Source organism: Cupressus sempervirens, chromosome 8 (assembly GCF_028749045.1).
Source record: "Cupressus sempervirens isolate cs-2001-9-10 chromosome 8, ASM2874904v1, whole genome shotgun sequence".
Lineage (NCBI taxonomy): Eukaryota > Viridiplantae > Streptophyta > Pinopsida > Cupressales > Cupressaceae > Cupressus > Cupressus sempervirens.
Window position 1 is genome coordinate 33,695,890 of NC_143125.1, and position 72,089 is coordinate 33,767,978.

The 72,089-nt window shown below is 37.1% G+C and overlaps 1 protein-coding gene and 2 long non-coding RNA genes across 3 annotated transcripts; 2 read left to right on the forward strand and 1 right to left on the reverse strand.

Annotated features, from left to right (window-relative positions):
* The first annotated feature begins 11,237 nt into the window (after nt 1-11,237).
* Nucleotides 11,238-16,352, forward strand: LOC149541449 (uncharacterized). Its single transcript, XR_016355333.1, has 2 exons — nt 11,238-11,422; nt 15,930-16,352. It is a non-coding gene; the product is annotated as an uncharacterized LOC149541449 (long non-coding RNA).
* Nucleotides 12,298-55,137, reverse strand: LOC149541450 (protein NRT1/ PTR FAMILY 8.3-like). Its single transcript, XM_089796706.1, has 5 exons — nt 54,813-55,137; nt 16,483-16,579; nt 15,059-15,276; nt 14,275-14,831; nt 12,298-13,303 (listed from the first exon to the last, which is right to left on the reverse strand). The coding sequence occupies exons 1-5, from the start codon at nt 54,891-54,893 to the stop codon at nt 12,478-12,480; spliced, it is 1,779 nt and encodes a 592-aa protein (XP_089652832.1). The 5' UTR covers nt 54,894-55,137; the 3' UTR covers nt 12,298-12,477.
* LOC149541451 (uncharacterized) lies at nt 16,518-19,732 on the forward strand. The gene is made up of 2 exons (XR_016355334.1): nt 16,518-16,658; nt 16,779-19,732. It is a non-coding gene; the product is annotated as an uncharacterized LOC149541451 (long non-coding RNA).
* Nucleotides 55,138-72,089: the final 16,952 nt, after the last annotated feature.

Genomic DNA, 72,089 nt, shown 5'->3' on the forward strand with positions numbered 1-72,089 from the left:
CTAACCTATCAAAGACTTTCTCCAGGTCAGCAAGATGATCCATGAAGGTATGAGACTTGACCAAGATATCATCCACATAATCCTCCAAAATGCTATGGATGAGATCATGAAAAATGGTTGTCATAGCTCTTTGATAGGTAGCCCCAGCATTCTTTAGGCCAAAAGGCATCATGTTGTAGCAAAAGGTTCCCCAAGGCGTAGTGAATGATGTCTTATGTTGATCCTCTTCTGCAATCTTGATTTGATTATACCCAAAAAATCCATCCACGAGGGACAAAATTTCATGTCCAGCTATAAGATCTACAATCATATCTATGTTGGGCAAGGGAAAATCATCTTTTGGACAAGCTTTGTTAAGATCTCTAAAATCAGTGTAGATTCTGATGTCATCGGAAGGTTTAGTGACGGGGACCATGTTGGAGATCCACTCTGAGTAGTCGATAGGTCGGATAACCTTAGCAGCTAACATTCTTTCTAATTTAGCTTTGACCAATAATGCCACCTTGGGGTGCATTTTTCTAAGCTTTTGTCCAACGGGCTTGATCTTTGGATCGACTACAAGATGATGAACTACAAGCTTTGGATCAAGTCCTGGCATATCCTGATATGACCATGCAAATCGGCCAATGTTCTCTCTTAAGACCTCAAAGAGGAGGTCAACTCGGTCTTGTGATAGGGATGCAGCAATGTGAACAAGTCTGGGGATCTCTGAAGAACTAATGTTGACTTCTCTAGTATCCTCAATTAGAATAGAAGATATCTCTGGTCGATTATCTTGAGGAGGTAATGCTAAATCCTCATGTTTTGCTTGTGGCTCTAGATGTTCTTGCTAAGGGGTTCTCTTCACTGCCTTAGCTAGTCTCAGATTCACCTTTGTTCTAGTTTTGGGTGTATCGGAACTAGGTTGGGGATTTTCTCCAAAATACCCCTTGGGATCTAGCTTGTAGATATAGGTAGAATCTGGCTTTTTTTTCTTGTGAGGTGTTTCAGCTCCCATGAATCTCAGAAGTGCTTCCTTTGATGTGAACTCATCAATGTGTATGACGCTTGGTTGGTCCCAATCTATGAGTTGTGGATGGACGAGTGGTAGGTCAATGAGGTGGATGGATAGTTCTTGGAGAACAGAGTCTCCGAGGGAGATTTGGTCTAGGATATCGTCGTAGGCTCTCTTTTCAACTTCCTCAGGAATGTCTTCGATTTTGACAAGGTCGCGGTGAATGTTCGAAAAAGCGTGACCGTTCTCATTGGTGCCCCCAGTTGTGGGTATGCCAAAGCCAAGACCTGACTTCGATTCCCACTTGTGTGCATCGATGGGGCATTGTATGCCTCTTTCTTCTGGTCCTAGACCACCACCTTGATAGTTCCATTTGTCAGTGATGAGCTTATGTTCTTAGGGATACTTCTGGCTAAAGTGATCAAGGCCTGCTTGATTTCTTTGAGGTGCATCCTTATGTAACCATTTGTTGATATTTGGAGTGAGCTCCTCATGAAGAGGGATTTTCGAGGATACAAAGGTTGTTGGGCCAAACTATTTGTATCGAGGAGGTGGAATCTCCTTAGCTTTGTGATATGTCGGTCGTCCATGGGCATGTGGATCAAGTGGAGTGCCCCGATAGCAAATGCATCTGATAGACTATACTCTCCACAACCTTTGTTATTGATCTTCACAGTAGATAAGGTGGAGGCGAGGATGGTTTCTGGGTCATTACAAGTGTGGGATGAGCTAGCGATGGCTATGCCAATATCAATTCCAGGGCAATGGTTTGTATATGAAGCTTCAACCGCATTGCAATAAGCAAAGGGTTCTGGATCGGCATGGATGGTTACCTCAGTGCCTTGATGCAAAAATTTGACGCACTGATGGTAAGTGGATGGAACGGCTTTCATGGCATGAATCCATGGGTGACTGAGGAGGATGTTAAATGGTAGGTTTAGATCAATAACATGGCAGAGTGTTTCTTGGATGACTGGCCCAACCTTGATTGGCAGTAAAATAGTTCCTTCTGTGGTTCTTTCCAAGTTGTCATAAGCTTTGATGGTGATAACCTCACTGATGATATCTGCCTCAGTATACCCAGCTTGTTTTATAAATTTTAGGGTGCAAATATTCAAGGCTGATCCATTATCTATCATTACTCTTTTCACGGAAAAGTTCAATACCATGATGGCTATGCGAAGCGGAAGGGTGTGATCTAGCTCGACCATGGGTATGTCGGTGGGTTTGAATGATAGGGTGCATGAGCAGGATAGGTGTCCAACAAGATTACGAAAATCAGTAGCGTTGATATCTGAAGGGACACAGGATTCTATGAGAGCACTATCAAGGATGTTTTTGTACACAGGACTAGTACGGAGAAGGTCTAAAATGGAGATTTGGGCTGGCATGTTCCCAAGGTGTTCCAAGATATTGTACTGGCTTTTTGATGGAGCTGATGGTGCTGGTGAAACTGTTGGGCCTGCGATATTAAATTGAGCTCTTCGAGTGGTGACTGCACACTCATTGTTTGGTCCTTGGATATTGATAACATTGACAGAAGGCTCTTTCTCAGATATACAACCTATAAGGCTACCATAGTCTATATAGGATGAAGTGTGGTCATTGTTCTTCCCATGCTGTTGGTTTGGCTAACGGTTGTTGGTGTTGTTTTTGTTGGTTTGGATAGGTGCTTTTCCAGGATTTTGATTGTTGTGGGGAGGAAAAGCATTTTAATAGATCTGTAAGCCTGCATTGGGAGAAGTTTGGGCACCAACAGTGATTTCCTTCCGATCAATGAGGTCCTGCACATAGTCTTTTAGTTTCATGCATCTGAGGGTAGTGTGACCTTTTACCCTATGAAATCTGCAACACTCATTGTCTTTGTCCCATGCAGCTTTGGATTGGCTTGGGTCAATTTGCTAGGTAGGAGGAAATTTGATGAGGTTTTCCTCGACTAATTTTTCAAAAATGACATCCAATGGCTCACCAAGGGGTGTATAGTTTCTAGGGGTAGGTTGGAATCTGGGCTTTTGTCCTGCAGCTACATTGATGGCATTAGCTTGATTGTTAGACCCTTGAAAGTTGGGTCTTGGATTGTGGTTTTGATAGCTGTGGTTATTCTGTTGTTGGTAGTTGATAGCTTGCTAATTGTTTGGTTGATATGGTGGGTTGGACTGGTTGTGAGAAGGACCAACAATATTCACATGTCTGGTGTCAGTGACGCCATCTATTGCAACATGCTTGCTTTTGTTCCAATACCTAGACTTGTCATTGGAATGTGATTGATTTTGGTTGGCTTCCTTGTAAATATTGACCACACCATCTTTAATGAGTCCTTGCTCAAGGATCATTCCTTTCTCTTTGATATCTTTGTAGGTCTGCAAACAATTCATGGTCATGTGGTGAGCCAAGCTAGGATGGGCATTATCAATAAACATTTTCACCACATGGCGCTCTGGCAAGGTGCAGGATATGCGGGTGGTAAGGGTTTTCCATCTTTGCAAGTATTCAGCAAGGCTTTCTCCACCTTTTTGCTTAGTGTGGACAAGGTCAACTATTGATAGCTCTGTTTCAACAAGATGGGCATATTGGGCTACGAATGCCTTAGATAATTTAGCAAAGCTTTTAATTGTGCCATAGGGGATTCTGTAAAACCATTCAAGAGCTGGTCCAGCCAAGCTTTTGGGAAAAAGGCGCAAGAGGAAGACATCATTGTATGCCACGTCCTGGCAGTGCATGTAAAATTCTTTGATATATGTGACAGGGTCTCCTTTTCCTCTAAATTTGTCAAATTTGGGTACCTCAAAGTGTTTGGGAAATGGTGTCATGGTAATGGCTCTGTCAAATGGGTAAGGACACACATTCTCAAACTTGAATGTCTTCAGATCATTCCCTTCTTGGATGGCTTTCAGAGCTATCTTCATTTGCTCCCATTCTGAATTGATAGGTGATGGCTGGGGTTCCCCCAATGTAGGAGTGCCTTGAGGTAGGTATGCGCTAGAGGGGGCCACTGAATATGGATGGTTGTGAGGGATTTACTGATAGGGATTGTACATTGTTTTGGCAGCTACATGGTGGATGACGGGTTGTTGAGGGGGAGGTGGCGCATATTGTTGCATGTGCTGCGAGGCTTGCTGTTGATATGGGATTTGAGGTTGGGATTGAGGAACATAAGCTGGCTGTGAAATAAATGAATGACTTTGTAGAGGTAAGGTGTAAGATGGTTGTGAAGCTTTGGGAAAGGATCGGGGGGCTTGTGGGATTTGACCAAGGTATGTGGGTTGTGCCGCCATTTGGGATGGTACTTGCAAATAATTGGTGGTTGGCTGGATTGGTGGATTACCTCCTAGAAGTGGCATTGAAAAGTAGTTGGTAATAGGAGGTAATGGATTAGTTGGTGGTGGAGGTGGTGGGAATTGAAAGCTTGGGAATGGAACTGATGGGGTTTGATAGCTTGGTGGTTGGATTTGAAAGCTTGGTAGAGTGGTGGCGGGAGCTGGGGTTACTTGGGAGCTTGGTAGAAAATTGGTAGTAGCTTGTGGGGTTTGATAGCTTTGTGGAGTGAGGGTAGTAGCTTGTGGATTTGTGGCTGATGGCACTGAGCTCCCAAGACCTAATGGAAATGATGGGATTGTGCTTTGGGATGTAGTGAACAAGCTAGGGGTGATGAAAGGTTGATTACTTGGCCCCATGGGTGGCATCCCTGTTTTATATTGCTGAGGTTGGCCAAAGATGCTAGCACTGATTTGGGAGATGGGTGGATTTGGAAGGCTGGGTTGGGGAGCAGTAGCAGCAATAGTGAAGGGGGTGAACAGTGAGGTGTTTTGGGTAAAGGGGTTTTGGAGCAGAGAGGTATGAACCAAGGATGGAGTGGTGGTGGCTGGGTTGGCTTGCGGCATGGAAATTTCAACTTGGGTGGATGATGGTATGTTTGGGTCTGTTGGATCATATGGATTGGCTGGAGGCTCTTCTTTTGGCATATATTGAGGATAATTTGGATCATAAGAGCCTATGGGTGGTGGCAGCTGCCCAAACAACGGGTGAGATGGATCTGATAATGGAGGGGGTCTTCCAAAGTCAAAGGTTCCTACATTGTCCCTTCGAAAATTAGCCATGATTGTCTCTTTGTTCTTGTCTATAATGGCATTTACCAATACTGCATTTCCTGGTTGGTTCATGAAAGCTTCAATGTCAGTAGGTGATGGCATAGCTTTCTCTGGGCTAAAGGATGGCTGAGTGTTCAAGGGGGGTGAGGCTGTTCGATCCAAATGATAGGGCTCCATTGTTTCTTTCTTCTTGGCTAAGCGAGTGACAGGTGGCATGAAAAATGCTCCTAGGGATGGGATGCAACAAATGCTGGTGGATGCAAAGAGGGGGGAAGGCTTTTCTATGCAAATGATTTCCTAGGTTGAGGCAAAGCTATATGACAAAACCTAAGGAGAATTGGGTTTGGGATTCTAACTTCAAAGATATGTTGCCAAAGCACAAAAGGTTTGCTTTCCTGTGTGCAAGCTTGGTGGTGATTGTGTCAACTTAAGGATAGACTGATGATCCTTTAGGAAGAACACGAGATTGACCACTTGTGGATCCCAACCTTTAGCTCAAGGTGATGAGGGATAACAAGTGACAAAGCTGGATTACCCTAGACAAAGCTCTGTCAAAGGGATAACCTTGGTGAGATTGATGGATTTGGAAGATTTTAGGAATGGCAAACTTTTGGCAAGGTGACAACAATTTTGAAAGCTTAGATGTGAAGATTTTGGATTGCTGGCTAAATGGTTTGGTCCTAAATGAGATGAATGAGCTAATAATGCTTAAGGGGATAACCTAAAATGGTTGGCTTTTCTACAAAGATGACTCTAAAGTGAAGCTTATCCAAGAAGATGTGGAGAAACAAGAGGGTCTAATCATAGAAATCATGCCTAGTTGGTAAGGCATAAGCAGGATTAACTCTTGGATTTTGGCTAAATTTGATAGTGCGCTCTAACGAGGCCTCTTGAAGGGCTTCGTCAGCAATTTTGTCCTCTGTTTTGTGGAGTTTGGCAATTCAAGGACTTGGTGTTAGTTCTTTTCTCTTGGCTGAAAGTTCTTGGTATGCCTAAGATGGCTTGAGTTTAACTTTGTGAAACTTCTGTTTGGGTTTAGGTTGCTCTGACATGAATTCTTGAATCTGCTTGGCTTTGAGAGACCTCGGTTACTTTGCTTCAACTTGTTCAACTTCTGGAATAGGCAGTGACTACGCTAAGTGTGCCCTAAGCTAGGATTAACCAAGTTTGGCAAATATGCATTCAATAAGTAAAAGACCAAGCAATAGATAGAAACAACCAGATAGAAGTTTTGATTCCCAGAATGTGATACTTGCGCCAAGGAGTGTGTGTGTTCTACAAATGTTTCGATCAGTAACTTCAAACACATTAACATCCTAGATGGTTGTCTACAAGGCTGATAGTTGGTTTAGCTAGGGAGTCCTCGATATACCCAAAGGTACGTGAGGCCCAAATCCGTAGATGAAACCAAAAATATGTCACACAGCCGAGAGGAGCGGTAACCCACTTCTCCTCTTTCACTTCTCAAGGGTATAAAGTTCCTTGAGGCTTAGCCCGAGTGACAAAAATCTTGATTCCAAGAGAGGTGTCTTTGGATTCACCTCCCGATCTTTATACTCTGCCAGATTGCTGGAGTTGAGGTCGTCCCAAGGGGTGATGAAATCTCCAAGCAGGCCTCCTAAAAAGAAACAAGGTTTTGGATCCTAATCTTATGCACCCAAGATGGCCTCGAAAGACGACAAGGGGAGAGAAGACTTGGATGACCTTGGGCTAAAAAACATGCTTGTTCTTTTACCAACTGACTCTTATGTGTGCTGATCTAGACTTTGCAAGCACTCATGTTTAAGAGACAATGTTCAATTCCAATTTGAAGCGCCAACAAAACAAAATCGAGCGAAGAATGAATACAAGAAGAAGAGTTAGGGTCAACAAAAAAGTAAACTCGCGCGCCCGGAGGCCCTCCATGTCAAGTATCGATTAATTTCCTTTTAAAGCATTCAAGAGTTGGTGTGATTTTGTTTTAAAGCCCAAAGCAAATATGTGTGAGACTCGATTTGTCAAGCGCGCGCCCGGAGGCCCTCCACGTCAATAGTTGTTCAATTTTAGTGCCCAAACTTGAAGTGTGATCGATTTAATCTAGAGTTTTGATCATTTAAGAATTTTGATAAAGTTAAAGCAAACGTTCAAAGACCAAGTGAGTGAGTTAGATTGTGGAACAATTAACACCTTTTTCAAGTAGACCCATCCCCATAAATGACGCTGAGATTGCAACCAATGGTTGAATTGATGGGTGATTAGAAAAGAGGTGAGTCCAAGGAACTACTCAAATTGATTTTTGCAAATTTGTATTTAACTTAACAAAGTTTCTTAAATGTCCAAAAAATCAAACTTTACCTAAATTGCATGTGGAAAAGAGATTTGTTTTGTTCAATTTTAGAAGCTCCAAATGAAGTGTTTGATATTGCAATAGTTAATTGATCCTTGGCATTCAAGATTGGATTGTTTGTTTTAAACATGCATTCCAAGAGAAATGTGTTTAACCATTCAAGTTCATTCCATGAAAAAGCTAAAAAACATGATTAAATCCTGTTGCTCCAACCTGCAATAAGACAAAAAAAAAGAAAATCGATTAGTCACCCAAAATCTTAAAAAACGAAAGCCTAACTATGGAAAAAAAATTTTTAACTTTTTTTGTTGTTTTTCCTATGCGTAAAAATGCTTAAAATGGTCTAAATCCTACGGAACCACTAAAAGTCAAATTTTGATTTATACCTTTTTTTTAAAAAAACTACAAAGTGCAGAAATAAAGATTTTAAAGCAAAAGTGCAACAGTGACAGGCGAAGACAACAGTTCATCAGGCGCACACGCTAGACTGCGGAGACATTGATCTGCGAAGACGATAGAGGAAGAGGCGGAGACGACAGATTAAGTTGGCGACGACGGAGATGACAGTTTGTTTACTGGCGGCAGCGGAGACGACAGTTTGACTGATGGTGGCAGCTGAGATGACAGAGTGGATTTTGAATAAGAAAATGGCCAGGTGGAAATGATGGTTAGAGGCGGAGACGACGATAAAAGCCAGGCGAAGACGCTGATCTGCACAGACGACAGAATTCACTTCGGAGACGACAGTTTCAGATTCAGAGATGACAGTCAACCAGTCGGAGACGCTGATCTACGGAGACGACACTGCGCAGAATTTGGTTTAAAACACGCGGATTTTCTTCAGAAAAATTTTGGAATTTGATTTTTGAAGCTTCATTTTTTCTCCCTAATGCTTCCTTTAACCTGCAAGAACAAGATCCTACAACTCACTCAAATGACAAGAAACATTAGATTATTAGCAAAAAACAATATATAGATAGAAATAGAGGATTAAATGACCCATAGTGGGGTCCCACCGGGCATGCCAAAATGTATATGAGAAATATGTTAGCAAGTAATACAAATCTATTCAAAAACAAAAGCATTAACTAGCATATAAACCATAACATAAATGAGAGACTAAAGAGGAAACCCCAATTGGAAATGTGAGCCAAATGAATGGACTCTCCCAATAGGATTTAACTCCTTGCTTGGTAGATGGGTCTAAGGATTGGGATGTATGCTCAAGGTTCCCAAAAACTAGCTTCAATGGAGATGGAAAATGGCAAATTGGTAGCTTTGTGAGCTCTCAATTTGGCATCATAAGGGTATGGTTGATAGCTTTTGGCTCTCAAAAGGTCATTATAACTTTAGCTCCAAGATTTGTGATGAAATGGCTTGGGAGGGGATTCAATTTATAGGCTAAGGGCTTGAGGGATGGAGGGCTAAGATGGAAGGAAAGATGAAAGCTTAAAGAGGGCTAGGATGCACTCAAAAGGGAGCACATGGATTGTGCTAGTTTAGCACCAATTAGGGAGTGACACATGTCACAAAGTGAGTGGATGGAGGAAAGGGGAAGGATGAGTCAACAAAGGAGGCTCAAGGGATAATATCTTCATAAAGACCCTTCATTATGGCTTGTAAGAGCTTGTAAGAGTCTTTATGGCTTTTGTAAGAGCATTCAAAGCTTAATGGTTGGGATATTTTGAGGGGAGTTGAGATTGTTGACTTTCCTTGGCTTAGGAAAGTCTTAAGCTTGCTTAGGGAATGTGACAACATTAGGGGGTGGATTAGGCTTGGGTTTAGGATTAGATTAGGGATGTTAGAGATTTGCAAGTGGATGGCATTCATGAGAGTGGGTGAGTTAGTGGCTAAGCTTGGTTAGTATGGGTGGATGGGGTGGATTAGGCTAAAAAGAGGGTTTAGGGATAAGTTAGGGGCTTATTAGATTTGGGGGCTTTATTTATCAAATAGATTTATTTAATAAATGGGGATTTTGGAATTAGATAGAGGAATAGGATTTAATTGATAAATGATAGGTTATTTGATTTATCAATTAGGACTATAGATGATTAATTAAATTAATCAGCTAGGGGATGGCAAAGGATTAATTAAATAGAAATTTAATTAATGATGCCTTTAGAGATAACTAAATAGGATTACCAAAGCGATGTAATCAAATTTAGGTGTCTACAGCATGTTCGGAAGAGAGCCCTGCATGTGCAAAAAAGAGCCATGCATGTTCGATAAAGAACCATCTGTTACCACCAACGCAAAAGAAATTCCAGACCCAAGATTTTGATTAGATTGCTTATCCATGTTGTTTGGCAGAGTCGCAATCACCGCGGTAGCATTGGTACCATCAAATTCCATAGTTTTCCCAAATGCTTGTAGTTGATCCATCAACACTCCCTACTTGGCTAAATCTGGCTCAGAACTACCTCGTTCTCTAGCTTGTTTCTTCAAGTTATTCGAACCTGCAACCATGTTTTCATTCTTCGTTCTTCCAGCTATTCTCCTCTTCTTTTCCAAGAGTCGTTTAAAAAAAAAGAGGTCATATTTGAAATGTTTTAAAGAAATTATTTCAGTCCTTTTCTTTAGCTCCTATTATTTTGACCCTATTTTTCTCTAGGTTCGGCATATTATTTTTGGTTTTCCATTTGGTTTTCTATTATTTCAACCAGGCTTGAAATTTGATGGTCATAATGATCATTTTTGGACTTTTGAACCGTGTATGACAGTCTAAAATTTCTTTAGACTGTATATATTGACTTGTAATATTTATCTAAAACTGTAAAATTATTAATAAACCGTTAAAAAAAATCATAGACAATATAGTATTTTACATCATAATATAAATATATGCTATCATTTTATTTATGTATTTTAAAGTGATAGATATGAAAGTCTTTAAATTTTAAAATATTTTAATATGAATTTAGAAACTTGCTATGATTAATAAATTTTATATACAAGCTTAAAATTTGTCTACTTAAGTTGAGATTTTTGCATGTATTATTAATATAAATTTTTTTTTTCTTAAAAAATAAAGTTTCTATTTAATTTATTATATATTATTATTAATTTATAATTTGTTGAACTTTAAAATTTTGGTATTGGTTATTTAAAGATTGAAGAATGACAATTAATTTTTTTTCATAGAATGTAAAATGAAAGACATTAAAATGAGTATAGCGTAAAAAATCATATGACAAGTAGGGATGATCGTCAAATTCCCTAATTTCCACCCGCTACCTATTATTGTATTTGTCGTAGATTGCAATCGCTCATATTTATCTGATTAATTCTTTTTATTTCAACCAGTTAAATTTGAGTATTTTTATTTTAAATTTTGATGTTATGTTTTTCTAATGTATATATGAAAAAAAAAAAAAAATTAAAGGCAATAAAATCATTTTACTTCAAGGTGTTATAGGAGCAAATTTAGGCAATGTATTCGAATTTTGAATTTAAGATTGAAGTAACTTTTAATCTTATAATTTTTTAATCTTGGAAAATATCAAAATATTGATTAAATTATGTTAAATACTATCACCAAATTATAATTATAAGAATTACTTTATAAATTTATATTGAACTAAATTGTTTGTAACTTATATATTCTGATATATTCTGAGATGAATTTGCTATAAATGAAATACATTAAAGAAGAAAAATTACTATTGTAAAAATTGGCTATAAATTTTGTTTTGGAAAATTTCACCATTTGATCTTCATGAACTACATATTTTTGATAAAAAAATTTGAAAAAAAACAAAAATCACAACATTTGACTTTTTTTGTTTATTTGTTTTTGGTACATTTTGTCAAAGATTAGCCAGCACCAAATTGAATAGATAAGATCTAATAAAACATTACTTCATCCTGAGTAATAAATATGAAGCAGTTTAGAGGTTCTTGGCAGGACTGGTTGTAAAAACTCTGTTGAAATGATAACCTGCTGAAAAGCATTGTTGACACATTGCGCGAAGGAGTTTTTAGGTTATCAGCAGGCCTGAATGTACAAATTAATCGGTAAGATTATTAGCGTGACTTATCCTAGAAGATCTGGTAGAGATGATCACGTGCTGGATGATAAATTTCTTTTAACTTATGCTATGACATCAAACCTGCTTTTCAACATTTCGTATTTTGTATGACCTTAAATATCAGTTTAGTTACATTTACACTCGGATAATACAGTCAATTGAACAGGAAGGGGAGAATACATTCTTTTTAAAATTATATATTCTAATATGCATATAGAATAAACTTTTTCCTAATAGTATTTTTCATTCAACGCTTTAAGCTGAAGAGGAAATTCTCTGAAATTAATATCCGAACACTGAGCGGTTTATTATTATTAATTTATTTTGCCCTGAATGATATGAGTTTGAAAATGGTAAAAATTTGTGTACATGAATATCTTGTTCATTAATATTTTTCAATCATAGAAACATTTCAAGACAGTTTTTTAATAGCAATGTCTTAGAAGTTTTTGTGCACATAAGTCCAAGGGCACGCAGAGGAAGATAGTGAAATTGTCTAATTCACTCCATTCTCCAAAGCCGTTCCCAATTCTATTCTATTCAATGCTTCCAGCGCATAAAAAATTGACTTATAGCTCTTTGTTGGGAAGATATATAGAGAATGTCATTCAAGAGACGAGGAAATTGCAGAAACCGACGCATTACAATCTAGTTCTTTAATTATTCGTCTTTGTTGAAAAATCTCATGATCAGAAATGTAGAACTAAAATTTTGAAATTTCATTATTTTACAGGTTTTTACCAGGGTTCCTCAATAACAACAATTATGGAATTATAAATAGCAAAATTGGGAAAACGAAAAATGTGTAGATCATCGAAGGAACCAGGATCTGAACATTAGAAATGATCTAACATTTTGGGAAACTTGGAATCATACGAGAGCAAATATTTACTATTGAAGAAAATCTCATTGTCCAATAAAAAATTTAGAAGAAACCTTTCCTTCACTATTTTTACAAACTTCTGCATGTAAAATAGGAAAATATTTTTCCATAGCTTGGGATTACAGCAATGGATCCCCAATTGATTCCAGATTTGAATTTCAGTTAGCTTTCTTGTAACTAAACCTATGTACACAAGCAATATACACCAACATATTCAAGAAGCTGAGACAAGCTAAAACCCAAAAGAAGTAATCCAAGTGACCTTCGTTTAGATTGTCTGGTATCCATCCCAGCTTTCCCCCTTTTGTAGTGACCGAAGTCACAATGGTAAGAATTAGAGTACTCAAGTAATTTCCTAACGATGTTGTAAGAAGAGAAAGTGCACTGCACAAACTACGCATGGCATCAGGTGACTGCTCATAGAAAAACTCCAGCTGTCCTATAAAGTAAAAGACTTCTGCAGCACCTATCAAGAAGTATTGGGGAATCTGCCACAAGATGCTCATTGGAACCGGTGTGTCTGTGTCATGTTCCAAGTGATGAGTTCTTACTATATCCAGACGCTTGATTTCAACCAAAGCAGCTGCCACCATGGACAATATTGATACAACCAATCCAATGCCCATGCGCTGCAGCTGAGTAAACCCCCTTTCATTACCACTGTACTTACGAACAATGGGCACAATTAGGCGATCATAAATGGGAACCCATATAATGACACTCAGTATATCAAATACAGACAATGATGCTGGAGGAATTTTGAAAGAACCAATTTTGGTGTCCATTGTCATGCCCTGTTCCACAAACATTGTGGACATTTGAGCATAAACAGCCGAAAACACAATACCAGTAACCCAGACAGGAAACATTCGGACCAAAATCTTCAGCTCCTCCACTTGGGTCACAGTGCATAGTTTCCAAGGGTTTGAAAAACCACCCCTCTGAACATCTTCATCTGTAATGGTAGCCGCTTTGTCCAGAAAACTGCAAATATTTTATGCCAACTATCAATCAAGGTATACTTTTCAATTTCTGCCAACATTTTAACACTTAAGTTCATGCTCTGTAAATAACCAACATATCCAGCTAACCTCTTTGTTCTGAGCAAAAGAAAATATAAATTATTGGATGGCCAGTACCAAAAAGTTATACGGAGATATACAGATGTACCATTTGTGGATATATCAGAGGGTTTATCTGAGGATGCATGATGAAAAGAATCAGAGGGTTTATCTGAGGATGCATGATGAAAAGACTTATCTGGTGACTGAAATTAAGGGAAAGGCTAAAATCTTAATAGCACATTAAAGGACTGGGCTCCATCATCTTAGATGTGAAACAGGTTCTATGAATAACTTAAAAGGAAGAGTGGGAAGAAAGAAGTTGCATCTTTTGTAGTAAAGGAGCATTGAAATGGAATGACACTTCATCATGGAGTGCAGGCTTATAAGGATATTCAAAAACAATTTGAAGGTATTCAATCGTAGCGAGTTGTGTCAGGAAGCAAGACTTCACAAAACTCCAAATTTCATAGTCAACATTCATAACAAACGAGCTGACATAGAGAAAATCCAAAATACTGTTGAATTTTGGATCTCTTGGTCCCTTAGATTGATTGGTCTTGTAGACATTATTAAAATCCCTTCGTTAACCTTGAAAGCAATGTAGGAAGAAAACTAACTGAATTTAAAATAAGAAACAACTTTTGTATATAGCAAATCATAAACCTTACTATTTGTTGTAGAAAATGTGATTTTAACCAAGAGGACAGGTTCGACGAGTTGAGCCCCATAAACAACATATACAGAAAATCCAGAAAACTCTTGACAATTTGTTTTGCTTAAATTCGTAATACAGTGTTAACTGAGAAAATAATGAAGTAGAAAGATATATTAATTAGCTCTTCCAATTTCACAAACACAAAACAACTGTGGTAACATGGATGAGAAACGTACTGGAATTCGTTTGTGTGTTCCAGCTTTCGACTTCCTTGAATTGCAGAATACCTGTCTTTTACCTCGTAAAGAAGTGTGCTTTCTTGAGGAACTTTTGTTTGCAATTTGTGAAAAGATGCCACCAGAACTTGGCATACACGTGTCAAGGGACTGCCTCCAGGTTTTTGGAATCGATACAATGGTGTCCCAGAAAAGAAACTCCCTATCGCTAATGCCATAAATGCTGTAGGAATCCCAAATCCCCATCCCCATCCAACATTGTCTTGGACCCATACAAGAATGCTGCTTGAAGCGAGTGCACCAACATTGATCGAGAAATAGAACCAATTGAAGAAAGACCCCTTTTTCTTCCTCTCTGTTGGATTTGTGTCATCAAATTGGTCTGCCCCAAAAGAAGAAACGCAGGGCTTAATGCCTCCTGTTCCTAGTGCAATCAGATAAAGCCCAAGAAAAAACACAGCATATTGAAGTGTAGTCGCTGTTGGGCATACATCGCCTGTACATGAGGAAGGTTGTAAGGCAGAAATGGATGCTGAAACAGTTAAAGTAGCCATTCCCTGCAAAAAATATCTTATAGTTGTAAGTGGCTTATTCTGAATGATAGTTTGAGCAGTAAGAAATGGCCAAGTAGATGAAAATAGCCATTTAAAGTTTTGAAAATGCTGAATTAATAGAGTCAGACTTCTTAAAAAATTAAAATTTGCCTTTGGTTCAGTTGTAACTTGTGGACAACTGTGTTTGATGTTATCCACCAATGAGCCTATTCTATACATAGTTTGCATACCACAAGATAAATTGATGAGAAAACAGCAATAGTCCAATATCGTCCCCAGTATGCATCAGCTAAAACTGCTCCCAAAAGTGGTGTCAGATAGCATGTGCCTGCCCAGGTAGTGACATTTTTTGCTGCCGTTGCATTCCCCTGATGCAAAATTGTTGTCAAATAAGTCACCAAATTTGTATTGATTCCATAGTATGCCAGTCGCTCACAACACTCATTTCCTGTAAATTATTCAAATTAAATCTTAGTGTTAAAAATAGGCAGCCCAAAACACTGGCACCCAAAAACCAAATTTAAATACAATCTAAAGTTGATAGCAGCATGCTTAAGATTCAGAGGTTGGTGCTCATTGGCAATCAGCCATTTGGTTCCCTCCTCCATCTTCTGTCCTAAATAGGTCTGCATTTTTCATTTCCTTTAATGCATTTCTTGATCTTTTACATGTGAGAAGTTTAGGCCAGAAAGATCTGTTTGTATTCCTCTAAGTTCCTCGCCATGTTCTGAGTTAGGTCCTTGCAGGCCAGAGTTATTTGATTCAATTAGGCTATTTGTGGATTCTCTTGTTCAATTATGTTCATTTAAATACATTTGAATTAATTATCTTGCAAAGGGACAATGCAGCCATTGGGTATTCATATAACCAATCAACTTACTCTTGCTTTGATATTACTATGTGACGAACTGTTCTCTTATTTTCCAGATGTCCTGAATACAAATAGATGCTTCATTCATCAGTGCTCTGCTATTGTGTGTGATCCTATTCATATTATCTAAATGCATTTCTAATTAACAGGGAACTAGGGAAACAACTCTGAATGTATTTCCTTAACAATGATGGTGGTGCTGATTTTCTGAATTAATAAATTGTTGGCAGCTTCATTACTGATAAGCCTCATGGAGGATGGTATCGCTAAACCTTGGCTAAGCAGGTTCAATGCAGTTGGGTTAGGCCACTGTTGCTTTCTGCTCTCTTTCTATCCATCATTTGACCAAAGGGACATTTATGATCGGTCAAGCTCTCCGCTCACAAACTTGCAAAATGAATATGGGTGTACATTCTATATCAAGTGATGGATAGCTTTTGGGCATTATTTCTTATAATAGTCTCTTTTTGGGTAATTTCAATTGTTTCACACCATACAATTCTATATTATAAGTCCATCTGTACTAGGAAAGTAGGTACCTTGCTGAAGACTTCAATTTATTCTATTTGTAAAGGGGCTATATTCACAAGTACATTGTTATATTTTCTATATGTAACAGATATACTACCATCTACCATGTTTTAAATAGGGAACTGCAGTCTTCGAGAGTAAAAGAGAAAAGATCAACTGATGCCATGATTCCAAAGATTCAGGCCACAAGCATTCTATTATTATCAAAAACCAGATACGCATTTAAATTTTCACATGGGCACGAAAACAAACCTAAAATAAAGGGACAAGCTCTCCATCCCCCTGTATTTTGCCTTACAGAAGGATTTCCATGACTATCTGTAGATCCATCTCCAGTGTTCAGACTCTCCTGAAAAACACCATAAATATCATAGTCCCCTTAAATGAAAAGCTCCACGAGATCAAGAAGGTTCCTAACTAGTTAGAAGGTATATAGAATCCCCTCATATCATTTCAAAAATTAAAATACTCTGCAATGCAATATACATTTATTCTTTAACATTGTAACATGAAACCTACTTATATAAAGATCTGATCTTGCTTAGCAGATATTGATGCAGGAGCATCTTGCCTGCCTGTGCCAGAATGGGAGCATGAAAACAGGGTATGCACGTCCATCAAAGCATAACAGAGGGGATTTTTGTCAGATATTCAAAATGAGGAATTAAAGCCAGCTCTTCATAATTGTTTGCCACAATGCCTCAGTGAAATGTGATTTATGTACAAAATGGATTTGTAGAAGAGGTTTGGACACCTGGTAGTTGTAACAACAGATTCCACAACTGTCACTAGCATCCTATGCATGAGCTTTGTAACAGCAGGGATACTAAAATAGGGTGGCGGCCATGTGTAGACAAGGTGATCAACCCAAGTCAAGGTGTTGTAGGGGGGCCGTGAAAATGTGTCGGACATTTTGAATCAATGGTGAAAAAAATGCCATAGGGAGGCGATGAGAAGTCGTAGTGGAGGATAGAAAATTAGTGGTGGGATCAACCAAAAAAGAGAAGAAGTGGCACATTAAATAAGAAAGGGCAGTTTGAGGCAGCTTGGGGAGAATGAAAGTTGTGTGTGTTGGGAAAGAGAAAAGTGGGATGATTAGATTAATGATTGAATAAAAACCAAAAAAAAAGGGAAGCACAGTCAATGAAGTATGGAAGGCATAGATTGTGCAGCAGCGAAGGCTGGCAGAATTAGGAGACAGAGTGTAGACAACTCATGTTAATATGTTAATTTGAAATTTGTTACGCAATCAGTGTTTTAGAGATATAGATTTGAATCTACTAACAGTTATTTGTGATAATTCCCAATAATGGGAGAAACCTATGTATTTGAATTTATCTGATTTATCAAATCAATTGCCTTTCATTGTTACCTTATGTGCTTGTGAGCGTGTGAAGTATCAAATAAGTGCTTTTGTCTTTACATCAGAGGTATCAAAGCTAGTTTGTAGGCAGAGCACCAAAAGTGAGGTAATTTGCACCAGGACTTGAGGGTGGAATATAGGTGAGTTTGTTGCATATGGATGTACAATTTGCAAGAGGAGCTTCTTAGAGGATTGTGTGAGCAGAGTTTCCAAGTTCGTAAACAAATCGCTGAATGTGAGGCAACCTAAAGTGTTGATTAGAGGATATGTGTTGAGGCTTTTGTGAGGTTTTCAATGGAAAAGAGAAAGAGGGAAAGAATTTTTGTAATTGATGGATTTTTAGGATTCTTGGACTCGAGAAAATCAAAGAGAAACTTTGGAAATTTACTGAGAGTTAAGGAGAGGGAGAGAGAGAGAGAGAGAGAGAGAGAGAGAGAGATGAGTTGGAATGATAGAATTGAGGAAACAAGTGAAATAAATAGATGCAGAGTTGGAAAGGAGGAGAGTCATTCATCAAAAAAGAGGCAATGGTAATTCTATTTATCTTTCTTCAATGCAAGAAAGTAAAAAGTTACAATGGAGTGTCATACATGTGGCATAGAAGAAGAGGAAGAGGATGGATATGAAGAATTTGATAAACCACAGTTGAGGAATGTCTGTTAGAAGACATGGAGGATGACAATATTGAGGTTGCAGCAGCAAAAAAAGAGTTGGGTGAAATGGAAGACATTAAAGGTCAAAACAACCAAGTTGCAGCTGTAAAAGAAAAGGTGAAACTTACAAATGTGAGTTTATCGTTGATTTAGATTTGCATGCAGATGGTGTGAATAGGATAGAATATGACGAGGCTGAAAATTAGGTTTCAGCAGTAAGGAAAGGAGTGATATCAAATTTTGATGGGGTTAGTATTAGACTTATTGATTTGTTGCTAGCATTGATCGTCATTAATGTCAAAACCTTCATACAAACACTCTGGCAGTATCAGTTTATGGTTGGCGATTTTGGTTATGTACTTGTTGGCTGGCAGTTATAGGTGTTTTGGTTATGCACAAGATAGGTGTTATATGTGCAATTTTGGTATTTACTATTTAGTGACATTCCATAGCAGGTGTGCATCACTCTACTCATGGCTTAGTGGTTTTCACACACTTTTATGCTTTCAATGTTCAGTATTACATGGAATGTTTTATCAATTAAGATGATTGCTATGGCTACAATGTTCCTCCGGTATTCTTGATATTTGGACAGTGGTGTAGCTCATTAGATGGTTTTGGTTTATCAGCTACATTGTATTCTGGACAAGTTCTATCAAGTTTCATCCATCAAAAGTTTTGGTTATTTCACAGTTCATCTTTTGGACTTGGTTGTGGTATTCTGATATTCTCAGCAATTGTAATATGCATTGTAATATCTTACGAGTGACCTATCTATGGGTCATGATGTAACATGTTGATAAGTGTTCTTATGTGTATCCTAGATTTAGGATCAGTGTTATGCATTAAACGTAATCGTAATATCTTTTGCTTTGGGGCCATTACACACATTTGGTGTGAGCCAACACATGCATGCTTGGATAGCCATATAAATAAAAGAACCCTTTTGTATTGGAGCAGAGGTATTGATGTATGGATTTTGGATGCGAAAGTTAGATTTACGAAAGCTACAATTGCATATTGTGTGTAAACTTGTGGCAGTGATGTATGTGAGAAGAGTTTTGTGCTCAGTATAATTGAAGATTAAGAAGAGACTTACATGTCAGTAACAGTGGATCAGACAGATGCATACAAAGAAGAGTATATCATTCAGATGTACTGGTGGTTGTGGTAGCAGAGTTTGATTGTTGAACATGCCAATAACAGTGGATCAGACAGATGCATACAAAGAAGAGTATATCATTCAGATGTACTGGTGGTTGTGGTAGCAGAGTTTGATTGTTGAACTGCTCATGCATTTTCAGATGCAATTCTATCAGTTCATGTTTCTGTTGTATCTATTTTGATATCTCTATTGTATAAGGGCAGCTAGCCTGACAAGCAGTGATGCAAATCGCAGTGAGCAAAACCAACAGTGTATCACTTCTAAAAATCACCTTAACAGGTGTTCCTTTAATGAGAATCAGTTTCTCCTTGGCTTTTCCCAGTTTGGGTTTCCAGATAAACCCTAGTGTTATCTATGTTGGTGTGTTTGCATTTTCATGTTTATATCTACCATGAAATTTTCTCGTGTTTATTGTTAGATCAGAAGTTGCTGTTGATTAACTGACAAAGAAAAAGTTTTGAGTGTGTGGGAATAACTAATTCATCCCCCTGTCAATAATTCGGCTTGTTCAACAATTGGTATCAGAGCTTGGTTCCTTGCAGATAAAGTTTTATGGGTTGAGGAAGAGCTTGGATTTTTGAATAGATGGAAGAAAAGTACTACTTTGATGAAGATTGGCAAGTCATGATGACATTGAGAATACCGAGACAGAAAAAGAGGAATTGAGGAACCTGAAGGAAGCAAATGCTTGTATCACAAAGATGAGAGATCAGCTTTGAAAGTTCAAGGCAAGACACAAGGAAGTCGGTCAGGAATTGAAAGAATCAAAGGACAAAATTGCAGATCTAGAACAGGAACTAAAAGATTTGAAGGAATCAAAAGGCAATGATGCAGACTTTGTAGAGGAAGTAAAGGATTCAAAGGAAATGGTAGAAGATCTCGAGAAACAGCTGAATGTTGAGATACAAAGAGAAGATTTTATCAAAAATGGTTTGAGGTATAAGAAGAGAAGTGCTAAGATATAGCCAAAGAGAGCTCGAATTGGCTATAGGAAAATGGAAAGTGGCTGAAGAAAATTTCAAGGAGATAATTAGGAAGAGTTCATAACAAAATGAGAAGCTAGAATTTGAATTAAAGAAGCTAAGGTTAGAAGCCAAGGCATGTGAAAGTGGCACTATCTTGGATCAATTATTAACCATGCAGCAAGGTCACAAAAAGAAAGAAGGGTTAGGTTTTACCAGTGAATGTTCAAAACAAAAGGACAAAGGCAAGGAGAAGATGGTCGAAGTGACAATTGAGGTCAAGAACTAGAAAACACTTATAAGGATTTCAATAAGATGACCAAATGCTCAAAGGTCTTTATCTTTCAATGATTGTTCTTATATTTGCAAGAATTTTGGTCATAAGGCAGTAGATTGCAAGATGAGAAAGAAACTAAAGATTATGTGCTTTAATTGTCACAAGTTTTCTTTAAAGCAAGTCAGTGCAAAAGTCAAGTTTTAAATCAGGAAAGGAAGAATTTGTGAATAATATTTTTCACAGGAATTCCTATGTATGTCATGACTCACAACTATGTTCACAAGGCTAGTCAATGTAGATCTAATGTTCAATCAGTGAGATCTAGTAAGAAGAATGTAATGTCCCTTTTTTAGCATTCATAGCATGATGTTGTCGTTAGCCTATTTTTCCCACGGTCCCATAGGCTAACCAGGACATTAAAGGGACTTAGAGGCCATTTGGCCTAGATAGTTTCAGTTGCAGATCTTTCTGAGGGGTTTTGAGGCAACTTTGGGCATATTTACTATTTATAGTAAGTCATCTTGGATATGGTCGGACATCCAGTGGCAGCGGTATGTCGATGGTAATTGTTTAAAATCGACAAGAAGACTTGTTTATCATTGATAAGATTTGTTATGCATTGATAAAGCTATTTTATAAAGTTAAATTTAAATATTTAACTTTATTAATGCACAGACTATAGTTTGTGGGAAATATTTAAATTAAAAGAGTCCCCTTTATTTTATAACACATTGGAGACATAAGTTACATAAAGGGAGTTATCTTTTATCCCACATTGAGAAAACGAAAGATGGAGCTCTTGTGAGAACACTATAAAAGAAATGGAAGAGCTTCTTTTTAGGAGGCTTGGAAATACCAAAAAAAAAAAATTGGGAAATTTTCTGGAGATTGTCTCAATAGTTTGAAAGACGAAATTCCTTCAAGCTAGAAATCTTGACGCCATTGAAAGATATGGTCTTGAGATTCAATAGGGTAGCAGCCTGAAAAAGCAGATACGAAAAAGCAGTCCAAAAAAAGCAGAACCGAAAAAGCAAGCCGAAAAAGCGGAACCGAAAAAGCAGGCCAAAAAGGCAAATCGGAAAAGCAAAGCAGAAGGGGCAGCATAGAAAAAAATTATTACAGCCATCTACAACCAGGTTCTTTGTTAGTATTGTTTTTTAGGATGTTATAAGCTTTCAGCTGTAAGTGTGCATTATACCAGCATTATCATTTTGTAATCCATGTAAATGCCAGAGTCTTGGCCATATCTCATGAGCATTGTAATTTTCATTGCAATTAAGAATATAATAGTTGTTAGTGCCATTTAAGCAATTTAATATCATTATTTATCAGCTAGTTAGTTTGCATACCAACTGTTTGTAAAAATGTCAGTTAGCTGTAGGTGTTCATTTCTCATGCTTAGATCATATATATGCACTGAATATTGTCAAAATTAGTAGCACACTCATGTTAGGTCATTGTGTAGTCCATTGTAGTCTTCTAGCACAAGATTTTCATTGATGCAAATTGAAGAAAAAGTCATTTAAAGCTAGTTGAAATACTATATCAGTCATACGTCCCTTGCATGTGAATTGTTTGATGAAATTCCTTGAGCTTTCATCAGCATTTTTTTAGGGCAGATTTGAGGTGGGTTATTACAGTGGTATCAGAGCTATAAGTCCTGCCATCCTGTGGAGGTCTTATACGGAACTTGGAATAGCCAGATAGAGAGAAAAATGTTTGACAAAATGAATGCCTGTCCAGATCAGGGGAAGGAAAGATTCTTACAATTATTAAACACCTTAGCACAGGGACAGCGATCAGCAGAGCAAAGAGCACAAGAACAGAGTCAGAGATTTGAGCTTATGATGCAGATGATGGCTTGTCAAATGGGGTTGAATGCTAATGTGGGTGGAGGAAATAATCAGAATGGTAATAATCAGGATGGGGCACATAATGGAGGCGAACAAGTTGGGAACAATTTCGGTCATGCACCCTAGCAAACTAGGACAGTGAGTTCGCGGCCCATGATTCCCATATTTCCTCCTAGAGCTCCAGAGCAGCCCATACTAGAGCCCTAGATCACTGATATACAGAACCAGCTGATTAGAGATTGGGAAGCCGGAGGTCCAGATTTTATTGCTGCAATCACCTTTAGGGAGTATATAGATGTGCGGATGAAGCATATGCCACGTGGACATTATAGGAACCAGAGCTATGAGCTACAAAAGAAAGTAGGGAAACTTCAGTTACCATATTATGATGGCTCAGGGAAGTCTACAGCAAGAGCTTGGATTCAAAAGCTTGACACATACTTTCAAATGAACCCTATGCCTGAGGAAGAAGCTATTAAGTATGCAGCAATTCACCTGGATGGGTTAGCACACAAGTGGTGGCATCATGGTATGGTCACTATGGGTCATGCACACATTACCTCATATGTGGAGTTTACGGAGAGACTGATTGAACGCTTTGATAGGCCTAAGGATCGTACCTTCCCTATGACAGGCAGAAACTTGTATGAGGAGTTTAACAGACATGCTGATTCGATACAGGGAGACATTAGCACATCTTTAGGTAATGATTTATTTGCATCATCTTCACAGGCAGAAGGGGTTACAGATGTTGTGCAAGTTGAGCCAGTAGCATCAGAAGGTGATATCACAGGCACACTAGATTGTGTGATTGACACAGATAGTGATTCCAATACAGTTGGGCTGGATGAAGTTATAGTAGTTGAGGATACTGTCATGTTTGAGGATAGTACAGTTGATCAGAAAGTGAGCATTCAGGACTTTGCAGAAAATGAGTATCAAGCACAGTTGGATGCTTCTTCACATGAGATAGAAGCTAGTAGCTCTTCACTTGGTTTGGCAAGCCAGCTGAAGACAGGGGACAAGGATATTGTCGCAGCTTTACCTCATCATGACAGGATACATGGATTGATTGAGAATCACATTTGGATGATTCAACTGCAGGAGAGACAGAAAGGAGTCACAACAGGTTCTTCTTGTGACAACTTACAACAGATCAAGGAAGGCATGGAGGCAATGAAGATAAGTTACATACACCTACTTTCAGATCGCGATCATCTCCTTAATCTTGCAGGGATCTATTTAGATGCATTGAAGAAGGAGGAGGAGGAGGTTGACCAGCTTTCTCATGAGCTGGAGGATACTCGGAATTCCTTGGTGTGTATTCAGTTGGCTCTCTAGGATTCTGAGATACATGTGGACGAGCTTTGTCTTGAGGTGAGCTCAGTTCGGGAGTTAGCGCATATAGCAATGACTCAATTTTCTTTTACAGTCAAGTCACATGTTGATGATTTCTCAGAGATGACAGAGTTTACAGGAGAGTCCCAGGATCTAAGTATTACAGATGATAGCTATTCTGAGGTTACTCCTTTGGACAGTGTACCAGGGATAGAGTATAGGAGTTCGACCAATCGGCACAATCATGTGTCTAGTCAGCTGAGAGTTGGCAAGCGAGACATTGCTATTGCGTGCGAACATTTTGATGCTGCTCGCCAGTTGTTAGCAGTTTATGGATGGGGTTCTCCTACTAGTGATGAGCAGGGAGGCAATTATCTTTCCTTGACAGAGATCCACTCTTTATGGGAGGCTATTCGGATTCTGAGACAGAATTATATGTAGTTGGTAGCCGACAGAGATTATCTTATGGAGTGGGGGAGTATAGCATACGAAGCATTATTGGCCAAGGAAGATGAGGTGAGTGAGCTTACTCAGCAGCTCGAGGTGACTTCTGAGATTCTTGAGAGTACACAGTTGGCTTTCGAGGAGTCACAATTTCATTTGGCTAAGGTGACCGTGGAGTTAGAGCAACTACAGTCTTTACCAGATTCTGTACAGTCACAAGCTGTGGTGTCTGGTGATCCGAGGATGTCCATGGTCGAGATTGTCAAAGACAGTGGAGATGGGAATGCATCCATCCTTGATACTAACATTGGCATATCGGGTTCATTCCCACTAGAGTCAGGATCAGTTGAGTTGGGTGCTGCAGCAGATTGTTGTAGTATGCCTGACATGGTGGTGGCCTCTAGTACTGATGGCACGGAGACTAGAGATGTTGAATCAAAGATCATGTGTGATATTGGTGAGCCGGCAGTTGGCATGGTTCCTGCTAGTAATACTACTCCCTTGGTGATATCTTCGGAGGTAGTAGTCAGTTCCAACATGTTTAATGATCGATTGCAGTCTGAGCCACTGACTAAGATTGGCGCATTCTATCGGCATTACACTGTGAGGTATGCTTATCAATTTACCTTTGATGACCATGTTGATGAGATGATGATACAAAGATGTACTTTGGTTCCTAGTGCTTGTCATCAGTTATGGGACGGTTTGACGCCTCGAGATGAGAGTTGTGATGGGCATGACATGGTGATAGGTTCTGCGGTTGACAGCTTGATAATACATGACTTAGAGCAGGAGTTTGGGAGTGATGCTTCAGCGGTGGTTGTTATTGATTCTACGCCTTTGGCTATGACATCTCCTGACTTAACTGGTGATCAGTCACAATGTGTTGTATCACTTGTTCATGGTGAGCTGTTGACTGAGGTTGGTTCTTTTTATCAACATTATACTGCAGGGTATGTACATCAGTTAGCATTTGATCCTTGTGTTGAGGAGTTGATGGCAGGCAAATTTGGTTTGGGTTCCATTTCTTGCTGTTTATCTTGTGATGTCTTTTCACCATCAGCGGTGCATGGGAGTTATGGTTATGAGACAGTGGCCGGTGATCTGCAGAGTTGTGTTGACTGCAGGAGTTGTGCAGTGTGTGGATTCTCCATACTTGGTGCAGTTTCATTCGGGAGCGGTCACCATTGTTGTAGAGTTGGATTATACATTCCGTATAGGCCAGTGGGATGCGTTGATGACATTTACTGTGTTGGCAGATTGATTTGTCCACTTTACTTGGGTTCTGATGTTATAAGATTTTGTGTCTCGTGGGTTTCTGACTGTGGCAGTTGTGATTTTGGAGTTTGGTTGAGTTGTAATTGTCAATTTGATTATGGATTCCTCTTGGTTAATTTTCAGAGGTTGTTGCAGGAGCCTATGTTGACTGACAGCAGTATAGTTCATGACTACATTTGGGATCCAGGTGGATTGATTGGGTTGTTGTTCGACCATTGCTTGGGGACAAGCAATTTTGGGAAGGGCGGACTATAATGTCCCCTTTTTAGCATTCATAGCATGATGTTGTCGTTAGCCTATTTTTCCCATAGTCCCGTAGGCTAACCAAGACATTAAAGGGACTTAGAGGCCATTTGGCCTAGATAGTTTCAGTTGCAGGTCTTTCTGAGGGGTTTTGAAGCAACTTTGGGCATACTTACTATTTATAGTAAGTCATCTTGGATATGGTCGGACATCCAGTGGCAGCGGTATGTCGATAGTAATTGTTTAAAATCGACAAGAAGACTTGTTTATCATTGATAAGATTTGTTATGCATTGATAAAGCTATTTTATAAAGTTAAATTTAAATATTAACTTTATTAATGCATACACTATAGTTTGTGGGAAATATTTAAATTAAAAGAGTCCCCTTTATTTTATAACACATTGGAGACATAAGTTACATAAAGGGAGTTATCTTTTATCCTACATTGAGAAAACGAAAGATGGAGCTCTTGTGAGAACACTATAAAAGAAATGGACGAGCTTTTTAAGAGGCTTGGAAATATCAAAAAAAAAAAAATTGGAAAATTTTCTTGAGATTATGTCTCAATAGTTTGAAGGACGAAATCCCTTCAAGCTGAAAATCTTGATGCCATTGAAAGATATGGTCTTGAGATTCAATAGGGTAGCAGCCTGAAAAAGCAGATACGAAAAAGCAGTCCAAAAAAAGCAGAACCGAAAAAGCAGGCCAAAAAAGCGGAACCGAAAAAACAGGCCGAAAAAGTGGAATCGAAAAAGAAGGCCGAAAAAGCAAATCGAAAAAGCAAAGTAGAAGGGGTAGCATAGAAGAAAATTATTACAGCCATCTACAACCAAGTTCTTTGTTAGTATTGTTTTTTAAGATGTTATAAGCTTTCAGTTGTAAGTGTGCATTATACCAGCATTATCATTTTGTAATCCATGTAAATGCCAAAGTCTTGGCCATATTTCATGAGCATTGTAATTTTCATTGCAATTAAGAAAATAATAGTTGTTAGTGTCATTTAAGCAATTTAATATCATTATTTATCAGCTAGTTAGTTTGCATACCAACTGTTTGTAAAAATGCCGGTTGGCTGTAGGTGTTCATTTCTCATGCTTAGATCATATACATGCACTGAATATTGTCAAAATTAGTAGCACACTCATGTTAGGTCATTGTGTAGTCCATTGTAGTCTTCTAGCACAAGATTTTCATTGATGCAAATTGAAGAAAAAGTCATTTGAAGCTAGCTGAAATACTATATCAGTCATACGTCCCTTGCATGTGAATTGTTTGATGAAATTCCTTGAGCTTTCATCAGCATTTTTTTAGGGCAGATTTGAGGTGGGTTATTACAAAGAATGTTAATTTTTTCAAGTGTGGGCAAATTGGTCATTATGCTAAATCATGTAGATCAGGGAGTGTTGTGGTCAATACAGGTAAATATATTCATAATGCAATATCAAATGGAACACAAAATGGAGGAAGAAATATGCTAGTGTAGAAAGCTCAATGGTACGGGATTTCAGTGCTAACTGTATCAACAACTTTGGCTCAAGGGGAGTATCGACATGTCAAATCTTATACCTCCCTTGCTCCAAGGAGGAACCAGTTGCAACTAACTTGTAACTGGCAGATAGGATGAAGTATTAATGATGCAAGATGTTCAATTGATTTGTGTGAAGCACAGAGTGATTGCATCAGCAATAATTAACTTAAGCGGGAAATTTGATTATGTTTGCTTGTGGCACTATAGCTCGAATTTTTAAAATATTTGACACTAGCTCGAAGAGAAAATTTGTTTATTAGTAAAGAACTTGAGTAGATAATTTTGTAAAGAGTTTATGACATCCAAGTCAACTGTTCGATATGTCTGTGCATTTGCGAAAACGAAAATGAAGAAGAAGACTGAGCTAAAAGAGTTTGATCGCATTTGTATCAAACAACTGGAGTTTGGATTGCTATAGAGGATGTGCAAAGAATCAGGAATATGGGACTCGATATCTAGGGAGAACTTTCGTGGTGTGGTGGCAACAAATTCATCATGCTCATGCTGAGTTGGTTTTGTGGTGAAACCCTGGTGTTGGACAAACCCTATGTCGTGTCAAAGGAGGTAATCAAGGCAATTATTGGATTGTGCAGTATCATCAAATTGCCTGTGAAGAAGTCAATTAGCTATTAGAAGGTAGAAGCCCTAATGGTGATACTCTTTAGGACTTGATTGAAAGACATGTTGCCTACGACATTTCATATAAGATACAACTTTGAAAAAGAGATGGTTAAACTCCTGCTTTAGCCGTGTATGTGTCACATAAGATTGTGAAGGATAATGTACAAATGGACTTGTGCAAGATGTTGTTGGATAACCTTTTGTTGAACATAAAGACGTTGATTGAAGATAAATATGGTTTCAGTCATGGGTCTTTGGTTATGTGCTTATTATTAACATAACTGTTATAACTATCTTCCTATGAATATGAAGTATTAGTTGTATTTCCTTGATATGATATGATGTTAGTTAAGACCCGGGAAAAGTGGATGTTACATACCATTCCCCTTGTGTTTCATCGTCCGCGATGAACTTGAAATTTTAACGAACATTGTATAAAGGAGCATTTAAAATTGGACCAAAAATTGGGATGTAACAAGGTACTTGAATGTATTGGAGAACAAGGCAGATGCCTATAAGGCATATTTCTTGTCATTACAGGTTAATATTGGTTTTGGATTATTCTTGTTGGTGCTTTACCAACAAGTCATGGCATGGAAGGTCCCTCCTCAGGATAGAAAAAAATTGAAGGTGTTACTAGTGGTTTATTGCCAAAACTGAAGAAGAGGAAAATAAGTGAGAAAGGAAAAGAAATTGTTACTATCTTAAATGATGAAGAAGAAGGTGATAAGGGAGAAAGTTTGGCAAAAGAAATCGAGGAAGAAATGTAAGTTTCAGAAGAGGAAGAAGAGGATGTGGAGAAAACTATGCTTTCTCTAACAGGATTTGAGCCTGCTGATCCTAATATTGTTCAAGTTATGCTAGATGATAGTGAATATGACAGACTTGGCGGTCTCTGGACTGGTTTCTCCCCAGTGAACAAGTCTTCAGTGTTGAAGCTATTGACTGATCATTTAATCAATAAAAGGATCATGGTGTCTAATGTATTTGGTATGTTACTAGATGATCTAGTTAAAGGTGTGGAAAACAATCTATTGCAATTTAGTGCTGATTATTGGACAATTTCAAATAATTTTAAGAAATTTGCAAATGAGAAATAGAGACTCTTTAAGGGTGATCAGTGAAACAAAAGAATGTACCAAAGAAATTAAATTGCATTTACTGATATTGTCTTCAGTGGCTTGCAATAGTTGATAATTTCAAAGGCCACCGCCAAAGTGATGTGATTGAAACCGAGTTAAGTGAACTTGGGAAGAGATATTGTTACATCCCAATTTTTGACCTAATTTAAAATACAGCCATTCGGGTTCACATGAAGTCAGTTGAAAGTTAAATTTGTTATAATCTTGTGATATGGTAAGATGGTTAGTCGTTATAATTTCATGTGAAGATAACATGCTAGTTGATTATTTATCACATATTCATGGAATTGAATAGGCAATTAGCTATTATGATTAATTATAACTTGTTATGGTAATATGATATAACTGCGGAGAATTTCCTTGTAGGAAGCACGTCGAAGAGGTGGAAGCATTGTCAGTAAAATATTGGGCACAAGAGCATCACCATCACTGGGCAAATGGGTTGAGGACCTAGCTACTTGAACATCAAGATACAATCGATGGAACCGTGAGCTATTAAATAAACAATTTAAAACATAAATAAATTAGTTTAAATATAATACGTACCTTAAAGGTTTGATTGATCTTTCTCAATATTATTTTAATTTATACCTATGTACGTGCACATAGAGATAAATATAAAGTGACACCATAATATTATCTTCTTTATAATATAATGATGCCACCTCACAAATAAATCTGTGTACGTAGATAAATATAAAGAATAATAATTTCGATTTCAAACCTTCAAATTTTCTTCCAACCTTTATTCTTTTTTCCTTATTTGAAACCGATTAAACACTTGGCATTTTAAATGGACAAAATATTCTTAAGTTACGGAAGCCAAGGAGTCACGTTTTCTTTCTTTTTAATAGAAGTCATGGGTGAGAGGTGGATATCTTTTTCCAAGCACCCAACTACCTTTCTCAAGATCGGCTTCCTTTACCAATTCTGACTCCTTCATTAATTTTGTCTTTCTTTTGACCATAGTTTCCAGCGTCATTCACCAGTCAAATCTCTGCAAACTTCAATCGAAATCTCTGCAATTTTTTAGCAGCATCTTTCTTGTTACAAGTCGGCTATAAATTGTTCTTTGTTGGAGTTGATGGTTTCATATGCACACTATGATTACGCTTGGTAATCAATTTGAAGAGGAGACGAAATCCCTGCTGATACCAGTCTATAACATGGCAGTAATCCTTCCCACGACTTCATGCCCATTCAAACATTCTACCAGAAATCGTGAGTGTTATTTTGATAGGAGCTGTGACTTGATCTTTGCAAGTAAGGTGTGGCGAAGCAACTGAGGGTTCAGCAAGACAATATCATCAATTTGTCCAGGTTATGTGAAACACCCGAAAACAATATTTCCAATTTGATTTCCTTGTATAAAAGGTACAATAACATCAAATTTCATAGCAACAAGTTTCAACATTTATCATGATGATATCTTGTTTGATTTTACAGATTGAACTTCTTTTAATTTAGCTTTGTTCATGGCAAGTGATAGCCAAGTAACCATAGTATGGATCCATAAATCATTATGCCAATGGATATTTTAGAATTAAACAATAAATTCTGCAATCTTTAAGAATATAAATTCTCAAATCACAGATTGTGAAATGTTGGAAGTACATAATCTTCATGAAATCAATAAGAGCCGGTTGCTCTGAAAATTTCAAACACCTAGGACTCACTCGTTGTTTAGCCATGGAAAAGGGTCAAGAGGCAAGAGAAAGGAATTTGCAATAACATGAAATAGAATCAGTTATGATGTAACAGTATTTATCATTTTTAAAATGAATCATTTAATAGCTCATGCATGATCATGTTTATTGTATTCTCCTATTGTCAAGTCGAGTGGTGTGATTAGACACCAGGATACTCAGTGGATGACAAGATGTTTCATGTCTATTTTGGGTAAGGAGGATCTTTCTCGTTAGAGATTGTAAGGCGGTAAAGTTATGGTCCGAGTTTGTCGGAAACAGGTATTTTTACTTTATGATGTATGATTAAGTAGAAGGTAAGATTAATTGAGCTATATCATCGTTACAATTATTTCTTTAAATGAAAGCAACTCTTATTGTCAATATAATTGGCAACTGGTTAGATCAGTGGATCTTCTAACTGGATGTGGAATATATTTATTTACAAGAGATAGATTGTTGATTCAGTCGTTCATTTATAAGAATAATGATTATGAGCATATTTTTTAATCTTATGTTATTTCCACAATTAAGCAAATCGGAAGGAAAGGAATGATACAGTGGTATCTGATGCCCTAAATGATCCAGTGGTAATTGATGCTCTAAATGATACAATGGTATCTGAAGCCCTAAATGATATAGTGATATCTAATGCCCGAAATGATCCAGTGGTAATTGATGCCTTAAATGATACAGTGGTATTTGAAGCCCTAAATGATACAGTGGTATCTGATGCCCTAAATGATCCAATGGTAATTGATGCCTTAATTGATACAATGATATGTGATGCCCTAAACGATATAGTGGTATTTGATAGTAATCGTCATTTGAATTTGATATAGTGGTATTGGAAGGTAGTCGTCAATGGTTATTTAATATTGATATTTGTGGATTAACCTGGGTGGTTGCAGAAGTATCCCTAGAATGATTTGATCTCAAATTCCATGGTATGTAGATTTTAATTTCCATAGTAAATTCATTGATGGTGTTTTCAATTCTTAGTTATGAATTTTGTTTAACTGTTTTAACCGTTAATCTCATTCATATGTGATTCGGGGGATATTTTCATCAAAAATTGAAGTATCTCCAAAACTCCAATAATCAATGCCAGTTTGAAATTCTCAAAATTCTGGATCCAACGCAATTCGAACGGATGAAAAAGGAGTTCGTACGCAAAAGTTATAGCCAGTCAAAGTTTGGTCAAACCAAGTACAGAGGTCATCAAAAGGTGAAAAAATAATCATCTCGAAAGTGGTCAACAATGGGTTTCAAATTGAAGATCTTGTCGAGAGCGTTCTAGCGGCATTCGTTTCATCAAAAATGGAGCTCGTATGCAAAAGATATGCCCGATTGAAGTTCGAGATGATGAGGTGGAAAAATAAATAAATTAATTAATTAAAAATAATAAAAATAAAAATAAAATTATTATTAGTAGTGTCGGGTTTTGAACCCGTGACCACTGGCCCCTAAAATCCGGTCGATGGCCATTACATCGTCGACGGCTATGGAAAGTTAGTTATCAAATATTTTATTTATGGTTTGAACGGTGCTCATTTGAGTTAAAGCCAAAGGTCGGTGCAGGGGTTGGAACCGCCGACCTCCTTTGTGACAAAAGGTTCCGCTGCCATCACGCCACGTGAGTAGCTTTGCATATAATATGCATGGATTTTATTTAACTTTAGACTAATGCCGATTCCTCTTGCCCAATTAAGGGGATTTGTTGGAAACTAACCCTCCAAAAGAGGATAATGACAAATTTCTAAAATGACTAAGGCCTGATTTCAAAGGTGGGTGGACAGTTGTGAAGGCCTATTATTAGATTTGTTTGTTTTTGCCCTATTTTAGGCAAATATTTTGTATAAAAAGGGGGGGTTAGGAGCCTTTTGAGGGCATGGAAAATAAGGGAGAAATTATGCAAAGGATGAGAGAAATTTTTGTATCTGGAGACTTAGTGATTTTTCCTGCACATAGAGGAATTTTGCTGCGTGTGCTTGAAGGGAATTATCACAAATCACTTGTATTTGATTTATTGGAGTTAATTGGATCGGTCCCCCTATTGGAGCTGGACCTGGAGACGTAGTCCTAACCAGACGAACTCCGAAATCAAACGTGTTGTCTCCCTATCTCTCTTTCTATCATCTCATTCTATATTTTCCTATTTTCAATTCTGTTAATTTTGCTTTATTAAAGCTTTAAAATTAACTTTATGTAATTGGTTAGCATTCTCTGTAATAGTCCTAGATCTTAGAAATAAGATCAAATTTGGTATCAAAGCCTAGTTGGACTAGTATTGCAGATTTGAATGTTAACAAGATCCAGGTTGAATCAAGGCGAAGGTGATCTTGAAGAATATAATCCTGAGATCGGAAAACGAAGAGCTAATCCACCGTTTCAGATGGAAGATAAAGGTGGAGGACAAGGTTCAGAAGATCAAAATGTCCAGAGGACTCTCCAGAGTTTGCAAACAATGGTAGAAGTTTTGTTACAAGAAAGAGAAGAGAAGATGCGAAGGCATGCAGCTCGTGATGACAAAGGTAAAAAGAAAGGCGCTGATGATGATCTTGATCGTGAGCCTCCATCTCCTCCTTCTTCTCCTTCTCCCCCTTCTTCTCCTTCTTCTACACATTCTAAGTCTTCTAATATTTTTAAGGGTGGACATAAGCCTCAAATTAAGTTGGATGTAAAGTTTGACTTGCCAAAATATTGTGTGGAGTTAAATGCTGAGAAATTAGATGACTGGATTCAACAAGTAGAAGTCTACTGTAGAGTCCAAAACTTTGTAGATGGTGTTGATAGAATTCATTTAGCCACTCTTCGGTTAGGTGGTGTAGCTCTAACTTGGTGGGAGAGTAGGACCCAGCATGAAACTTCATGACATGGTAAGTTAAATATGTCTTGGTCAGAATTTGTTAGTGCTTTAAAGAAGCAATTCTATCCCCTAGGCCATATGCAGCAATTAATGATGAGCTGGCAACATTTTAGACAAGGGAAAGGTCAAACTGTCCAAGAGTACACCCATGAGTTTCGTAAAAGGGCTATTTCATTAAATGTCCCATTGTATACCCAGGACACTTTACTCAAGTATATAAGTGGTCTTCATTCTTACCTAAAGCACTCTATTCTCGTCCTAAATCCTTGTAATTTGGATGAAGTATGTGTCCAGGCAACACATTTAGAGTCAAGAGGTAAGGGTACCTTCATTGAGAAGTCTGACAAAAAGTCATCTAAGTCTAAGGAAAAGTCCAAAGGCAAAGGGAAGGGTAAAAAGACAGCTACAGTAAAGAAAGAGGGTGAGAAACCCACATGCTCGCATTGCAAGAAAGAAGGGCATGATGATTCTAAGTGCTAGAAGCTGCATCCTGAAAAGAGGCCGAAGCGATTTGGTGGAAATAAAGGCAAACAAAAGACTGTTGCTGTAGCTCAACAGGATCTTGGATCTGACTCCGGAGATGAAACAAAGATCATTGCTACCGGGATCCAAGGTAAAGGAAAAAATATTTCTCTTTCATTAGCTACGAGTTCTTCTAGCATAAGTGCAAGTACAAGTGAAGATTCTTTTCCTAAGAATGATAAGAAAAGGAATGAATTATTTCACATTCGAGTTGTCATCAAGCAAAATAAGGTTGATACATTATTTGATACGAGTTCTCAAGTTAACTTGATATCCGAGGAAATTGTTAAGAAGCTTAATCTGACTACAACACCTCATCCAAAGCCATATCCTCTTGGATGGGTTTGCAATGATGCGCAATTACAGGTAACCAAGCAATGTAAGTTAAGATTTGCTCACTGCAAACTTCGTAGATGAGGTAGAAGCTGATGTAGTCCCTCTAGATATTTGTGGTCTTGTACTTGGGAGTCCTTATTTGTATGATCGACATGCTATCTTCTATAGGGGGGAAAATAGGTATCATCTGTTTAAAGATAAAATTGAATACATTGTACAAGCACATAAGGTTAAGACTAATCTAGCACTAGTTAATGCTGGACAGATGAAAAGGTTAGTCAACTCTAGTAAGAATTTTGTGTTGATGATTGTAAAAGCCAAAGAAGATGAAACATCTGAGGCATTTAAGGAATGTGATCCAAAACATAAAGATGAAATGGTCAAAGTTGTTTCCACTTATGATGACTTGTTTCAGGAACCGAAGGGATTGCCTCCTAAAAGAGAGATACAACATGAAATTCAGTTGTAGCCAGAAGCGCCACTTCCTAATATTGGCATGTACCGCTTATCAGTCTTGCAGAATGAAGAAATCAAGAAGCAAGTTCAAGAGCTCGTTGAGAAAGGAGTTATCCATCCTAGTACTTCTCCTTGTGGTTCTCCTATTGTGTTGGTTCCAAAGAAAGACGAGACTTGGAGAATGTGCATCGACTACAGGGCTTTGAACAAGATAACAGTAAAGAACAGGTACCCTCCTCCTAGAATTGATGATTTACTTGATCAGCTGAAACATGCAATTTATTTCACTAAGCTAGACTTACGTAGCGGATATCATCAAATAAGAATAGCAGAAAATGATATTTGGAAAACTGCTTTTAAGACAAAACAAGGACTTTGAGTGGTTGGTTATGCCATTTGGGCTTTGTAATGCACCAGCTACATTCATGAGAGTCATGAATGATGTCTTTCGTCCTTTATTGATGATTTTGTCATAGTCTATTTAGATGATATTCTTGTATTTAGTAAGGCTTGGGATGATCATGTAATTCATGTAAAACAAGTACTTGATGTATTGAGAAAAGAAAAACTCTATGTAAAGATGTCAAAATGCGAATTTGCAAAGACATCCTTAGTGTACTTAGGCTATGTCGTAGGAAATGGTCAATTGAAAGTAGACCCTGCGAAGGTTGAATGTATTGTAAAATGGCCTAAGCCAAGTACAATTACAGAAGTCAAAAGCTTTTTAGGTGCAGTTCAGTATTGGAGAAAGTTCATTGCAAACTTCTCTTATATTGCATCACCGTTGCATGCATTGACTAGTATCAAGGCAACTTTTCAGTGGGGAGGTCCACAACAGAAGGCTTTCGACACTTTGAAGGAAAAGTTGAGCACCGCAGCAATTCTGGCTTTACCAGATTTACATCAACCATTTGAGATTGAGACAGATGCAAGCGGGTTTGCCATGGGAGCTGTACTCATGCAAGGAGGTAAACCAGTTTGCTACCACTCTGAAACTTTTTTAGGAGCAGTAAGTAACTATCCTACTTATGATAAGGAACTTTATGCTTTAATTCAGAGTGTTAAAAAATGGAAGCACTACTTAATGGGAAAGGAAACTGTAATCCACACTGATCACCATCCGCTACAATATTTGCACTCACAATCTAAGTTGCAACAAAGTAGGCACTTTAGGTGGATGGGTTTTCTATAACAGTTTCATTTGGTAATTAAGTATAAAAAGGGTTTCCATAACAAAGTAGCAGATATGCTCTCTAGGCCTCCTATTAAGAACACTTTGATAATCCTTCAGAATAGTTCTATGGTTCATGAAAGTTTTCAAGAACAATATGCTAATGATGAGGACTTTAAGGATATCTATGTAGCTTTAATCCAGGGTAAACATGTGGAAGAGAAAGATTACTATGTGCAGGATAATTTGTTGTACCACTTGGGCAAACTATGCATTCCTAAAGATGAACAAGCACATGTAATCCGTGAAGCACACACCTCTTTGATTGCAGGGCATTTCGGGGTAAGCAAGACATTAGCTCATTTGCAAAAATATTGTTATTGGCCTTGTATGCAGGAAACTGTCACCAAGTATATAAAAGGATGTGTAATGTGTGCAACCAGCAAACCAAGTAATAGGAAATTGGGTTTGTACACACCATTACCTGTACCATCCCATCCATGGGAAAGTGTGTCTATGGACTTTGTGGGGGGTTTACCTATGTCTAGGAAGGGTCATGATTATTTGTATGTAGTAGTTGATCAGTTCAGCAAAATGTGTATTTTAATGCCTTGTAAAAAGCAGGTCACTGCTGAACTGACTGCTCATTTGTACTTTCAAAATGTATGGGTTCATTTTGGGTTACCCACTTCTATTGTATCGGATCGAGATTCTCGATTCTTAGGGGAATTTTGGTCATCTTTGTGGGGACTCATGGATACCAAGTTGAAGAAGAGTAAAGCCTTCCATCCACAGATCGATGGACAAACAGAGGTAGTGAACAGGACAGTTCATTTGCTTAGAGGTTACTGCAGCAAGCATCTTAAGTTGTGGGATGAAAGTCTTCACTATGTGCAACACGCTTACAACCATGCAGCACACTCTTCTACAAAGAGGTCTCCTTTTGAGACTTGCTTCGGTTACTTGCCTAAGACACCAATGGATTTTTCTTTTGGGAAGGACGATGTTGTAGGTGGACACCATGATGCAAAAAGGGCTTTGAAGTTCATCCAAAAGGTCCAAGCAATCCACCAGGCAGTAGAAGCACAGTTGGAGCAGAGCCAAGCAAAATACAAGGCTCGCCATGATAAGCATCGCATCAATCATCAGTTCCAACTTGGTGATAGAGTTTGGTTACATATCAGTAAGGAAAGAATGCAAGGTGAAGGAAGGAAACTCAAGCCTATCAGGAATGGTCCTTTTGAAATCTTGGAAAAGATTGGTACTAATGCCTTTCGCCTTAATCTTCCTCCATACATGCAAATTTACTCAGTTGTCAATGTTGAGAATCTGAAGTTGTATGAGCCTCCAATGATCTTGGATGAAGACATCAGTGTTCAAGTTCCATCAGTTGATGATCTTTCACCAGAGTATATGACAGAATTGCGAGAAGATGTCATCCTTGACAGGAATGTAAGAACTTCACGAAGAGGACCAGTTGAATACCTCCGAGTGGGATTGCAGGGGATGCATCCAAGCAAGGCAAGATGGATGGAGATTGGTAAAGTGAGGGAGAAATATCCTCACCTACTTTCCAAGTAATCCAAACTTTCGGTGGTCCGAAAGCTTCGCAGTGGGGAGGCTTGATCCGAGGGATATTTTCATCAAAAATTGAAGTATCTCCAAAACTCCAATAATCAATGCCAGTTTAAAGTTCTCAAAATTCTGGATCCAACGCAATTCAAACGGATGAAAAAGGAGTTCGTACGCAAAAGTTATAGCTAGTCAAAGTTTGGTCAAACCAAGTGCAAAGGTCGTCAAAAGGTGAAAAAACAATCATCTCGAAAGTAGTCAACAATGGGTTTCAAATTGAAGATCTTGTCAAGAGCTTTCCAATGGCATTCGTTTCATCAAAAATGGAGCTCGTATGCAAAAGATATGCCCGATTAAAGTTCGAGATGATGAGGTGGAAAAATAAATAAATAAATAAATTAAAAATTAAAAAAAAAAATTATTATTATTAGCGGTGCCGAGTTTTGAACCCGTGACCACCAGCCCCTAAAATCCGGCCGGTGGCCGTTACATCGCCGGCGGCTTTGGAAAGTTAGTTATCAAATATTTTAATTATGGTTTGAACAGTGCTCATTTGAGTTAAAGCCAAAGGTCGGTGTGGGGGTTGGAACCGCCGACCTCCTTTGTGACAAAAGGCTCCGCTGCCATCACGCCACGTGAGTAGCTTTGCATATAATATGCGTGGATTTTATTTAACTTTAGACTAATGCCGATTCCTCTTGCCCAATTAAGGGGATTTGTTGGAAACTAACCCTCCAAAAGAGGATAATGACAAATTTCTAAAATGACTAAGGCCTGATTTCGAAGGTGGACAGTTGTGAAGGCCTATTATTAGATTTGTTTGTTTTTGCCCTATTTTAGGCAAATATTTTGTATAAAAAGGGGGGGTTAGGAGCCTTTTGAGGGCATGGAAAATAAGGGAGAAATTATGCAAAGGATGAGAGAGAATTTTTGTATCTGGAGACTTAGTGATTTTTCCTGCACATAGAGGAATTTTGCTGTGTGTGCTTGAAGGGAATTATCACAAATCACTTGTATTTGATTTATTGGAGTTAATTGGATCGGTCCCCCAATTGGAGCTGGACCCGGAGACATAGTCCTAACCAGACGAACTCCGAAATCAAATGTGTTGCCTCCCTATCTCTCTTTCTATCATCTCATTCTATGTTTTCTTATTTTCAATTCCGTTAATTTTGCTTTATTAAAGCTTTAAAATTAACTTTATGTAATTGGTTAGCATTCTTTGTAATAGTCCTAGATCCTAGAAATAAGATCAATATGAACACAACTGATTCAACTAACTCCCTATGAAAATGAAGTAATAACTGTATTTCTTTGAATAAGTTAGTTGTTAGTTAATACCCGAAAAAAGTGGTTGTTACAGATATGATGTCTTCAAGGACAGGGATGGGAAGCAAAGAGTTAGATTTAGTGAGCTATAGGCAGAGTTGTTGCTGCTGCAAAGACAGAGAGAAGATTTGATTAAAACTTTTGGTTGGTTAAAGACATGGTTGAGGTTCGGTTGGAATATGTCACTAGCATCCTAGTCAATGTAGAGAATTATGAGCAGCAGTTTCAGTTTTTGGACTGGACTAAATATTTTGATAAATTGGTAGAATGTGACAGTTTGTGTACTTGAATGGAAGCAGCCGTTGCTGAGTGGAAGAAGGAGCTTCCTATTAAAGTATTTTTGGTTAAAACTGTTGTACTCCTTAGACTTTCTTTGATTTGGTTTTTGACCCTTTGACATTCTAGCAAAAAGGGGAAGAGAAAAGGGAAAACAAAATGTGCTGCATCTACTTGGGGGATGTTTTTGTGTTGCGGTTGTTTGTTATTTGGTAAAGGCAGCATTTCATAAATCTTTTGTTTTGGTGTTTTGCCATCAATGCCAAAGGAGGAGATTGTTAGACTTATTAAGTTGTTGTTAGCATTGATTGTCATTGATGTAAAAACCTTCATACCAACACTCTGGTGGTATGGTTTGATTGTTGGCAATTTTGGTTATGTACCTGTTGGTTTTCAATTACACACAGAACAAGTATTGTATGCCTGATTTTGGTATTTCCTATTATTTCATGGCAGATGTACACCTCTCTACTCATGGCTTATTGGTTACAGTACACTTGTATGCTTTCAATATTCAGTATTAAATGAAATGTTATGTCAGTTCTTCTCAATGGCTATGGCTACAATGTTCTCCAGGCACTCTTGATATATGGACAATGGTGCAGTTCATCGAATGATTTTGGTTTATTGGCTACATCGTATTCTGGATAAGTTCTATCAAATTTCATCTTTCGGTAGTTTTGGCTAGTTCATGGTTCATCTTTTGGACTTGGTTATGGCATTTTGATGTTCTTGGCAATTGTAATATGCATTGTAACATCTTTAGAGTGACCTATCTGTAGGTCATGATGTAGTGTGTTGATAAGTGTTCTTAAGTGTGTCCTAGATTTAGGATTGGTCTTATGCATTAAATGTAATTGTAATACCTTTACTTTGGAGCCATCACATACGTTTTGTCTTAGCTAACAAATGTTCGCTTGGATACCCATATAAATAAAGGAGAACCTTTTCTATCCAAGACAGAGGTATGGATGTATGGATTGTGTATGCGAAAGCTAGATGTGTAGAAGCTATAGTTGCATATTGTGTGCAAACCTGTGGTGGAGATGTATGTAAGTGGAGTTTTGTGAGTTATTATAATTGAAGATCAAGAAGAGACTTACATACCAATAGAAATGGATCAGGCAGTTGCATACAAAGAAGAGTATATCATTCAGATCTATAGATGTTTGTGGTAGCATGCTTAATTGTTGAACTGTTTATGCAATTCTATCATTTCATGTTTATGTTATATTTGTTTTGATATATCTATTGTATAAGAGTAGTTACATTGACAGGCAGTAAGCAAACCCGACAATGAGCTACTTGTAAAATCACCTTAACCAGTGTCACTCTAACAGGTGTTCATTTCATTAAAATTTATTTCTCTGTGGTTTTTCCCAATTCAGGTTTCCACATAATTGGTGTTATCTATGACGGTGTTTTTATGCTTTCAAGTTTATATCTGCTCTGAATGTATGATGTGTTTACCGATAGATCAGAAGTTGTTGATTAAGTATAAATCGAAAAAGAAAAAGTTTTATAGTGTGTGGGAATAACTGATTCTGCCCCCTCTCAGTTATTCGTCTTGTTTGACAGTTCGAACCAAATTTGATATGTGTTTGAATAATATTGTGAATGTATTTAAACATCTTATCAGACTGTTATAATAGTAGCAATTGCAGAATACTAATTTCTTATTTGATTTTGCAGGTTATGATCAGACTGGTTCTTAAATGAATCTGAGTTTCAATAGTAATGAAATCTACATGTTCAAATCTGGATAATTTATTTGTCTTGAATTCTAAAACCACCAATCTGAATGTGAGAAAGCATTTGTTAATTTTCAATGCTTCTCTTGAATGATCGGGTGGGTATTAATATTGTTTCCAATAGACATGTGACCAAAAGACATGTCATGAGAGGACATGTCTCATGTCCGCTCATGACATGACTTTCTTACACAAACAAATGCTAATTATAATCCTGTTATGCCCTCCATACACGTCCCTACTTTTTGTGAGCAAAAAGTTGGGTCACCTCTTTTCGCCTTTTTCTTACCTCACTTGAGGTAAGTTCTTTTGTTTGGTTTTGGTTTTCAGTGTTTGGGTTTCCGCATCCCTGTCCAAGATATGGGACCCTTGCATGTGGAAGAAGGAAGTGAGGATTTCTAGCCTCGGGGCAGGGATTCTCGGTCTTCGCAAAAGCTACTTCCAAGATCAGGAGGAGTCCGTTCTCGTGTGTCTTCTACTGCTAGGAAAGATTTCTATGGTCCTAAGATTGGACATGTGGAAAAGTTCATTGATGGAGGACAAGTATAATTAATGCACCTTTTAACTATCATGATCGACGGGTTATTTAAGATACCTGAAGTGATTAATTGTCACTTTGTTCGATAATCACAATTCCACTCTACAAGTAGTCATTTGGGTTGTCACCCTGCCTGTAAGTGTTCATTCTGCAAGTCTGCGAGGGTGTTTTCTCGAGGTTAGGCTGGTTCTAGTTCGCATGCGGATGAGGACAGGTACCGTCATTGTGACACTTCTCCGTTGTAGTGCTCCGGGTTGGTGTTTATTCTCCCTTTTGCATTTTCTTTTGTTCGTAGGTCATGTCTTTCTAGTTTTTGTGTGGTTTGTTCCTTCCTTTTCTTTCCTTTCTTTATGTGGTTGTCTTGCTTTCCCACTGCTTTGGCATGGTTTTTGGTGGTCGCGTAGCTTCTCTTTCAGTCAAGCTTGCATATGGTTTCCTATTGTTCTAGTTGATTGTCGTCGGGCGGAGCCACTTCATCTCCACCCTCTATGTTTTGGCGAACTAGTTTGCATTCTTTTAGCGAAATGCGCTAGGTAGTCTGGATTTTTGTACCCTCATGGGGGCATTCAAAAGTCATAGTGCAAAGCACATGTCACCATAAGAAGGTAAGTCTCATTTTGTCTCTTTTCTTTGTGTTTTGTGTGGTCTGGTGGTGCAAGTTTAGCTTCTATTGATTTTCTTGGGCATTTGCCCTGTCGGGAAGTGGTTTTCACCATCTGGGTGACCTCTAGTACCCTCTTTCGATCTTGGTTTTCGCGTGAGGTAGGATCTCACCAAGCGAGTATTGTTTTGCTTGGCCAAGGGATCGCAGGCATGTCTCCATGGGTGTCTAGGTGATGGTTTTTGGCTCTAAAAGATATAGAGTACAGGTATGTAGATATAGAGTACAGGTATGTTGTCACTATTACATGCACATGTGGGACTTCAATCTTGGGAGGATGAGTGGTGGCTTGTTGGTGTAGCGCTAGCGGTTTCATGGCGTTCTAGGGTGACTGTGAGTGGTGGTTTTCCACCTTTGATTGTCTACCTAAATGCAACACTCCTCGAGTTGAGTGTCTTGTGTCACTCAGAACAAGTTTGTTGCTATTTCAAATTTAAATGGTTGTCATATCAAAAGTACCTAGCATTTATTAATCCCATGTATCACGCGAGTGAATGTTGAATAAGTGGTCTTGTCAATTGCATAAGGACAACTCAGAGTCATAAGCCATGTCATCGAAAGTCTTGTTTGGGCGACATATTTTTGGTTTCCCATAGAGAGCAAGTAATGTAATGGTAAGTTTGAAACTATCTGTTTTTGTACTTATGAGGTTTGAAATTGTAGGTTCTCGAGATTTGGAGATTTTGACCCCCACTATGGGTGAGAGACAGTTTTCATACTTCAGAGGTATGGCTTCTGGTTACCATTCTTTTACCTTTTATCAAAAGTTAATATATTTGTTTAGGATTTCGGTTTTTATGTTCCTTCTCCGTGTGGTACATTTATCCTTCATAAGGACGAGAAGACATAAGACCATAGAATTCCTGAAGTCTTGAGTTTGATGGAAGAAGTGTTTTTGAAGAGAGGATCATGGTATTAATGCATGTCTAGTCTCTGCAAGTATTGATGGGTACTAGCTTTGGAGGATCAGCAAAATTGTTCGAGCATCACAGCTAGACAAAGACCAATGTAAATTTCAAAAGATGGAGGTCATTTAATAAAAAGGGCATCTCTGGGCAAAGATGGGAAGAGGATTCCTCGAAGGTCCTAGGTCAGCTAGGTCCTGACATTCGAACCATGGAAGGATCAATTGTCAACACAGTAGTCGAGGTTTCCCAAGAAGGGAAACTCTGGAAGCAACAAATTAGCAAACGGAAGGATGCTTGCACGATCGGCACTCAACATGAGCAAGTCCGAAACGTTTATCTTTCAGGCCTGATAAGGCCTCCCCTTCTATGTTCGACCTTTCCGATGTCATGATATGGGAGGGTGCATAATGAGGAACCCCTACAAGCAAACAAAGTGCAGATCCGGGTTCAAGATTCTTTCTTCCTTGTGACTTGGTTGGTTGAGTTTGCAATACATGGTGGTCGGCATTCAAAATTTCATACCCGGGAGTCTTGGAACTCAAGTCCTTATATGCGGGTGGGTGTGCTGGGATTCCTTTTGAATCTCGCCTTCCGTCGTCATTGTCGGCCGACAAACTTATTTATGACACGATGGGCAGTTAATGATAGTAGATAAAGAATTCCTTTTGTCAACTACATGTTTCCCCGTATACCCAATGCATTTAAGACTGCCACAGAAGTGGAGTGCTCTTATCAATCCGTAGGCGCCTCGAGGAGATAACTAACAGAGATTTAATGGAAAAAGTGTGTAAAGATCAGCATTTATGGATTGGGTTTTCCTTGGGAAATCCCCTCCCTCATTCTCCACTTCTTTCCATCCTCCTTGCATAGCTTTTCAAACGCAATTTCCTCTTCTGTAGCTATTTTTGCGTGAAGAAGGTAGTAGATTTTGTAGATTTCAGAAATAAAGGTTGTAGGTGAATTAGTTAGGGTAAGAGGTTAGTTTCCCATATAAAGCTATAGATAGTTGCCTATAAATAAGAAGAATGTTGACTGTTCTAGCGTTGGTAAAATTGATGATTTTATCTTCCATTTCATTGTAACACCATCGTCATGAATGAAAGCAATACTACCTTTTCTTTTTGTAATTTGGCTTCCCAGAAGCATTGTTTGACCGAGTGCATGCTAGTATTCATAAGTTGTTATTAGAGTAGAGGAATCCTGGAGTGCTTACTGTGGGTTCATTTATCTTCGAAAGTAGTGAGATCTTTCTATTTTGTTACTATTATCTTCCTTGGCTTGGATAAATCTAAATGATCTTGTTTACTTTGTTACTATTTCATTTACAGCACTGGTTAATGTTAGATTGATTGATTGAGCATGTATTTAAATTATCCTTCCATCCAAGCATGTATTTAAGTTATCCTATCATCCAAGCATGTATTGTTGATAATAATAGTGCAAAAGTACACTATAGGTAAATTAAATCCCTAACCCTATAAGCTGTTTTATTTTCTATCATTTTCTTTTTGTAACCCCCTAGTTTCGTCCTATGACATTTGCCCAACCCAACCCAAGTGATCCATTACTAGAACCAATATGCATAAAGAACTATTGAAGTCTTTGCCTGCCTTATTATAAATTCAGTCATCTCCTTATCCAACTTGCCTATTCCTTGCACGATCGAGACTTGATCTAAAGGACCTTGGGAGTTGAGACTTCATCTCTCCGCTCTTTCAAGCGATATTGGCCGAACATTCCAGTCTGGTGACAATTGTTACTCTGTTGGTAGTGCACAAAACAAAGTTCTATCTGATGACAATTGTTACTCTGTTGGCAGGGTGTGAAACAAAGTTCTATCAACAAATCCTAATCGAATTGGTTAAGACTTAGCCAATAATTACATATTCCAAGTCGTTGATCTGCATATAATATTATAGATCATTTGCTCAATCTTAAATAGGCTCAATCATGTTTGAATATTGTTATGTTTGACCACAACTAGATTGATTGTATGCATAAATATCAGATCACTACTCAATCTGTACCAAGAGAAGATTAATCTGCAAATTCAGATTTCAGTATACTTATTGTGATATATAGAGTTCCAATTTGATGCAAGAATGATTACTTTGTTTCCAAGGTATATGAAATGATAAATCTATTGTGTAGAAGAATTGTGTATGTGTGCATATATGTCAGTTCATATAATGAACTGACATACATACATACATACACACATGCACATATATAAACAATACAAGCAATCACCCTTGTAGCTAATCGAAGCTACTGTGTATCAACACTCCCTCTTAGCTAGGGAAGATGAATTGGTATAAATCAATTTAGATATCACCTGACTTGTGATATCAAGGAATATAGAGAACATCAAGTCACATGGCATTCTTATATCTTAGTTATGGTATGTACATTGACATTACGTCTCATAATGCCTACCACAGCATACCATGACATGTAGACACATTACGAAACATAATATCCACCATGATTCTCATAAAGAACACAATGATATGCGACATATATGACGTCTCATGATATCTATCAAAATGTCAAAGAGATACTATCATGACATGTATACGAATATCGAGTCACATGATATTCATCATGATAGTGAACATTGTAAACTCGCCATATTACAATGTTAGATACAAGTGTATATTATCAGAAAGATTGTCACCTTTCAATAATGTACACAAGGGGGCCCATAAAGTCACAGCCACACATATGACAAAAGAGTTTACATGTTAAACATCTTTTACATTTCAACCATACCAAGATTCTTTCTAAAGTGTTCAACTTTAACTCTAGAGAGAGACTTGGTGGGGATGTTCGTTATTTGATCACTTGTACTAATATACTCCAACTGGATCGCATTCCTTTCTACCATATCTCTCACATAGAGCTAAGGAATCTCCATATGCTTAGATCGATCATGGAACATTGGAATCACTGAGAGCTTAATATAACTTTGATTGTCACGGTCGATATGTTGGTCCCAACCGGTACTGAGAAGGGGGGTGAATCAGTACCATTTGCAAAATTGGTTGTTCCTTTTATTGTTTCAACTATGCTTAATGCAAATCACCTAATGCCTAGAAAAAAGATAAATGTTGTAAGATAAAAACATACAAACTCACACACAAAAACACTCATCAATGAACACATAGATTTTGTATGCGGAAACCCTTGAGAGGATAAAAACTACGGTGGGGATAATGTACCCACTAGCCTTTTACTACATATAAAAAATTGTCTGGTTAAGAGCTACAACTTGTTCTTTGCGAGAACCCATCCTATTAGGGATGTCTATAAACTGTTAGGATTACAATCAACTTGTTAAGGTTACCTTGTTAAAGGATTGAACCCTCTTTCTAGGAGGCACCTCATTAAAGGATTTAATCATATGCTTACAAAAGAAGCATGCCATGTTAGAAGCTTACAACTTAATTACAATGGTTAGAAAGCAATCAAATGTGATCTATAATAAGTAGCACTTATCTACTTGGTAGATCTCCAATGAATACCTCAGAGATGTCTTGATCTCCCCTCGCTTGATTTTTGACCCTTGTGATCTCCTTTGTATCACTCTTCCTTTCACTCCTCTACATTCCTTTGCAATATGGTCAATTGCCTCTAGTTTTAAGGTGTCTCTTTTCTTTTAAGCTTTCTACTTAATGACTCCTATCTATTGTTCAAACTTTTCTTGCACTCTTAGTGAAACACTCTATCCTTCATTCATTTGCTTTTAAGCCCCTCTTTTTGCAGTCTCACTATCCCTTTTTATCCATGCACACACATACACTAAGATTAGTGAAGTTGCCTCCTTTCTATGGGTGTGGAAACCCTTGGAGAATATCCCACTCAAACCAATGAAATCAAATTTTGAACTCGAACAGTTGAGTAGATCACAAGTGACTCGTGACACCTAGGAGCTTACAACTTGATTACAATGGTTAGAGAGCAATCAAATGTAATCTATAATAAGTAGCACTTATTTGCTTGGTAGATCTCCAATGAATACCTCGGAGATGTCTTGATCTCCCCTCGCCTGATTTTCGAACCTTGTGATCTCCTTTGTATCACTCTGGCTTTATCTCCTCTACTTTCCCTTGCAGTATGGTCAACTGCCTCTAGTTTTAAGGTGTCTCTTTTCTTTAAAACTTTCTACTTAACGACTCCCATCTATCGTTAAAACTTTTCTTGCACTCTTAGTGCAACTCTTTGTCCTTCGTTCATTTGCTTTTAAGCCCCTCTTTTTGCAATCTTACTCCCCCTTTTTATCCATGCACACACATACACTAAGACTAGTGAAGTCACCTCTTTTCTATGGGTGTGGAAACCCTTGGTGAATATCCTACTCAAATTAGTGAAATCAAATTTTGAACTCGAACTATTGAGTCGATCACTAGTGACTCGTGACACCTATGTTGTAGGGTCTAGACTTGTACCTCTATTAGTCTAGCATGGGTGTCGTCTTGATTCATCTGCCCTCTCTGTATTCCATTGACCTTTTCAAAATACAAACTAAATGTGAATTCTCGCCATACCTGTTTTGTCATGCCATTGTGATGACTTGTGCTGACTAGATAGACTTGGCTTAGTCGTGTTCTTCCTTGCAAACCAGTGAAGATATCTACCATTACGTAATACTCCTCAACTAGTTGTCAATCAATGACAACACACTTATGCCACTTATCTCTTACAATGCTAATGTTGTCGGTTGGATCAACAGGATAGTAGTAGGTTTCAGTGGCTCACCAAATAGTTCCACAATCAACTTTTAAAGCCATACTACTTCTCTGGCTCCCATAGAGGCTGCAATGTATTTGGCTTTTATAGAACTTTGTGCTACTGAAGATTGTTTCTTGCTTATCCAAGAAATCATGGCTGATCCCAAACTGAAGCAACATCCTGATGTGCTTTTTCAATCAGTCACACTTCCAGCCCAATCTTAATCAAAGTATCCATGTAGATCTATGTCAACTTTCCTATATTTGTGACCCTATTCAATAGTACCCTGAATGTACCTCAATATTTGTTTTGCAGCAACGAGGTGTATCTCCCATGGTTCACACATAAACTAACTCAAAGGATTCACTGCATAGCAAATATCAGGTGGAGCGTTAACCAAGTACATCAGTGATCCAATAATCTGTTTATAAAGAGTAGGATCTTCAAATCTGGATTCTGTTGATGTCTCTTTGAACTTATATAAGTTAGTTTCCATGGGTGAGGACGTTTGTCTACAATTTAGCATCCTAAATCTTTTTAGAATATCAATAGTATATTTTCCTTGATTCAAAAGAATACCAGCAGGTTTCTACCAAACTCCCAAACTTAGGAAGTAGTGTAAAATACCTAAGTCTTTCATGTTGAATTCCAAGTCGTTACATTGAACAATAAGATGATCCTCTCTTGTAGTTAGTAGATTATCAACATATATGATTAGTATTAACATATCACCTTTAATAATTTTAAAATAGAGGTTTGGATCTGCATTATTCTTTGTAAACCCTAGACCCATAAGATAGTTGTCGATCCTTTCGTACTTGGCTCAAGGAGATTGTTTAAGTCCATATAAGGGCTTTCTTCAATTTGCATACATGAGAGTTTGCATTATAAATCACAAAACCTTCAGGTTGTTCTAAATAGACTTCTTCGATAGTCTCGTTCAAGAATGCAATTTTCACATCCATCTGGGGTATTTTCCAACCTTAAGCTGCTGCAATAGCTATGATTGCTCTAACAAAAGTATACCTGGCAACAGGTGCAAATGTCTCTTCGTAATCAATACCTTCCTTTTGAGAGAAACATCTGGCAACAAACATGCTTTCTATTTCTCTATACTACCATGTGTGGCATGGTTAATTTTGAGGAGCCATTTGGAAGAGACAACAAATTTCTCTTTAGGTCTAGGTACTATATCCCATACATCATTTTTCAAAATGGATTGATACTCTTATGTCATGACATCTTTTCGTACTTGATATTTGAGAGCTTCTGTTACACTTGTAGGTTCCAAGTTTATGAGTTCGTTCATTAAAGCCACATAGCTTGAGAACTTGTTAAGCCTCTTACTTTCTATGAAGGTTCCTTTGGGTGTTGCAAAATTTTCAGCTTCCTCAAATCATTTTTCTAGCCCAAAGTGGTCTTTTCTTTTTGCTATTGTTTTAATTTTCCTCTTGATGCTCCCTCCAATTCTTAAGATCAGTTTGGTTTTCATTTGAGGTTTCTTTTGGGTATGCCCTCTGAATCTCAGGAGTAGAGTCTTCCTCCATGTTTTTAAGTGATTCTTGAATTTCTAACTCATGTGAACTCTTTGCCCTTTTGAAGGCAATGTCTTCCTCAAATATGACATTTCTACTTAGTTCTATTTGTCTTTGTCCAAGTATGTAGATCCTATAGGCTTTTGAGATTTCACTGTAGCCTACAAAAGCTCTTTCCCTCCCAGAAGGTTCTAGTTTTAACTCTTCTCTTTAGGCACATGAATATATACATGACAATCTAATGTAGTACCCAAGTACCTAACTACAATAATGCATTCTACAGAAGGGAAACATAAAGAAAAATACGAAAGCAACAAACATTTTGAAACTCGAATATCTTTCATTAACCAACCTCCTTCTACGTCGCTTTGCTACTTCTTAAATATAACTAAAAACTCTCTAAATTTGAGAAAACAGAAAATTACCCTTTTTGGCAGATTTTAACAAATCTTCAAAAATAAAACTAGACTTTCCTTAAGCGACGACAACTTGACCTGCCAACTAATCTTCGAATTTGGGAATGTCCATTCGAAGTTATTACAAAAAACAAACTCTAAGAAATAGACAAAAAATACGAAAATTGTGTTTTGGGAGTCTAAATGGATTTTCTAGGACCTGAAAAATAAATTCTTCTAGAGATAATGGAGTAGAGCTAATTGTCGGGCCATTAAACTCCCCCTTCCGAAACTGTTGTAAAAATTTGAGAGAAAATCCAGGTCCAAGTCAAAAGTTATGACTCCCGGAAGTTGATGCATCACAATCAAATATCCTTAGATGGTTTATGTCAGGTTTTAGGCCAGTAAAAGCCTCTTCAGGAGTTTTTTGTATCTAGGTGTGAATGGGTATAGTTGTTTTGGATGTAGACGGTTGTTCTAGATGCTTCCACACAAAATGAGGTATCTATGTTTTGGTCATACATCATTGGTTTTGCAGCCTCAACAATAGCTATGTTTTTCCTCTTAACTACCCATTTTGTTGAGGATTATAGGGTACAGTAAACTCCCTCTTAATCCTGACATTAGCACAAAATTCTTTAAAGATTTCTGAGGCGTATTCTTTCTCATTGTCTATTTTCAATGTTTTAATTTTCTTTCCTAAAGAATTTTTTGTTAGGGCTTTGAACTCTTTGAACCTTTTAAAGGTCTCTTCTGACTCTTTACACTTAAGAAAATAGATCCAAGCTTTTCTGGAGAAGTCATCCATAAAAGTTACATAATATAGGAACCCTCCCACGGAAGGGGAAGACATGGGTCCACATAAATCAAAGTGGACTAATTCTAATATATTTTTGGTTTTGCTCAAACTATTTTGAAAGGTTACCTTTGTGTTTTTCCCTAAGGCTTACCCTTTCCATGTCCCATTATGATTTTGATTTAGTTTGGGCAGCCCTATTACCAATTTTTCTATGAAGGTTAAGGCGCAGAAGTAAATATGCCCTAACCTTTGATGCCATCTCTCATTTGAGTCAGAAGTTTCAAGGATGAGGGCTTGTTTTGTGTCAGAGTTTGTATAAGTATCCTTGTCTTATACCTGTGGTTTTAGCTTTCTTATATGTAGAGTTCTTTGGCCATGCTAGAACTTTCCCATCCATGAAGGTGACCCTATATCCATTATCTTCTAGGGTAGATATTGATACTAGATTTCTTTTAATTCCAAGTACAAAGAGTACATCTTTTAGTTGAATAGTGATTTCTAATTCCAATTTGATGTTACAAGTTCCCACCCCTTTCATAGGATGTGCAGAATCGTCCCAAATATTTACTTCTTTGTCAGTTTCTTCCATCATAGTGTCCAGGTGTTCTCGAAATCTAGTGATGTGGGTTGATGATCCACCATCAATCACCCAAGTGTTAAACTTATTTGATACATGATTTGATAGTGTTGAGTAGAATACAAATTTCTCAAAGTCATCTTTTGTATTTACTTTTTCAACCGTAGCAAAAGATGCTTGTTTCTTCGTTCTATCAGGGCCCTTGACAGCATAGTGTCCATATTGATCACATCTGAAACATTGAACGTACGACACATCTTTTCTCTGCTTAAATGAACCCTTTCCATGAAAATTCCTTTTCCTTTCGAAAATTTTCTTCTTAGCTTTCTTATGAGAATTTGTGTTTAAGACATGAATATCCTCATCTATAGGTTTTTGTTTATTTCCTTTTGACATATGTCTAGCACCTTCTTGTAGACAATCAGATCTTAACTGGTCCAATTTTGGAAATTTTGATCTTGCACTTACACCTTGTAGGAAATGACTCCTATGAATTCAGTAGGCCACCTAAAGCTATTAGAGATAACTTTGCTATCAATTTCATACCCAACACTTGATAGTTGATCCCTCGGCTCGGTTATTCTCATGAAGAATACATTACAGATTCTCCTTTGCTCATGCTTATGTGATTCATTTGTCAAGGGTTCTACCAGTGTTATTTATATGAAATGTACTGTCAAGAGATTTGAACATAAGGTATGCAATTTCCTGTTTTACCAATATAGGTAGTATGTGATCCCTAACTGCATCTACTATTAGTTTCATGGCATTTTCATTATTCTCAATCCACCAAGATTTTTCTGGTTCATTCTCAGGTTCTGTATTCTTATTTTTCACAAATTCATCTAAATCATTTTCATTTAATATCATCATAATCCTTAACTCCTTAACTTCCATGATGTAAAGTTATTTGCACCTCCAAGGCAATCCTCAAATCTGATCATGTTTGACATTTTGTAGAATGGAATGTGACTGCACATTCAAGGTGAGTAATCTGATTTCTAAAGTTTAATTTGGATCTTCCTTAACAAGGCTTTTATACCATGAGAATGTATTTAAACTCCTTATCAGACTGGTATAATTAGCAATTGCAGAATACTAATTTCTTATTTGACTTTGCAGGTTATGATCAGACTGATTCTTGAATGAACCTGAGTTTCAATAGTAATGAAATCTATGTGTTTAAATAATTAATTTAGTCTTCAATTCTGAAACCACCGATCTGTATGTGAGAAAGCATTTATTAATTTTCGATGCTTCTCTTGAATGATCGGGTGGGAATTAATATTGTTTCCAATAGACATGTATCCAAAAGACATGTCATGAGAGGACATGTCTCATGTCTGCTCATGACATGAGTTTCTTACATAAACAATTACTAATTATAATCCTAATCGGATTGGTTAAGACTTAGCCAATAATTACATATGCCAAGTCATTGATCAGCATATAATATTATAGATCATTTGCTCGATCTTAAACAGGCTCAATCATGTTCGAATTTTGTTATGTTCGATCAGAGTTAGATCGATTATATGCATGAATATCAGATCATTACTCGATCTGTACCAAGAGAAGATTTCTGCAACTTAAGATTTCAGTGTACTTACTGTGATATATAGAGTTTCAATTTGATTTGAGAATGATTGCTTTGTGTCCAATGTATATGAAAGGATAAATCTATTGTGTACAAGAACGTGTATGTGTGAATGCATGTCGTTCATACACACATGTACATATATAAATAATACAAGTAATCACCCTTGTATCTGACTGAAGCTATTATGTATCAACAGATATGATGAGTGACAGCAAGGAAAGAATTGCAACAGGGAAAGTAAATGATGCAAAGTTTTATTTTTCTTAATGTTGTTATGGAAATGGATGTGAGAGAATAATGAAGTTGCAGCAAGAGAGAGAATCCTTTTGAGGATATATGTGAAAGTGAAAAAGATAATATACTAATTTTGATTGAAGAAGAATGGGATGAATTGGTTGCAGGTCAAAGAGATGAAGCAGTTACATGTCTTGTTGAACAAATGAAAGAACGGAACAAAGTTGAAGGTCTAGAAAAAGTCGTTCAAGGGCCTAATGAAGACAACTCGATGCTTCGAGAAGAGATCACTTCAAGTGAAGAGAATGAGAAAGAAGATGACTTACATGCAGAAGTTGCAGTTGCAGTGAGAGGTGGTGAAGACGATGCTGCAATAGAAGAGGTATTATTTTATGAATTATGTGATGTTGAATTTTGAGATGGATGTGTATTGAAATGAGTGAGAAAGAGGATGATATAGTGACAAGGTGGAATATAGGTGTTGTGTATCTGTATGTGGAAGTTATGAAAGGTTGTGCAGGTGAAACTTGGTGAAGGTGGTCAGTTCATGGTGGATTGAATTGCGCGGAGGAAAAGAGAGGGAGCCATTGGCAAAGGACAATACATGGTGGATGCCTATCCACGAGAGGAGCAAAGAGTATGAAGCAGAATTATGGGAGAAGGATGACAATTTTTACAATGAAATGTTGGAAGGAAAAAAAAAAAGTTTCATGTGCAATTAGCAGCGATGGAATTTGCTGAATAGTGTTCACAGTCTGAAAAGACGGTACTACCACTCAACTCCATTTTGTGAATTCTTGCTCACAAAAAAACAAAAAACAAAAATAAAGTCTACCGCGATTGACTGATGCAAGAGCCTCCTGCCTACCAGCATCAAAAAAAGTAATAGACATCCATGAACACATAACAAAGAGACAATTTTTGTCAGACATTCAAAATGCCTCAGAAAAATCAAAAATGTGATTTATGCACAAAATGGTTCTGTAAAAAGGGTTTTGACACCTAGCAGTTGTAATACCAGATTCCACAACCATAGGCAACATCCTATGCATGAGCTTTGAAATGGCAAAGAGAATGAAATAGGAGGTGACGGCCAGTAGTAGAGGAAGTGATCAACCCAAGTCAAGGCATTGTAGAATGTGTCAGACATTTTGAATCAATGGTAAGAAAAATGCTATGAAACGGAAGCAATGAAGATTTGTAGTGGAGGAAAGAATTAGTGGTGAGATCAACCAGAAAAGAGAAGAATGGGCACGTTGAGTAAGAAGGGGCGATTTGAGGCAATATGGTAGAATGGTAGCTGTGTGTTGGGATAGAGAAAAGTGGGATGAGTAGATTAATGATTGAAAAGAGAACCAATAAAAAAGGAAGCGTGGTTAACTGAAGTGTGGAAGAATGTATTGCAGCAATGAAGGCAAAGTTAAGAGAGAGAGTGTAGACAACTCATGTAATAGGTTTGTTTAAAATTTGCTATGTAATCAGTGTTCTCATAGATATAGAGTTGAGTCTATTGATTGTGATTTGTAATAGTTCCCAATAGTGGGAGAATTCTATTTATTTGAATGTATTTGATATATCAAATAAATTGTTTTTCGTTGTTGCCTAATGTGCTTGTGAGCGTTGAAGTATCAGAAAAGCGTTTCTGTCTCTGAATTTCTATAGTGCATTACGAGCTCTAAAACATTTTAACATTGTAATTAGACATATAAAAAGAAGGGTGTCAGAACAAATTTAAAATAAAGTTTTGAGAGTGGAATAAATGGTGGACCTCTTCTAGTGGTTGCAGGCTCTGCTCATGTCCTCCTCCTAACAGACCCACTTCCAGTGACTGTTCCCCATCAATGCCCATTACTGCGATTTCTCAAAAATGAAAGAATAACCCGTGAAATATCGAATAAAAAATAATCAGCGAAATATTGAATCAAATCAAAACCAACAACCATCGCCTGAGAAAATAAGAAATATCTCAAGCACTGGCTGTACGTTAAGGCGTCCCATAGACCATCGGAGCATTTGGTCCTCTCTATAAATGGCAAAATGTCAAAGGAACACCCAATGAGAGGAGAGCCCCCGGGTGTATTAAAACAAGAATTCTAGCCGCTTGAATATGTACAAATTTGTTTGTTAGGATACGGATATGGAATCTATTATTTTAACCTTTTTAAATTCTATAGAAATAAAGGATTTATTATTTTAAACTTTGTAAATTTTAGAGAAACATGTAGGGTGTGTCAATGCAGTGTACGTAGGGATGGGAATTTTTTTTAAATAATTGTACAGAAATATAATTTTGCGTGTGGATATGTAGTTGTTTGTTAGGTAACAGTAAAAATAAGAATATATTATACTTTATTTTGAATTATATCTACACCCACTTCACTTTACATAATATGATTGTATTTCTTGGGAGGTCAATTACAATAGCAAGTTGTTTTATGTGCTACTTTTGGATTAAAACTTCTATACGAGATTGATAATAGCAGGTCCAAAAGTTTGTTCGAGGTACTAAGGTCAGTTTTAGGTCTTTTTTTAAAAATTATTATTTAACAAGTACCGCATAGTGGCTTGTATTTGTTAATTCAATAGATTAGTTGGTTATTTTCATTGTAAATACTATTGAAATTGATGAAAGTTTTTAATAAATATTTTAATTAATATTCTAAATAAATGATAGATAAACTTAATATTATTAAATTTTAATTATGTGCTTGAATGAATGCTTTTTAATGGTGTCCACAAGACTAGAGCAGTCTAAGGGACCGAAGAATAGTCGCACTAGATAATTTTTGAATTCCTCTCCATTTCTAATCTTTTGATATGGATCCATTTCTAATCTTTTGATATGGATCTTAACCAAAAAACCAGTAGTCTGCTTTATCTTGTCCCCTTCAAATAAGTTTTTAGATGACATCATAGAGAGATTGGATGTCGTATGTCACACATTCTGAGAGAAAATGTCATTCTATTTCAACCACTCTAGACCTACAAAATATGCAAATTCACTGCTCCCAAGCCTCTTTGGGCCTCTTTCTTCTTCCTATCTCGCACCCGAGGTGATGAGATCTCGTCCTCAATTGTGCTATTAATAACCTTGTATTTCCTTTAATAGTAACCCTAAGGTACACTTTTTCACCAAGTTCCCCAATTGGATAAAATATTTTAATATAATAGGCTTTTTTCTACTCATTATTGTTCCACATGGCATTGTGAAACTTCCCTCTAACAAACATTCTTATGTCTGCATGTGTGTTCGGGCAATCTTGTAACTTGATGTTGCATTTAGCCAACCATTTAATGTTTTTCTTCATCCATGTTTTCTTCCTTCGGTTAAGAGCCTCTCCTTTCACAGTTTTTAGCCAGCGATGATCCTGCATGTTTTCAATCTTCTTTAAGTAACTAAGTAACTGGATTACCGCTGAAGCCTCTAACGGAAAATTCTGACCTCAACCAAAAGATTTTCATAAGGCACATAACTTGACTTTGAGATTACTTGTGATTAATTGTTTATGAATTCACTCTATCCGTCAATACCCCCATTTTGGCCCACTGCCTCCACTCTGCCCCCCACCTGACAGCCATAAAGAGCCACCAGTGTGACCAACAAACCAAAGAGTCTTTTTGGTTTTCTAGTGCCATAGTTTTGTTGTCCTGCATCTATTTTTTTGTAAAAATGAAGCTTTTGTGCCCCCTTGAATCCTTTTTGCTCTACAAATCTCCCAATTGGGCTTTTAATGGAAGTCAACCCCAAGCTATTTGTATTCTTTCACTATTTCCAACAGTTTGTCTTCAAACAAGAATGTGATATGCTTTTCTTTTCTCCTTAAAGAAAAAATTAGGATTTTGGTTTTAGTAATATTCACCTGCATCCCAACTTCCTGAAAAAATTTCTCTAAGGCCGCTAAATGATCTCTTAGCCCATTCATTGTTGTTTATATCAAAATAAGATCACTAACATATAGAAGAAGCTTCACCAATCAGGTGAACACCCCCCCCCCCCCCCCCCCCTTGGTTTTGTCTAACCAAGCTTCTAGATTATTGATGTACAACCCAAACAAGGTAGGAGATAAAGGGCATTCTTGTTTAATGTCAGTGTCATTCCCAAAAGATTATGATATTCTGTCACTAGTTCTGATTTTGGCTCTAACTCTATCATATAATATATGCACTGTTGCTCTATACTCATCTGGAATCCCCAAATCTTTCAATATATTCCATAACTTGTTTCTAGGCACCATGTCAAAAGCTTTTTTGCAGTCTACAAAACAGTAGTAGGCTTCTTCTCCCTGTTTGTCCCACACTTTCTCTATTATGTGTCGAAGAGTGATGCAATGATCAAATGTGGAGTGTCTGGATATGAAACCAATGTTCCCTCTTCCTCTCTTACCTTCATTTTTTGCCCATTTGTTGATCTAACGTTCTACCATGCTTCCAAAAAGTTTGCCCAAAAGTGGGTTAACCATAATAGTGTGGTAGTTTGATGGATTGTTGATATCTCCGCTCTTAAAGAGGGGGATAACCACACTAGTTGTCCAATCTAATGGGAAACCCTCATAAGCAACACAATTGAAGATATCCTATATATGAGGTGCAAGGATTTCCACTCCCCATTTTAAAAATTTAGCTTGCAACCTGTTGACTCCTGAATTAACATCTTTTAAATAACCCAATAATAGGAACAAATACATTTAGGGGTAGCTAATTGCCATCTGCAACATACCTATTCAGACACTAGGGCCAACTATAAGGCTATAATCCTTCTTTAGGCTCTACAAGACCTAGGTGGGTGAACCTTAGATTCTTCATATAGTACTAGTTTCAAAGCATACAACTAAATCTAGACAAAGCAAATAAAACCCTTATTTCTCCTATACTTATGCAAATGACAAAGGTATGCAATAGCAAATTGCAAAGAACCTATGAAATCGATAAGTTGAGTGAGGGCATCCTTTCAGTTCTTAAACAGAAAGGGAAATGGATAATTGATTAAAATTTGATTTCAGCAGATCTCAAATATGCAACAACAAGAACATGTTGATCGTGTAGCTAATTAGTTCCTTATCTATTGGGTAGTTCCATAAATAACAAACCTACATCCATGATATGAATGGCATATCCCCTATATCAAGATATCAGGTCTATCTTATCACTTTGTGAATCAGACATCAGTGTTCATAAAGACCTCATGCTCATGAAATATCACTCTCATGTGACTTGCAACCCTGTCAAATATATCAAGCATTTACTTGGCTCTTTATTCGAACAGCAAAACACATAAGACATACAACCTTAAGGAGTTGTAAACGAGTTTAAGTTCTTTTCTCTTAAACCACAAAACATTGTAAATAACAGAGATAGGAGATGAGAATCAAAATGAAACTAAGAAATTTTTTGTTCATTGTATTCATTTCTTTGAAACTATACATTCAAGATCCACATAAATAACCCATAGAACTATTGAATAGACCAAAACTATCTATATTAGCTATATTACTATTGTTCATATAAGAGAGAATGTTGAAGAGTGGTGGAAACCTAGCTGAGAACTTGGGAACCAACCAAGTTGTATCACAGCAGTGGAAAACTTTCCAAAAGACTAGAACCAACCTTGTAGAAAGAAAGAAAAGATAAAGATATATGAGAGGAAAGAAATCTCGAATCTGATCTGGAAGTGACACGTGCCCGCTTGAATCTCTATCCCCTGCTGCTGCAAAGCATCCATCTTCTCTCTACAACTGAAATTTGAAACGAATCTCATCATTAAGCCTCAATAAACTCAAAATATCTCCTCCAACTGTTGAGAAACCTTATTCTAATAAAAACATCGAGTATGCATATGAAATGTTGATAAAATCCCTCACTAAACTGATTTGGAGTTGAAAAAACATCACCGATTGCATCCTTACCAACTTTGGTGCATGCTCAGTTCACCATTTTACCAAAAACCATGTCTAAACTACCCTACCAGAATTTAGTTGAAAAATAATCACCTGGCAACACATGGCACAAAAATTGAACTACAACTTTGCTTTATGTCATAAGCAAGGAACGCTTAGACATTGGTTATTATAACATTCCAATATAAATATACCACAAAACGCAAGCACACTGCCAATGTGGGATTAATACCTTAGATTATTGTCTCCTACTTTGACTCAAAACGTAGGTCGGATGCATCTCGTTTGTTTCCCTGGTTGAGAAAAAGACATTCTACTTTTAGAAGGTCAAAAAGACAACAGGGGAGGCTCCCAGATGGGCACTTTAAAAATGACATCTCCATCCAAAACATGAGTCTGTCGCTTTTCATTTCCTCTTTCAATGCTCAATGTCATATGTGTTTCCTAAGAACTCTAGCAAGCCTCACGCTCCTGAAAATGACTACAATACCAATTCTCTTGCCTCATTGGCTACCATAGTTGCCTTGAAACTATTCATCGACCAATTCATGCGTCTGGTTTTTTCATATCTCCTGCAGATCAAAACACTCTTCCTTCTGCTCTAGAAACAGATTTGATCCACTCTTCTTTGCGTGAGTTCCAAACTTTTGGAGGTCATATGGTACTACCTGCCCATCTTCTCTAAGGACATTGACAAACTCTCTTGCATGGGCCTTTTCTGCTTGAGTAAAAAAACATGTGAGACTCCTTTTTTTCCAGCTAACAAGTCACCACAGACGATGCCCACCTTCAGCAAATCACCACCGATTCACACCTGCGTAAGGAAAAGGACAATGCGGAGGAAAAACGGATCTGCATGACCCCACGTCACCCGCCATTTATGAAAGGTTAGAAGGAAGTCGTGCACAATTTATATACCCCGTGGATGTTCATCTTCATCTATGCCATTACTTTACCCTTTGAAACTTCATGGCACTTGCTAGAGCAAAATAAGACATTGCTTTCCTTTTCTATGATTATTTCCTCGGTATTCCTTCTTGCAAGGCAACAATTCTTTCTCCATGATGTTAACCATTAAAAATTACTAGTTGAATCACATACAAACTCGCATTTGGAATGCTCCCTCTTCTTAATTGATCTGCCTTTGCAAAACATGTTATGATGTTGTACCAGGAAGATTAAAAAGTGAGAATATTGTGTCTGGGAGTGGAGTGGACAGAGGGTCTTATGGTGAGCAGCTCTTTCTTGCACAAATAAATACCTCCCTCAAATCCCACACACAACCTGCAAATATAGCATGTTCCTTGGTTAGTGCCAAACTTTGATTTAAAGCCAAGACATAATTAAGATACAAATACCTCTTTTAGGCTTGAAATCTTCTCACATTACTAGTGACACAGACTTTAATCTTTCATTCAATTAGAAGACGAAGAAATGGAACAATCTCGACATGTATGAAACTTGTATATCCATGGTACCCAGTGTGTGAACAATCCCTCACTCTCATTGGATTTATAATGTTATATGTATATTGCAAAATTTACAATGACTTAAAACATTAAAACATTTTCCTATTTAAAACATCCACTATTCCCCCAATCCATTACTAAGCAATCAAATGATATTAGTCGGGCCCCAAAGTGGGTCCGACTAAAATTTTTTTTGAACTAAAACGCTTAACCTTTGGAATCCACTTATTTGACCTCCTAAATCTAGATTAGAATCACTTATAATTTGATCAGTCAAAACTAATTTTACCATTTATCTACAAACTAAGATTTTCTGACAAGAAGGCCTATAGGTTGGCTTTAAAAACTAACCAAAACACCTAACTGGGCCCTAAAATCAGACATGTTGATTCTTTACTCCATATTCTTGGACCTTGTCAGATTTCACCTCATGACGACCTCTGGGTGAAAAGATATTGACTATCAAGGTTGCCCCCTTAAAACTACCTACAAACAAACATGTTAGAAAACCATAAAGTGTATTCGGTTTTGGCTTTGAAAACAAGTCAAACTAACCCTTGAGGTGGGGCATTAGTTCATTGTCACGAGGAGAATATGAATCTATGATTTTGGCTCATAACAAATAACTTGGCACATCCGTTGAGCATTCAAAGTGGGGTACTCAGAATTGCAGAACTAGGAACACTAACAAAACTGTGATTTTCACAAATGGAATGGACCTGAGAAAGTGTACAAACGAAGTCATCAAGACTTGCAAATTGGCACACTTAAAGTATTTTCAGAGTAGAACACAGTGGTACAATCTGTTTGGTCTCATCAATCACATATTTAGAGTCATGACATCCCGAACAAGGGTTTCGATCAATTTGCACTTTTAGACACCAGTAAAACTTTACAAATTGCATTTGGAATCACGTTTGAAAATAAGTCAAACATATTTGGCATAGGCTTAAATCTAGAAGATAACAAGTGTCTGACCCCCTATAATGCAATGCAAAAGAAATTTTCTCATTAGGATCAACTTGGTCAAAGTTATAACTAGTCAAATAGGGCTTCCTGAAATTTTGAGAAATTTTCATCAGCATGACAATAATAAACATCCAACTTTGAGGGATTCAAAACCTAGTCAAAACATATTGAAATGACTTGAAAATTGAAACATATGTTCTTTGATATGCATACCAAGCACTCCCAAAGCGGCGAGTCATGAAACATAACCGGGTGCAAAATATTCAAATGCAAACTAGGCTTCCTATCGCTATTTGACACTTCGGCAAAAGTGCAAATATGAACATTGCTCAAAGCAAAACTTCACTGAATGACTCAGAATGACAATTTATCTTCATGGGACACATGGACATATTGAATGCAAAGTGTTAGAAACATTAAACACTTCATGGGTCTCAAAAGGACTGTCGGGTATGCATGCACAAAAAGCTTATGTAGAGGCTCAAAATGAATCAAACGTTTAAAATGGTACTCAAATCGAGGATTCAATTTTGATTCTCAACACAACCCATCAATGTTCCTAGCTTTACCATTTGCTAGATTCTTTATCCTTATTTTGATATTCTCAACTGTGAAGATTTCCTTTGTTGTATTCACAAAAGGAGGGGTGTTCTCTTCTTGTGGGCGCTCATGAAGTAGCTTAGCATACTCAAGCCATTGAGCATCTGTAATGTTGTTATTTATTTGTTTTTTTCCCTGTTGCAACTCTCTCCAAAACTTCTTGCGGTCATGTTTTCCGAGGGATATTAACTTTTTCCTTCTAGCTTTGACATACTCTTCTTTCTTTGTGTGAATCAATTCTTTATACCATTTCTTGAGTTATTTGTTTGTTTCATTCCCTTTTATAGATCTATTTGCTATTTTACACTCCTCATTGTACCATGGGTTAGCCGAATTTTTTTTAGTTGCCCTCTTTTTATTGTTTGATCTTTTACATGTGTCTAGAGTCTTATGTATAGTAAAGATTAGCACATTGCTATGAATCAGTTCACATTTCTCATTAAAATTGCCATCCACCAAAAGATTATTACTTTCACGAAGTTGCTGCTCCAGCACCGCCTTGAGAATGGCTTTTTTCTCTTGATTTAAAATGATATTGCTTTTTCCTTTGTTGGTTGTTGTCTTTTGTGCATGAGAGTCATGTTTATATTGTGGGTTGTTTGAGGCGAAGTCCATCTTAAAAAAAAGAAGCATGTGATTAGAGTTCAACTCAAAAGGGAAAACACCAATTTTAAACTCAAGCACTTTAGTTATAAGATTTGTTAACATATTACATAGTCAACCACACTTTGGCCATTATACATTTTACATGTGATACATCTTGATTTTGGCCAACTCTTCAACCCATTGTAAATCACCGTATCAAACACACTACACAACCCCCAATAATTCAACTCCAAAGTGTGAGACACCTCCCTCACCATCCTCGGAAGCTCTCTTCCAAAGCTAATCATTGTCTTCTTCTAGCCATATATGGTTATTTGCCTCTTTGTCATTGTCAGTCAACTACAAGGATTGATTGTTAGTTGTCCTAGCATTGAAGTCATCCACTAACGTTATATCTCCAATGTTGTTGAACTTTAAAATATCTTTTTTCAGTGATGCAAAACTTTTGTGGAGCAAAGTAACATGCAACTAGCTTGAAATTTATTGTGTTCCCTGATATTTGCAACCAAATATACTATTTATTTGGGTCCTTTTCAAAATTCACAATGCCACACCACTCCTCATGAATCAGCACTATAATCCCCACATGTCCTTTACATGTCTCATTCCCTTTATTCCAAACTGAATTTTTTTTGTAACCTTTAAAATCTAGTACTTTGCAACCATCATGCTCATGTGTTTCTACAAGGATGATAATATCCCTCTCTTTTGCTATGGGCCCCACCTCCGAACCTCTTCTCCATGGATAACCTTTGCATTTCCGACTTACAATACTTAAGCAGTCTTGTAGGGTCCCTAATTGTTATTTCTCCCTTGAGAAACTCTCACTTATTTGGGCTCTCCCCTTCTTCAACAATGTCCATTTCCCTTGACTTCTTGTTGTTTTCACCTTTTCCCACTCCCTTCTTTGATCTTCTTGTTGGGAAAAGGTAAGATCTTCATCCAAATAAAAATGTGTGCCTCAGAGCAGCCCTCTATTCCTAAGAATGTTATTCTTATCTTCTATATTTTTCAAGGTAACCCATATATGCCTATCCCTCCCTTTGTCTACCCATTTACCAATTTTGTTTTCTTGTTTAATGTCACATGTCCACTTCAGTTGATCTCTAAGAAAACCTCTCATTAATGTGTTTGTTTTCTCATTCACTCCAAAGTCTTTCACTCCTTTGACTATGATATTAACCACTTTTCCCTGTCTGTCTTACTTTTCTTTCATTTGTATTTTGACTTGTCGTTGAATAATCTCCTTTTGTTTGTCCATTGATCCGTTAACCACCTAAGACCAAGATCTTGCTTCTTCTATTTGTGCTTTCAATTGAGACTCTTTGACTTTCATATCTACCATTGTTCTTTGAATTTATTTTACTTGTGTTATGTCAGCTCCATTTGTTAGACTTGTCCCTTTATTTTCAACTGATCTCCATTGCTCCAATTCTTGTTTTATGGTCTCTAGCTATTGTTGTCCTATCTCTATTTTCTCCTACATGTTTGAGATCTACCTTTAAAGCTTTGTTTTCCTACTCTATCTTACTTGTGTACTCTATTACCTCATACACTTTATTCTCTTCTTCCCAATTCCTCATTTCCACAGCCTCAAGCCTCCTTTTTAAGTACATGAGCTTTGAATCTTACATAAAATAATAATAATAGAAATTATGTTAATATTTTTTAATAAAAAATAAAACTACTTTTAATTAAATATTTATAATTCATTTTCATTAAGATTTTTATTTTATTATATCAACACTATAATATAATTTAAATAATAAAAATATAAAAATAGACCAATTAAAAATAATATACTTTTAAAAATATATACTTTTATATATTTCTATTTAATAAACTCGAATTATAAAATTTAACATGTAATATGAAATGTATATTTAGCTAGCATGCATAAAATTACACATGTTTGAACAAAATCATATTCTTTCAATTATTCTTTTTAATCTAAAGAAAAAGGAAAAACAAGTTTCTTTCAATTAATCTTTTCAGATTTAGAAGGAACAAAAGTGAGGCATTTCAACTATTCTTTTTAGATGTATAAAGAACAAACTTTTAGATCTAGAAAGAATAGAAGTGAGGCATAAGAATATAGAAAAATTCTTCAATCATTTCAGAGTCAAGAAAATACAATTTCTAAATAGAAAAATATTAAATTTAATTTATAAAATTATTTATTAAAGAATATAGAATGAAATATTAAATATGTAATTAATTTGAAATACTCAATATAGTTTTCACCTAATATTGAATATTAAAAACTATTAAAATATATATTCTAAATATTTTAAATAACATCAATCAAATAAATTAAATAGTTTTAATAATTTATAACTTGAAAATCTCACATCTAAATACTTAGAAAAAAGCAATTGAATATTAAGAAAATGGTTGAACAGTGGAGAGTAGGGTTGCGAGCAAGAATGAGGGCAGTTACAATAAGCAAGGCAGAAGTTTTTAGATCTTGGAAAGTTTGAACCGTTCAGAAGGCATGAAGGTTTGAACTACTTGGGTAACAGAAATGGGAGATGGCAGGGGGGACGAAGAAACTTTCAAAATAGGGCTCAATGGAAAAAAGTGGAACAACAAAAGGAGGGGAGCTAGCAAAATGGAGGAGAAAGGAATCATTTCTATGGACACAAAGGTCATCCAATGTAGAGATTCACATCCTTTAATTTGGGGGGAAAAGTGGATTTTGGAGAGATTGCAAAACAAATGAGGAAACCACAAGCACTGGAAAACCAAGAGAAACAACTAATTAAAGACCAAAAAATGGTAAGATGCACAATGGAAAGGGTAGTTTTAGAACAAGGCCTTATGAAAGAGAAGAGGAATTTATTGGAAAGTAATGCTTTCTTTTTAAAATGGGGAGGACCATGGCCTACAATAAGGAAGCTTAAAAAATGGTGTGATGAAAAGTGGGGAAGGGTGAAAGACTTCAAAACTTTGGAGAATGGGTTTTGTATGGTAACGGTGGAGTTGGCACAAGATAGGGACTAGATTTTGAATGGGGGACCATATTTCCTAGAAGGGTTTGGCTTTTATATGAAAGCATGGGTACCAAACTTTGATCCAACAAAGGAATTAATAAAGCAATTCCCCATACGGGTGGGTTTGAGGAACCTTCCTTAAGAATACAGTAATGAACACTATTAGGAAGATAGGCAATAAATTGGGGACATTTGTGAAGGTTGTGGAAATGGTTGATAAGGAAACTTTGCAAATGTTCCCAAGAATATGTATAATGTGGAATAATTGTAATCCTATACTATAAATGATTGAGGTTTTTTTTGAAGGGGAAGTCTTGAGGCAACCTCTATAGAGAAGATACTCTAAATTTAGTTAGTAGAGAGGAACCCCAAAATATTAGAAGAGAGGGGATGGAAATGTTGTGGAGGTGCATAGGGGAAATAAGGAAGAGGAAGACTATAGGTATGTTACAGAAGGGGAAGAAGATAGGTGTGAGGTAGAGGTCTTTAAAGACATTAAAATCTCCCCAATTAGAAACTTGAAGGGGTGCTCTAGAGCCTCTTGCTCTAATGAGAGCTCAAATGAGGAAGCAATGGATAGGGCGGATATGTTAGAGGAGGATTACCTTGGTTTGGAGGAGATGATGGCTCTGAAAGAAAAAAGGACCCTAGCAAAATCAGAAAGAAAGAGTCATAAAGTTCATCTGGGGGAAAGTCAAAAGAGAGGGAGGAGAACACTCAATGCTTTAATTCAAATAGCAGGAAGTGCAAGAGTCCAAAGTAAGATGAAGACAGGAAGGGGGAAAAACCCTTCCCAAAAGGGATGAAGATCATGGAATGTTAGGGGTTGTAATGCCCCTAACAAGTTTTTCTTGATCAAGTGGGGCCTAGATCCAGCGAGACCGGAAGTGGTTCTTTTTCAGGAAATAAAGATAAAAGTGGATGATGTAGAAGGCACTAAAAGGAAATTTGAGAAGTGGCAAAGTGAGTAGCAACAGAAGGAGCTTCAAGTGGAATGTGTGTTTTATGGAAGGGAGAATCAGTGAGTGTAGTAGTGATGTAGAAGGAAAGGAATTGGTAATGGCTCAAGGTAAGTTCAAAACAAATGGGGATAGAATTTAATGCAATCAATGTGTATGGGCCGGTTCAGTGTAGGGAGAAAAGAGTGTTATAGAAATATTTAACAGAGGTAATAGAAGTTCTACAAGATGAAATCACAGTATTAGATGGTGATTACAATGCTATTCTCTATCTGGGGGAGAAAAAAAGGGGGAGAGGTTAGAGATCAGCTAAATAGGAAGACTTCTCAGCCTTTTTGACTAATAATGAGTTAGTGAATATCCCTTTTAAGCAAGGTGAATTCACATAGAATAATAGAAGACCGGGGTTTGTAAATATTGCAGAAAATTTGGATAGATTTTTCTTAGGGGGGGGACTCGACATAGGTTGAATGGATGGTGGAAGGTGAAATATTACCTATCCATGGATCTGATCATTTTCCAATTAGTTTGAGAATTCAGGAAGACTAATTCCTAGATAGATGCCCTTTCAAATTTGAAGCAATGTAGCTAACAACAAATGGCTTTAAGGAGTTAGTAGAATAGTGATGGAAAAATGCCCCAAATTATGAAGGGAATAAAGCTTTCATAATTTTTAAAAAGTTACAATATATCAAAGGGAATTTGAAGGTCAAGAATAGGGAATCCTTCCAAAATATATTTAAAAGGAAAGAAGAGTTGGAACTATCTTTCAAAGATTTAAATGAAAGAATACTTCTATAGGGAATATGGGAGGAGGACTTTTTAGATGAAAATAAGTTAAATAAGGAATATGAGGAAATCTTATTGAGAGAGGAGGTGTTTTGGAGGCAGAAATCAAGGGAGACATGGCTAAAGGAAAGAGATAGAAACACCAAGTTTTTCCATAATTTAGTCAAAGTGAGAAGAGCACATAATAAGATTTTCTCAATAGTAAATTCTAAAGAGATGCTAGTAAATGACCTAGAGATGATAAAGAGGGAGGCTATAGCCTTTTTTAAAGATAGGGGAAGGATAGAGGTAGAAGGTGGGGAAATTGAAGGTGAAGTCTTGAATTGTATTCCTCATTGTGTTTCAGAGATGCGAAAAAAAATGTTATGTATAGAAGTAACTAAAGAAGAGGTAAAAAATGCTCTGTGGGGTTTAGGAAAGTACAAAAGCCCAGGTTTAGATGATTTTATAGGAATTTTTTCAAGTTCTTATGGGACTGCTTAGGGGATGAACTGTGGGAGGTGGTGGAGGAATATAGAGAAGGGTTTTTTTTTTAAAGACATAAATAATACCTTCATAGCTTTAGTGCCAAAGAAGGAAGCATGTAGGACTTTTAAATATTTTAGGCCTATTTCATTATGTAATACTTTGTATAAAATCATCTCCAAGGTGATTACAAATAGATTAAAGCTAGTTTTAAGTGAGGTGATCTCGAAGGAACAAAGTGGGTTTGCACCAAGGAGATCTATCTTTGAAGGTGTTATAATAGCCCATGAAATGATTCATTCTATTAGAATAAAGAAACTTTGTAAAATGATGGTGAAATTAGATATAAGGAGAGCCTATGATGAAGTGAATAGGGGTTTTCTATTCAAAGTTATGAATAAGTTTGGTTTTAATGAAGTTTGGATAAGGTGGGTCAAAAGTTGTTTGAGTTTTGTTAGGTTCTCGGTATTGGTCAATGGCAGCCCTCAAGGTTTCTTTGAGTTAGAAAAAGGAATAAGAAAAGGAGATAATTTGACCCCCTTTCTCTTTATCATTTTAGCTAAAGTATTGGGGAGATTGATTAGTTTAAAGAAAAATAGAGGCCTTTGGAAAGGTGTGAAAGTGGCTAGGGGTGTGGAAGCTATTTCCCACCTCCAGTTTGTGGATGACACCTTTTTAACAAGGGAAGCCTCAGAGGAGGAAGTCAGAATGATGAAGAGGACTTTGAAGACATATGAGAAAGTTTCAGGACAAAAGATTAACTGGACAAAATCGGAGATTTTTTTCTTTAATACCCCTATAAGTAAAGAGGTGGCAATCTATAGACTTCTTGATATAAAGCAAGTGTTACTTCCAAGTAGATATTTAGGGATCCCATTTTTCCAAGGTAGAAATAAAAGTGATGTGTGGAAGTGTTTAGCAGAAAAGTGTTTTAAAAAATGGAAGGTTGGAAGGGTAAGTGGCTATCATCGACAAGGAAAATTTTAATGTTAAAATCAGTAGTGTTTGCAGTCTCAATTTTCTCAATGATATGTCTTAAAATCCCAAAAAAGGTAATTAATAGAGTGGAAAAATAGATGTGTAGGTTCTTTTGGAGTGGTGCAGCGAAATGTAAGAAAATACCTTTGTTAAAATGAGAGAAAATTTGCAAACCAAAAAAGAATGGGGGAGCTGGAATAAGATACTAGAATCTTATGAATATAGCTTTAGGAGCTAAATTAGTGTGGCAGATGGTCACTAATGCTGATCAAATATGGACAAAGATTCTAAGGGGAAAATATCTGGATTCAAATGAAGGAACAAGGATTTTAACAATCCAAAATCCCTTAAAAGGTTTGGCCATTTGGAACTTTATTATATCATGTCAACATGTCATAATAGACCACATTTGATGGATGATTGGTGATGGTAACCAAACAAAATTTTGGGAGTATTTTTGGAATGGTTTTATGGCTCTAGATGAAGAATGTCAGGATGATGATATAAAACAAAAATTATGTGGTTTGTGATGGAGGGGGGGGGGGGGAATGGGTGGGGAATGTTAGAGATTACTTAATTGAGAAGGAAGGTGTCCTAGGTAAGGTTTGGGAATGGAAGGATTGGAGGGTAGAGGGCCTTTCTTAGGGGCAACAACAATCCCTTAAAGATATTTTCACTTGAAGTAAAGTCTGTATAATTGCTAAAAGGGATAAAATTAGTTGGTGTGTTGTAGCTTTAGGAAAGTTTTCTATAAAATTAGGCTATGATTTAATGAGAGGATGTTTGTTTTGAAGTGGGTGATTTATGTTGGCATAAAGAGATTTTTCCTAAGGCAGGAACATTTTTTTGGTTAGCCATTCAAGGAAGAATTCGAACTAGGGAAAGAAGGAAGAAATTAGGATTTCAAGGCCCAACTAAATGTGTGATTTGTGGTAAAGAGGAAAAAACTATGGATCATTTGTTGTTGAACTATGAGGTAGTAGTGAAATGTTGGAGTTATATCTAAGGAAAGTTGGGATGGATAGAACCATGGAGTCCTTCTCTAATAGAGTTCTTCATTTCATGGCCAAGAATGAGTAAAAGAAATATGTTGGGAAATGTGTGGAGGATAAGCCCTTCAATTGTAATATGGGAGGTGTGGAAGGAGCGAAATAGGAGAATCTTTCAGGAGATGACTGAATCAGTGGAACAACTCTTGAGAATGATTGACCACTCTATTGAAGAAGTGGTACGTGAAACGGTTTTTAAGAAGAATTTTTTAAAGAGTGTTTTTATGAGAAAAGATAGAGATATTCAAAAGGAATGGCCATGGATCAAAATCAGACAAGTTACAACAACAAGGAGGAGCATTTCAAAGCTAGAACAGAGAAAAAAGGTAAGGTGGCAAGCTCCAAAGGAAGGATGGATAAAAGTAAATTTTGATGGGGCTAAAAGGAGTAATCCAAGCAAGTCAGGGGTTGATTGCATAGTGAGAGATCATAAAGGAGAGACTTTGGCAATAGGGGCAAATAGATTACCAGATGGCACTAATAATGAAGCTGAATTCCAAGCTGCACTCTTGACAATCCAATGTGCTAAGAAGGTTGGGGGGGGGTAAAAGTTATTGTGGAAGGAGATTCCATGGTGGTGGTGCAAGTGATAAGAAGTAATAAGATCTCAACTTGGCACTTAGAAAAAAAAAATTAATAGCTGTTAATGGGGAGCTAAAATCATTAGAGGATTTTTAATTGTGTCATGTTTTTCGAGAGGCTAATAGGGAATTAGATCAGCTTTCAAAGTGAGCGGCAGATTGTTTGGTGGTAGGTTCAACGTGTTTTGAATGGTGTAGCTGTTGGGAAGGATTTTTGGGTGATGATTGAAGGAAAAAAAAAACTAAGTTTAAAATGTTGTTTTAAATTATAAAGTGGAGGATGACGATTAAAAGGACTGTTAGAATAAAGTAAGGAAGAAAGATTTGGGCAATTTGCAATAACTACCTACATAATGAAAAGACGGGCTAAAAAGAAAAGGACAGAATGATTTAGTTTTTTGGTGAATGGAAGAAAGTGCAAAAAAGTGAGCTAATCGATATGTTATAAATAAAGTAGTCAAAAAGGTAAATTTTAACAACCTTGAATAGTAAAGTGCAGATCTGGTGAAAGTGACAGGAACGGAAATTTAGAGGGAGGAGATGGAAGCTACCTTCACCTTCAGAACGACCAAACAACAGAAGGAGCTTTATGGCCTGGTTCAAAATCAGAGACTGTGGCTACTACTTCAATGTCCATCACAAGGTGTCTTGCAGGTAGTTAAGGGGAAGGTGGGGGAATAGTTCCAAAATTCAACCCACCATTAGAAAATTAATGTGGATATTACATCAATGGTGATGGCGTGGGGACTAGAATTAACATTTTTAGAAGAAGTGGAATGGGTGATGAAGTCGCTATTCCCCAAATATATTATTGTTTGGATTAACTCTTTGTTGGAATGGGCATGGCCGGGGAAGGGCTTCAATTACAGTGAGTGCTTTGAAGATGAAGAGAAGGGGGAAGCATGAGGAAAAATTGGCTTCATGTGGTGGCCAACTTGGGTGGACAAGGAAGCTTACAAGGAAAGAATAAGAGTGGAATGGCTTAGGTTGGTGGAGGAGATCCACATTTTCAAAGAAAGGGAAGGACAGAGGGTTACTGGGTTTTTGGTCTCCCATCAAAGATGTTGGAGAACTGCAGAAAACAAGGAGAAAGAATGGTGGTGAGGGTTTTGTTCCCAGTAATGGAGGAAGAATGAATTGAAGGGGTGACCAAACATTGCCTTTTGTTTTTTGCTTTTTTTTCATCAATGAAAACTAAAGAGATGGCATTCAAATGTTAGGTTTTCAAAGTGTTTTTTGAGGGACAAGCTTGTGGTAAAGATCGATGAAGGAATTCGAAGTATAGCAAAAGGCGGGTAGCCTACAAATTATAGTAAAAAGATATGGGTTTGGTTTTGATGGCGAATTGCACAACACGAAGCAACAAAGGACTTTCAATGGAAGGTTAGCAACATAAAAGTGGTCAAGCGAGCAGAGAAAGTGTAGACTAACTAGTGCAATTTTTGGACATAGCCGAAGGAGGGCAAATAGCAAGAATTTTTAAGGATTTCATATATAATCCTGTCAATGTCAATATTGCAATGGGTAATATGTTAAGCCCGATTAAAGGGGTAATATTCGAATAGGATTGCAGGATAGGTGTGTAGATGAAGGTGGCATAAGGTGTAAAAAGACATGGAAAGGCTATTTTCTCTTGCCTATATATGTATCTATGTAAGTTTTCTAATGAATAAAGAAAAAATATTATTATCGA

Excerpts from the sequence above, each read along its gene's own strand:
- LOC149541450 (XM_089796706.1), bottom strand. The coding sequence starts at position 54,893 with ATGGGCATTGATGGGGAACAGTCACTGGAAGTGGGTCTGTTAGGAGGA. Across the intron at positions 16,580-54,812 it reads GCCTGCAACCACTAGAAGAG|GAGAGTCTGAACACTGGAGA; the intron begins GTCCACCATTTA and ends GGTGTTTTTCAG. Across the intron at positions 15,277-16,482 it reads AGCTTGTCCCTTTATTTTAG|GAAATGAGTGTTGTGAGCGA; the intron begins GTTTGTTTTCGT and ends AATAATTTACAG.